Here is a 72,089-nt window from a genome sequence, read left to right on the forward strand (position 1 = left end):
GACCCGTTCCTCCTGACAGAGCTGGTGTAACTGAGTCAGGTTTGTAGGCCTCCTTCGTCACACGTGCTTTTTCAGTTCTACCCACACATTTTCTATAGGATTGAGGTCAGGGCTTTGTGATGGCCACTCCAATACCTTGACTTTGTTGTCAATAATATGAGCCTCTGTGACTAAAACCGAGTAGTTTCTGGCAGCCATTTCCTCAGTTTCATTTTGCCATTTTGCCACAACTTTGGAAGTATGCTTGGGGTCATTGTCTATTTGGATGATCCATTTGCGACCAAGCTTTATATTCCTGACTGATGTCTTGAAATGCTGCTTCAATATATCCACGTAATTTTCCATCCTCATGATGCCATCTATTTTGTGAAGTGCACCAGTCCCTCGTGCAGCAAAGCACCCCCACAACATGATGCTGCCACCCCCGTGCCTCACATTTGGGATGATGTTCGTCGGCTTGCAAGCCTCCCCCTTTTTCCTCCAAACGTAACGATGGTCATTATGGCCAAACAGTTCTATTTTTGTTTATCAGACCAGAGGACATTTTGCAAAAAGTACAACCTTTGTCCCCATTTTCAGTTGCATACCGTAGTCTGGCTTTTTTATGGCTGTTTTGGAGCACTGGCTTCTACCTTGCTGAGCGGCCATTCAGGTTAAGTTGATATAGGACTCATTTTACTGTGGATATAGATAATTTCATACCTGTTTCCTCCAGCATATTCACACGGTCCTTTGCTGTTTCACACCAAAGTACGTTCATCTCTTGGAGTCAGAACACATATCCTTCCTGAGCGGTATGACGGCTGCGTGGTCCAATGGTGTTTATACTTGCGTACTATTATTTGTACAGATGAACGTGGTACCTTCAGGCATTTGGCAATTGTTCCAAGGATGAACCAGACTTGTGGAGGTCTACACATTTTTTTCTGAGGTCTTGGCTGATTTCTTTTGATTTTCCCATGATGTCAAGCATAGAGGCGCTGCATTTTAAGGTAGGCAATGAAATACATCCACAGGTACACCTCCAATTGACTCAAATGATGTCAATTATACTATCAGAAGCTTCTAAAGCCATGACATCCGTTTTTTCCCCCAAGCTGTTTAAAGGCACAGTCAACTTTGTGTATGTAAACCACTGACCCACTGGATTTGTGATACAGTGATTTTTAAGTGAAATAATCTGTCTGTAAACAATTGTTTAAAAATGTCTTCTGGGTAATTACTTCTGGGTTGGTTATAGCATTTCTTTCACATGACCCATTTCTTTCATATGACCCATACATTTATTAAATTGTGTCTGAGTAAGCATCATCTAATACTTCTAATATCATCATCTAATATTTACAAAATATTTTGATCTTGACACTTTAGAGTTTTTATATTGCTACTAAACCATTTCACACCTTCTGTATTATTTGCATGTGACAAATAAAACACACATTTATTTGATATAGTCTGTGTTTACCAGAGACGATAATGTGAAGAACAACATGAACTGCACCAAAGTCAGATTAGGATATAGGCCACAGACTAGATATAGTGTATTTATACCTGGAGTTGTTCCTTATTGTAGGCTACTACTTTCACCACTTTTAGTCTTGAAATCTTTGGTTGTTTACAACACTACCTTACTCGCTCTGTTTAACACACGTCCTCACATGTGAATCCTTGAAGAGGAGCTCTCCAGTATGTGTACCAAAACATTCATGGGCAATTTAAAAGTGGGGATACAAGTTTATCAACTTTCAAAGCAGAATGTCTTTCCCATTGTTCCAGTGTATGACGCAGTGTATGATGTAACATTTACTATCTCTGTCTCTACTTTTATAAAACAACAATGCATACGGAAAGTATTCAAACCCCTTGACTTTTTCCAGTTGTGTTACCTAACAGCCTTATTCTAGATTAAATCGTTTTTTTCAATTTTTTTGTGAATTTATATAATAATAATAATAATATTACATTTAAGTAAGTATTCAGTCCATTTACTCCTTTGGCAATGATTATTGCCTCGAGTCTTCTTGGGTATGACGCTACAAGCTTGTCAAACCTGTTTTGGGGGAGTTTCTCCCATTCTTCTCTGCAGATCCTCTCAAGCTCTGTCAGGTTGGATGGGGACTGTCGCTGCACAGCTATTTTCAGATCTCTCCAGAGATGTTCGACAGGGTTCAAGTCCAGGATCTGTCTAGGCCACTCAAGGACATTCAGAGACTTGTCTATAAGCCACTCCTGCGTTGTCTTGGCTTTGTGCTTAGGGTTTTTGTCCTGTTGGAAAGGGAATAACGGCGCTCTGGAGCAGGTTTTCAGCAATGAACTCTCTGTACTTTACTCTGTTCATCTTTCCCTCGCTCCTAACTAGTCTCCCAGGCCTAGACCCTGGTAAACAGTCCCACAGCATAATGCTGTCACTGCCATGCTTCACCGTAGGGATACATGACATTCAGGCCAAAGAGTTAAATCCTGGTTTCATCAGACCAGAGAATCTTGTTTCTCATGGTCTGAGATATTTTTAGGTGCCTTTTGGCAAACTCCAAGTGTGCTGTCTTGTGCCTTTTAGTGAAGAGTGGCATCCATCTGGCCACTCTACCATAAAGACCTGATTGGTGGTGTGCTGCAGAGATTGTTGTCAAACCTGGAATGTTCTCCCATCTCCACAGAGGAACTCTGGAGCTCTGTCAGACTGACCATTGGGTTCTTGGTCACCCCCCTGACCAAGGCCCTTCTCCACGGATTGCTCAGTTTGGCCGGATGGCCAGGTCTAGGAAGAGTCTTGGTGGTTCCAAACTTCTTCCATTTAAGAATGATGGAGGCCACTGTGTTCTTGGGTTACTTCAGTGCTGCAGACATTTTTTGATAGGTGCCTCAACACAATCATGTCTAGGAGCTCTACAGACAATTCCTTCCACCTCATGGCTTGGTTTTTGCTCTGACATGCACAGTCAACTGTGTTACCGTATACTGACAGGTGTGTGCCTTTCCAAATCAAGTCCTATCAATTGAATTTACCAGAAGTGGACTCCAATCAAGTGATATAAACATCTCAAGGATGATCAATGGAAACAGGATGCACCTGAGCTAAATTTCTAGTCTCATAGCAAAGGGTCTGAATCCATAGGTAAATAAGGATTTTCAAATGTTTTTGTTTATACATTTGCAAAAGTTTCATTTTTTTATTTTTTATTTAATCAAATGTAGAATAATGCTGTGATTTATCAAAATGTGGAAAAACTCTAGGCATCTGAATACTTTCCGAATGCACTGTATATGGAGACTGTTTAGTGCCAAAAATAAGAGGTTAATTACAAATGTTTACTGATGTTTCTCATGCTTCCAGATATATGACAGACACCTCTGTTAGATCATTTTTGGGCCTATCTGTCGTTCCTTGTCGTAAATCTGTTATTCAACGCGTTTGTATGGGCTAATAGCAGTAAATAACAAGAAGGCCCGCACACTGTCAAAGCTCCCAATTCACCACTTTATTGACAATGTTTTGACCTGCAACAGATCTTCATCAGGTCAAACAAACAAACTGAGTGCTCACATCCCAAAAAATGACACCTAACATGACCATTACACAAATGACGCATGGTGAGTGAAAAAACTATGTGTATCTCTAATAGTTTGATTTTAAATGAGATTGGCACATGTGGTAGTTCCATAAAAATTATACACATTTACAAAAAGACCAAGACTAATAGCCCCAAAGGCCCCAAATCATATTTTATAAAAAAATGTATGTATTTTTTTGTTATATGCCAAGGGGTCTTAAAATTCAAATGATCCTTGGTATGACCTTTTTAAAACAATTCCAAATAGCTTAGAAGAAACCCCCCCACCCCGGTTTAGACATGGCTTAGACTCTGTGTTAACCTAATTAACAATTAACGTTCCCCTCCACCCACTACATGGTAGGTAGGTAGGGCACACTTGAAGCCTGACCTAGAGTCTAATGTGCGTTTGAGTGACATCGGCAGAATGGTTGAGGCTAGAAACAAAACATGCATGGGATCGTTCAGCAGACTCTCCCGATGAACGCAAGCCTAAATCTGAACATGGGAAATGAACTCTTCACAGTGAAAACTTGGTCCCACAGACAACAAGGCGTTCCTCCATAGAAAAGCATTACATACAGCCCTCAAAAAACCATATCACCCCTGTTTATTGTGATCCCCGTTGACTAGCTATCCATCCTGGCACACATCCAATCGTGACCTTATAGGGATGCCCTGTTTGGAGGTTCAGCTTCCTGTTTATGTGACAAAACAAGCAAGTTTAGTGTAGACAATCATTGTGCCATCTAAACCACTGTTAAATATACACTGCTCAAAAAAAATAAGGGGAACACTTGAACAACACAATGTAACTCCAAGTCAATCACACTTCTGTGAAATCAAACTGTCCACTGATTGACAATACATTTCACATGCTGTTGTGCAAATGGAATAGACAACAGGTGGAAATTATAGGCAATTTGTAAGACACCCCCAATAAAGGAGTGGTTCTGCAGGGGGTGACCACAGATCCTCCATTCCTATGCTTCCTGGCTGATGTTTTGGTCACTTTTGAATGCTGGCGGTGCTTTCACTCTAGTGGTAACATACAACCCACACAAGTAGCTCAGGTAGTGCATCTCATCCAGGATGGCACATCAATGCGAGCTGTGGCAAGAAGGTTTGCTGTGTCTGTCAGCGTAGTGTCCAGAGCATGGAGGCGCTACCAGGAGACAGGCCAGTACATCAGGAGACGTGGAGGAGGCCGTAGGAGGGCAACAACCCAGCAGCAGGACCGCTACCTCCGCCTTTGTGCAAGGAGGAGCAGGAGGAGCACTGCCAGAGCCCTGCAAAATGACCTCCAGCAGGCCACAAATGTGCATGTGTCTGCTCAAATGGTCAGAAACAGACTCCCTGTGGGTGGTATGAGGGCCCAACGTCCACAGGTGGGGGTTGTGCTTACAGCCCAACACCGTGCAGGACGTTTGGCATTTGCCAGAGAACACCAAGATTGGCAAGATTTTCATCTTCACAGATGAAAGCAGGTTCACACTGAGCACGTGACAGACATGACAGAGTCTGGAGACACCGTGGAGAACGTTCTGCTGCCTGCAACATCCTCCAGCATGACCGGTTTGGCGGTGGGTCAGTCATGGTGTGGGGTGGCATTTCTTTGGGGGGCCGCACAGCCCTCCATGTGCTCGCCAGAGGTAGCCTGACTGCCATTAGGTACTGAGATGAGATCCTCAGACCCCTTGTGAGACCATATGCTGGTGCGGTTGGCCCTGGGTACCTCCTAATGCAAGACAATGCTAGACCTCATGTGGCTGGAGTGTGTCAGCAGTTCCTGCAAGAGGAAGGCATTGATACTATGGACTGGCCCGCCCGTTCCACAGACCTGAATTCAATTGAGCACATCTGGGACATAATGTCTCGCTCCATCCACCAACGCCACGTTGCACCACAGACTGTCCAGGAGTTGGCAGATGCTTTAGTCCAGGTCTGGGAGGAGATCCCTCAGGAGACCATCCGCCACCTCATCAGGAGCATGCCCAGGCATTGTTGGGACGTCATAAAGGCACGTGGAGGCCACACACACTACTGAGCCTCATTTTTACTTGTTTTAAGGACATTACATCAAAGTTGGATCAGCCTGTAGTGTGGTTTTCCACTTTAATTTTGAGTGTGACTCCAAATCCAGACCTCCATGGGTTGACAAATTTGATTTCCATTGATAATTTTTGTGTGATTTTGTTGTCAGCGGATTCAGCTATGTAAAGAAAAACGTATTCAATAGTGTCACGCCCTGGTCTTAGTATTTTGTGTTTTCTATATTTATTTGGTCAGGCCAGGGTGTGACATGTTTTTTTTTTGTGTTGTGTTCATGTATTGGGGTTTTAGTAGGTATTGGGATTGTGGCTGAGTAGGGGTGTCTAGCATAGTCTATGGCTGCCTGAGGCGGTTCTCAATCAAAGTCAGGTGATTCTCGTTGTCTCTGATTGGGAACCATATTTAGGTAGCCTGGGTTTCACTGTGTGTTTTGTGGGTGATTGTTCCTGTCTCAGTGTTTTGTATTTCACCAGATAGGCTGTATAGGTTTTCACGTTCCGTTTGTTGTTTTGTATTATCGTCTATCGTCTTCATTAAAGATGTATCGTATTAACCACGCTGCATTTTGGTCCGACTCTCCTTCGACGGAAGAAAGCCGTAACAAATAGAATATTTAATTCATTCAGATCTAGGATGTGTTATTTTAGTGTTCCCTTAATTTTTTTGAGCAGTGTATTTTCCATAACCAAACATATTGTATTTACATCTGTTTAAAGCTGGTGTAAAAAGTTAAAGAAGCAAAAACTAAACTTAAGAACAGGAAGCATAGAAATAACGCGCATAGAACAGATCTACCGCTTCTAACACTTGCTTTCAATGAGAATGACAGAGCTATTTTTTGTTTGTGTCGCCCCAAAAAAATACATATTGCAGCTGGGGGTCATAGGGACATTTTTTAAATGTAATCTTTTCAATACATTTTTGTGACCGGGGGGGGTGACCAGGTATCGTAAATTTGAAAGTATTTTGATTGGACAAAATGGTTGTGCAGTTCTAGAAACTAAGAGCCTTGTTATGAATTCTTGAATGAATTCTGAAGATTTGTTTTTTTTTAGATTGACTTGAAAATGTCTGTGTCTGTCTGTCTTGTTTGTCTGTGTATAAAGTGCAGGGTGAGAGAGAGGAGGGAGAGGGATAGCGAGAGATGAAAGGAGGGGGAGGCACGGAAATAAGGAGGGAGATGGAGGAGGGAGAGAGAGAAAGAGGGAGAGTGAGGGAAGGGGAGAGAGAGGGGAGGGTGATAGAGGGACAGGGAGAGAGGAGCGAGAGGGGGAGAGAAATGAAAAGTGCTGGAGGGGGAAGGAGGGTGAGAGACAGAAGGGGGTAGAGGGGAGAGAGCAATGGAGAGGGGGAAGGGTGGAGTGGTGGGGGGTGAACAAAGGGGGAGGGAGAGAGAAGAGAATGAACGGGGGATATTTTTGTTGTCATTGGCGCTATTACTTAGCATGGCTGACGCAACTCACGTGGTACACAGAGAAGGAGAGCTGGGACACACTGGTCTGGACAGGAGCCCGTTGTTAGTGCAGTATTTGTGCAGAAGAAGGCATAAGCTTCAATTTTTATCTGGGGGGTTGAGACATTTTGTTGTATTGAAAATCTAACAGTTGTATTGGAATCGGGCAGTGCTATGGGGCTTGTGTGTGTGGCTGTCCATGTGGGTGTTTGAGTGAGAAAGACACAGAGAAGACCATCACTGAAACAGCACGGCCCCATTCATTATCAACACACCTTGCCTACAACATAATCGAGCCTTTACAGACTCTCAGGTTAGGAAGATTTCAAGTTAGTTGTCAGCAAGACTAACTATTACTGGCATTAAGAACATATTAAAAGGTTCCCATATTGTAACTTACACATCTAGGCCTACTGTACCATTGAGCAACTAGGAGTGACTAGGAGTGACACCTGTTCTTTTTATGACATACAGTGCCTTCGGAAAGTATAATTCAAAAATTGATTAAATATGATTTTTTCCTCAGCAATCTACACGAAGCGAAAAAAAGGTTTTTAGAGTACCTTAATTACATAAGTATTCAGACCCTTTGCTATGAGACTAGAAATGTAGCTCAGTTGCATCCTGCTTCCATTGATCATACTTGAGGTGTTTCTACAACTTGATCGGAGTCCACCTGTGGTAATTTCAATTGATAGGACATGATTTGGAAAGGCACACAATTGTTTATATACGGTCCCACAGTTGACAGTGCATGTCAGAGCAAAAACCAAGGCATGCGGGGGAAGGACATTTCCGTAGAGCTCCGAGACAGGATTGTGTTGGGGCAAAGTTCTGGGGAAATGTACCAAAAAATGTCTGGTCCCCAAGAATACAGTGGCCTATGTCATTCTTAAATGGAAGAAGTTTGGAACCACCAAGACTCTTCCTAGAGCTGGCCACCCAGCCAAACTGAGCAATCCGGGGAGAAGAACCCGATGGCCACTCTAACAGAGATCCTCTGTGGAGATGGGAGAACCTTCCAGAAGGACAACCATCTCTGCAGCACTCAACCAATCAGGCCTTTATGGTAGAGCTGCCAGACGGAAGCCACTCCTCATTAAAATACACATCACAGCCAACTTGTAGTTTTCCAAAAGGCACCTAAAGATTCTCAGACCTTAAAAAACAAGATAATCTGGTCTGATGAAAACAAGATTGAGCTCTTTTGCCTGAATGCCAAGTTTCACTTATGGAGGAAACCTGGCACCATTCAGTGTCATGCTGTAGGATGTTTTTCAGATGCAGGGACTGGGAGATTAGTCAGGACTGAGGCAAAGATGAATGTAGCAAAGTACAGAGTGATCCTTGATGAAAACCTGCTCCAGATCACTCAGGAACTCAGACACGCACACAGCTAAGACAAAGCAGGAGTGGCTTCGGAACAAGTCTCTGAATGTCTTTGAGTGTCCCAGCCAGAGCCAACATGGGGCAGCAGGGTAGCCTAGTGGTTAGAGTGTTGGACTAGTAACTGGAAGGTTGCAAGTTCAAACCCCTGAGCTGACAAATCTGGCGTTCTGCCCCTGAACAGGCAGTTTATCCAGTTACCTCTGCTGCAGAAGATAAGTACATTAGAGTTAACTGCACCTCAGATTGCAGCCCAAATAAATGTTTCACAGAGTTCAATTCACAGACAGATCTCAACATCAACTGTTCAGAGGAGACTGCGTGAATCAGGCTTTCATGGTCAAGTTGCTGCAAAGAAACCACTACTAAAGAACACCAATAAGAAGAAAATACTTTCTTAGGCCAAGAAACATGAGCAATGGACATTAGACTGGTGGAAATATGTCCTTTGGTCTGATCAGTCCAAATTTCGGATTTTTGGTTCCAACCACTGTGTCTGTGAGATGCAAAGAAGGTGAACAGATGATCTTTGCATTTGTGGTTTCCACTGTGAAGCATGGAGGAGGAGGTGTGATGGTGTGGGTGTGCTTTGCTGGTGACACTGTCAGTGATTTATTTAGAATTCAAGGAATACTTAACCAGCATGGCTACTACAGCATTGTGCAGCGATACGCCATCCCATCTGGTTTGCGTTTAGTGGGAGCATAATTTGTTTTTCAACAGGACAATGACACAAAACACACCTCTCGGCTTTGTAAGGGCTACTTGACCAAGAAGGGGAGAGCTGCATCAGACGACTTGGCCTCCATAATCACCTGACCTCAACCCAATTGAGATGGTTTGGAATATGTTGGTCCACAGAGTGAAGGAAAACAGCCAACAAGTGCTCAGCATATGTGGGAACTCCTTCAAGCATTCCAAGTGACTACCTCATGAAGCTGGTTGAGAGAATACCAAGAGTGTGCAATGCTCTCATCAAGGCAAAGGGTGGCTACTTTGAAGAATCTCAAATATAAAATGTATTCTGATTTGTTTAACACCTTTTTGGTTACTACATTATTCCATATGTATTTTGTTGTTGTTTTGATGTCTTCACTATTGTTCTACAATGTAGAAAATAGTTTAAAAAATAACAGAAGAGAACAGAAACATTGACTCATGCTCTGGAATGCTCTTTAAGTTTTATCTCCCAAAATACATCGTTAATCTCCTGTCCGTGTTATCTCCCAGAGGCCCACCCTCAGTAGAACACACAAACAATAGTTAAGAATACTCTATTCTGTTGAAATAAAACAACCATTTGATGCAATAAAAGTATTAAAACATAATCTTGCAATTTTGCCACCATACTGGTACTGTATATTCCTAGACAAGTGCTTATTGTTTCCTGTGAGACTTACCGACAGTGAAAACAACGACTTGAAAACAACTCTGTACCCATAGGAATGAGGAACGGATCGGTTTCAGTCGATAAGAAAGCAGTGTTCATGAGATAAATATTTCCTGTAGCTTTCCTGCAAGTCATGGGGGGGAAAACCAGTACTGTGCTTGATACATTTACTAAAGTATTACTGGCATGGAACTCTGTAATCACCACAACCATTACCATCATCAATTCTGCCTCTACCATCCAACTTTGCTGCCAGAAGGATGCCTTCACCAGGAGCAGACAGACTCTGATGCTAGAGCACTAATGCTTCCCATACATTTTTTCTTCAACTGTTCTCTCTTTTTATTTTTTGGGGGTGGAAAACTGCAATTCTTTAGCTGTGAATATGTAAAAGACAGCCTATCCAATAATATATGAGTCGGAAGTTTACGTACACCTTAGCCAAATACATTTAAACTCAGTTTTTCAAAATTCCTGACATTTAATCCAAGTAAAAATGATCTGTTTTAGGTCAGTTAGGATCACCACTTTATTTTAAGAATGTGAAATGTAAGAATAATAGTAGAGAGAATTAATTATTTCAGCTTTTATTTATTTATTCACATTCCCAGTTGGTCAGGAGTTTACAAACACTCAATTAGTATTTGGTAGCATTGCCTTTAAATTGTTTAACTTGGGTCAAATGTTCCGGGTAGCCTTCCACAAGCTTCCCAAATCAGTAACTGAGTCAGGTTTGAAGGTTTCCTAGCTCGCACACAATTTTTCAGTCCTGCCCACAAATGTTCTATGGTATTGAGGTCAGGGCTTTGTGATGGCCACTCCAATACCTTAACTTCGTTGTCCTTAAGCCGTTTTGCCACAACTTTGGAAGTATGCTTGGGGTCATTGTCCATTTGGAAACCCATTTGCGACCAAGCTTTAATTTCCTGACTGACTGATATGTTGCTTCAATATATCCACATAATGATGCCATCTATTTTTGAAGTGTGCCAGTCCCTCGTGCAGCAAAGCAACCCCACAACATGATGCTGCCACCCCCGTGCTTCACTGATGGTATGGTGTTCTTTGGCTTTTAAGCTCCCCCTTTTTCCTCCTAACATAACAATGGTCATTATGGCCAAACAATTATATTTTTGTTTCATCAGACCAGAGGACATTTCTCCTAAAGTACAATCTTTGTCCCCATGTGCATTTGCAAACTGTCGTCTGGCTTTTTTATGGCGGTTTGTAGCAGTGGCATCTTCCTTGCTGAGCGACCTTTCAGGTTATATCGACATAGGACTTGTTTTACTGTGGATATAGATACTTTTGTACCTGTTTTCTCCAGCATCCTCACAAGGTCCTTTGCTGTTGTTCTTGGATTGATTTGCACTTTTCTAGAACAAAATATGTTCATCACTAGGAGACAGAACAGGTCTCCTTCCTGAGCGGTATGACGGCTGCGTGGTCCCATGGTGTTTATACTTGCGTACTATAGTTTGTACAGATGAACGTGGTACATTAAGGCATTTGAAAATTGCTCCCATGGATGAACCAGACTTGTGGAGGTCTACAATTTTCTTTCCTGAGGTATTGACTGATTTCTTTTGATTTTCCCAGGATGTCAATCAAAGAGGCACTGAGTTTGAAGGTAGGCCTTGAAATACATCCACAGCTACACATCCAATTGACTCAAATTATGTCAATTAGCCTATCAGAAGCTTGTAAAGCCATGATATTATTTTCTGGAATTTTTCAAGCTGTTTAAAGGCACAGTCACCTTAGTGTACGTAAACTTCTGACACACAGGAATTGTGATACAGTTAATTATAAGTGAAATTATCTGTTTGTAATCAATTTTTGAAAAAAATACTTGTGTCATGCACAAAGTAGATGTCCTAACCAACCTGCCAAAGCTATGGCTTGTTAACTTCTTTCGGGTACCCCCCCCCCCCACCCCTTCTTCTCAATTTCTGCCTAAAGACATTCCCTAATCTAACTGCCTGTAGCTCAGGCCCAGAAGCAAGGATATGCATATTCTTGGTATCATTTGAAAGGAAACACTGAATTTTGTGGAACTGTGAATTGAATGTAGGAGAATATAACACAATAGATCTGGTAGAATAAAATACAAGGAAATAGACATACATTATCTGTTTTTTATTGTTGCTGCATCATCTTTCAAATGGCCAAGAACAGCCAAACATACATATAGGATGCTGTGGATGATTTGAATGAAGAACATAAGATGGCACAAATAGCTGAGCAAAGTTTTAGACAGATAACTTCAAAAATGAGCGAGCTACATGACATTGAGCATGAAGTCACCCAGGTGTCCCACACAAATGTACCCAAATGTACCCCCCCCCCAAAAAAATATATATATGAAAAATATAATTAAATAATTAAATAATAATAAACAAACATATAACAAGGGTAACTATTTACACATTTTCTATTTACAATGTTGTGAAGTCCCTCAGTCCTCTACACAATATTGTGCTGCTGGTGCGATGGCCCATAGTAGTCTCTTTCTGCTGTAAAGCAGAGGCTTAATGAACAGGTGGTGCAGGTGATGGGGCATTTCCTGTGACAAAGGGCACAACGACGTCTCCCTACTGTGCCCTTTTTGCCCTGAGGCACATTCATGCCTGCAGAGATTAATCTGGGCAGGTGAACACCACTGGTTGGAGCAGAAGGTGCTGCAGTGGACTTGCTATAGCTAGCAAGCTCCTGAATGAGCAGCTCCCTGAAGGCTAGCTGTGAGATGGGGGGCTGTCCACAGCTCTTGGCCATTTCCTTCTTGAGAATGAAGGAATTCACCACAGCAATGTCAATGAAATGATAGAAAAATGTTTTGTACCATTTCATGGTCTTGTGAAGAACATTGTAGTATCTTATCAGTGCATCTGACAGGTCTGCACCTCCCATGCTCTTGTTGTAGTCCTTCACAGCAGCTGGAATGGGGACATTTTTTGTGGTCTATGCCCCGGCACTGTCCTTCACACGCCTGACGACGTGATCTCCACTGAAGGACTTGTGGATACTGGAGCACATGACCACCTCTCTGGTGTCCATCAACTTCACAAACTGCAGGCCATCTTCACGGATCCATCGCATGGTACCCCACTCAGCCCGCTTAGGCATGTTGTTCACCTTGGTCTTTGGAAATCCCTCCCTGTTGGTAAAAATGGTGCCACAAGCCCACACCTCCCTCTTCCTCAGCTCTGTAAACAGGGTAGGGCTTGTGTAGAAGTTGTCCACAAAAAGTTTGTAGCCCTTCCCCAGCAGTTGAAAATGCAATAACTCCATAACGGAATCATAACTCAGTCCATTACCGGTAGCAAAACAGTTTTTCCCCTCATAAACAAAAAAATTGCAAGTGTAGGCACACACAGAATCAGCCAAAACAAATAGCTTGTAACCCCATTTGGTTGGTTTGTTACGCATGTATTGTTTGAGGCTGATTCTGGCCTTTGAGGCTACCATCCTCTCATCGATGGACAGGTTCTGGGCGGGCTGAAAATAAGTCTTGCAGGCATCAATGATGCTGGGGTAGAGAGGTTTTATTTTACAGAGCCTATCAAACCTTGGTGTGCCTCTCTTCTTGTCATTCTCCCCATCAACTTCTGGGTCATTGTTGTGAAGCGCCCGTGAGATAGTCAGAAACCTTTTAGAAGACATGACAGTCATGGGGAAAGGCAGTTGATAGAGAGCTGATGTTTTCCAGTAGTCCCTTAGAGTTTTCAACTTCACCAGCCCCATGTAAATGACCATTGAAAAGTAGCAGAAAAGGTCTGACATGGAAATGGTCTTCCATGCCTCTTTCTTTCCTGCCTGCTTCTTAGCCCCATACTTATTGGTGTTCGCCACCAGGGAATCAACAACTGACGAGGTGAAAAACAGTTGAAAAAGTTGAAGGGGGCTGTACTTTGGAGTCATGTCTAGTGGAGGTCCTGGCTGCCTTTTGGGTCTAAAAACTGGTGGATTTGGTTCCACATCATCTTCTAACACAGAGTGCCAACAACCCTCTGGCCCTCTGTCTGCAGGTTTCTCTCTTCCCCACCTCCTCTTCTTTGTCACTGACTTCACAACTCTAGATGGCCGGGGAGATGTGGAGCCGGAGACAGCGGGGGTCTGGCTGGATGAACCAGCTTCAGAGGGAGATGGACAACTAGACATTGGCGGCTCATAATCAGAATCACTGCCACTGTGAAATATTTAAAAAATCAGTAACAATGCTTTCACGTATGAACCCTGTATTAACACGTAAAATAAACAGATGTATATAGAGTACAGGGAACATAATCACTGGTGAAGTGCTGTTCCATTCCATATAAATGTAAAATAAATGTAAAAAATATATCACACACACACACAGTATTGCCAATGTGTACTTTACACATTTCATTACAGATTATATCTTTAGATATTGCAAATAAAATAAGAAAATCTAAAAAATAATCTCAAATGAATAATATTTCTTATTCATTTCAAACATTGACATTAGCATTACAATTGACCAATCCAACATGGCATCCTCGCCATGCAGAAACATTTCTTCCACCTGGGAGTCAAAACTAGCTTCGCTGAAAAATTCATCTTCCTGAAGAAACTCGGTCTCGCTGTCTCGATCAATTTCCGCTATAATTTGGATTAAATCTGTATACCTAGACTTTGTTTTAGCTTTTCCCGATTTATTCGCCATAATTTAAATATATAAACTTGTTGAAAATGCTATTGAATATGTACTGCTATGCGTAACACTCGTGGCTCCGTCAAGTAGGATTTGCAATGGTGAATGAACCTCTTTTACACCAGAGTTTACAACAAAGGCTGGTCTTCGAACGTATAACCATTGCATATTACCGTTTACCTCAACTCATTGGCTATCTTCGAAGCTAGATTTCAAGATGATCAGTGGTCATTGGGCCAAAATACAGTCAATCAACGATAGCCCGGTCCTACCATTGAGGTCATTGATTGGTGTCTTCAAATCGTTTTTGTTTTGGTCAAAACTTCCTGGGAAAATAACCCTCATGTATGGTTGTGTTAGTAACAACCAGAGGATTGCAATGAAACCAACCATGACTGGATAGAAGTTTGTTTAGTGTGTGTAATTGCCATGAACGCTTCGTCCAAAGTTAAATGAGACGGAAATCCCGACGCAACCGGGTTACAAATGTTTCGTTTTTTAATTTTATCAAACAAAACGAACATTCACTGTGTAGTTAGGACACTTGGCATTGCCACCAGAAGAAGATCTTCAATGGTAAGTGATTCATTTTATTGTTATTTCTGATTTTCGAGACGCTAATGATTGGTTGGAAAATGCTCGTAATACTTGTGTGTGTGTGCGGCGCCGTCCTCAGAAAATCTCATGTTTACTTTTGCAGTAAACCTTTTTGAAATCTGACACAGCGGCTGGATTAATAAGACGTTCATCTTTTAAATGATGTAAGATATATTTACAAGAATACAATGAATGGTGTAATTAAAATGTTAGCTCTCTGCAGTTTCACCGAATGTTGGCCTGGTGGGACGTTAGCGTCTCACCTACCCTAGAGAAGTTAACAAGAAATTTGTGGAGTGGTTGAGAAACAACTTTTAATGGGTGTATGTGAACTTCCGACTTCAACTATAAGTTGACAGTGCATATCAGAGCAAAAACCAAGGCAATGAATTGTCAATACAGCTCAGAGACGGGATTGTATCAAGGCAAAGTGGTACAAAAAAATGTCTGCAACATTGAAGGTCCCCAAGAAGACAGTGGCCTCCATCATTCTTAAATAGAAGTTTGGAACCACCGAGACTCTTCCTAGACCTTGCCGTCGGCCTAAACTGAGCAATCGGGGGAGAAGGGCCTTGGTCAGGGAGGTGACCGAGAACCCGATGGTCACTCTGACAGGGTTCCAGCATTCTTCTGTGGAGATGGGAGAACCTTCCATAAGTACAACCGTCTCTGCAGACCTCCACCAATCAGGCCTTTATGGTAGAGTGGCCAGACGCTAGCTTCTCCTCATTAAAAAGCACATGACATCCAGCTTGGAGTTTGCAAAAAGGCACTTAAAGGAATCTCAGACCATGAGAAACAAAGTTCTCTGATCTGATGTATCCAAGATTGAACTCTCTGGCCTGAATACCAAGCGTCACGTCTGGAGGAAACCTGGCACCATCCCTACGGTGACGCATGGTGGTGGCAGCATCATGCTGTGGGGATGTTTTTCAGGGGCAGGGACTGGGAGACTAGTCAGGACTGAGGGAAAGATTAACTTAGCAAAGTACAGAGAGATTCTTGATGAGAACCTGCTCAAGAGCACTCAGGACCTCACACTGGGGTGAAGGTTCATATTCGAAAAGGACAACAAGTTTAAGCACACAGCCAAGACAATGCAGGAGTGGCTTTGGGACAAGTCTCTGATTGTCCTTGAGTGGCTCAGCCAGAGCCCAGACTTGAACCTGATCGAACATCTCTGGAGAGACCTGAGAATAGCTGTGCAGTGACACTCCCCAACCAACCTGACAGATCTTGAGATGGTCTGCAGAGAAGAATGGGATATGGGACCTCCCCAAATACAGGTGTGCCAGGCTTGTAGCGTCATACCCAAGATGTCTCAAGGTTGTAATCTCCGCCAAACAAAGTACTGAGTAAAGGGTCTGAATAATTATGTAAATGTGATATTTCATTTTTTCAAATGTAATTAATTTTAGAATTAGGCTGTGACATAAGAACATGTGGAAAAAGTCTAAGGGTTTGAATACTTTCCGAATGCACTGTATCCCCATTGATTCTTGAAGAACATGACATATAAATGCCTCATGAGCGTACTTCCACTGTCGTACTCAATCAGAACACAAAATGTAATCTTGTTTTACTCCAATGTTTGTAAACAAAGTAAATGTTAACAAACAACGTATAGCCTCAGAACATGGTTAAAACACAAATGTCGATTTCATGGATGGGATCCTGCTCTGTTTATGAATTTCAGACTACTTACATTTCTCCAGCCCCATCTCTAAATGTTTTACCAAAACGTTGAGCGGAGAAATGTGTTAGGGAATGCTTCTGATAATCAGCTACTCTTTCTGGTGTCTGATGTCACACAGATGTCTAGACCTTTAATTAATCAAATGACATTTCCTTTTTTGTAATTCACCAGGGTTTCCGCGTTGTTTTGCCAGTTTGTTGAGAAACTCTGCATAAAAATGTTGTTTGGCCATTCAGGTTTTAGGAATGATGAAGTGATGGGAGTGCTTATGTCATAACCCAATGACTTCCTCTCCTTAAATGCTCCCACATCTACACTCCCAAGGTAGTTGTCATTTGGCTGCGAGGCAGATATTTCTACATCTGGAAATCAGTCAATTCATTATCATTCTATTGTGGAAAGAAAGTAACAGGACTCCTCTTCGTGGTAAACATAGTTATATTTCTAAAGGTGAGTGATGGATGTCATGATATCTGTTCTTTGATTGAACATTAATAGTCTCTTCTCACACACCTGAATGCATGAGAGTTGGTCTGCTCTTTGGTTTGACTATAGGCAGTCAAGCATATGAACACTTCTGACTGCCGATGCATGTGTTGATTGATTTTACACTTTCAAATCACCTAGATTGTTAAATTAGCCAACATCGATAACACATTTTTTTTAAACTACATTTAAAATACAATATTGGCTGGTTATTTCATTGATCAAATTCCACAAATCGTCCCTTTAATTGTCTGGTCCTATAATATTTTATTTGATCATTTGCTTCCAACTCTTCAATTTGTTCTCTACTCATTTGTAGGTGTTTCCAGGTAGCGGTAGCATTAAAAGGTGACATGTATTGGAAGATTTTGACAGCAGTTCTCTGCTTCTATGCAGTTGTTCCTGGTAAGTTTCTCCTGTTATTTACTCCTCTCTTGAGGAGCCATGTAATGCATCTCCTCTGTCTCCTGTGTGACGGCAATGATGTCAAAACAAGTTGATGGTGTTGAAAGTTACTGTGTCATCAATATTGCCAATCCCTGTCAATGTCAATTAAATAGTTGTTACTGGTGAATTACTGTATATTTTTTGCGATTTTGTTCAAAATAAAAACTGAAATATCACAGTCCTGTTGGAAGGTGAACTATCGCCCCACTCTGAGGTCCTGAGAGCTCTAGAGTAGGTTTTCAACTCTATCTCTATGTACTTTGCTCCGTTCTTCTTTCCCTCAATCCTGATTAACCTCCCAGTCCCTGCCAATGAAAAACATCCCCACAACAAGATGCTGCCACCACCATAATTCACCGTAGGGATGGTGCCAGGTTTCCTCCAGACGTGAAGCTTGGCATTCAGGCCATAGAGTTCAGTCTTGGTTTTAACAGACTAGATAATCTTGCTTCTCATGTTCTGAGAGTCTTTAAGGTGCCTTGTGGCATACTCCAAGTGGGCTGTTATGTACCTTTTCCTGATTAGTGGCTTCCGTCTGGCCACTGTACTATAAAGGCCTGAAAGGTGGAGTGCTGCAGAGATGTTTGTCCTTCTGGAAGGTTCTCCCATCTCCACAGAGGAACTCTGGAGCTCTCTCAGAGCTAACATTGGGTTCTTGGTCACCTCCCTGACCAAGGCCCTTCTCCCCGGATTACTGTTAGGCTGGGCAGCCATCTCTAGGGAGAGTCTTGGTGGTTCCAAACTTCTTCCATTTAAGAATGATGTAGGCCACTGTGTTCTTGGGGAACAACTTACAGTTGTGGCTTGCTGCTTAGTAGATAACCTATGGAATTGCTCCAGCAATGTGATGAAAGCGTGGTCGTGGCATTCCACCAAGGTCTGCGTTCTTTCCATAAGATCTTGAAGTACTTCCTCGTGTCCACCAATGGCAACTCCTTGGACGGAGACAGCGTTGTGGAGCTGGTCTGAGTCTGCTGGGTCAGTCATTGCCAGTTCATACTATCACAACTCAGGATATGACCCAGATGCAGACACAGGAGGCGGATGGTTCAGCTCTCAGATAATATATTATAACACGGGGCAGGCAAAGGGCAGGTTGAGGACAGGCAGAGATTCGTCATTCGTAACTAGGTCAGATTCCGACAGGTACAGGACGGCAGGCAGGCTCAGGGTCAGGGCAGGCAGAATGGTCAAAACTGGGAGGACTAGAAAAGAGAAACTAGAGATACTGGAAAACAGGAAAGCACGCTGGTAAGACTTGACAAGACAAGACGAACTGGCAACAGACCACCAGAAAATGTGGGGATAATGGGGGAAAATGGGAGACACCTGCTGGGGGGTGGAGACAAGCACAAGACAGGTGAAATAGATCAGGGTGTGACATGTGGTATGCTGCATAAGTCAATACATTGTATTCAAAGCAAAAAAGTTAGTAATAATATTGCAAAGTGTAAACAAACAAGACAGACAGACATATATCAAGCAGATAGACAGGCAGACATGTCTGTCGGTTGTTATATCTGTTCTCTCTCTGTTCTCTCAGTTCTCTCTCTCACACTCTCTTCTCTAATCCCTCCTCTCCCTCTCTCTATCTCCATCTCTCTAACTCTCTACCTCATAGTTATCCCCCCTCCTTCTCTTCTCTCTCCCTCCCCCTTCTTTCATCCCCTTCACCCTCTTTGTCCTTTCTCTCTCTCTCTCTCTCTCTCTCTCTCTCTCTCTCTCTCTCTCTCTCTCTCTCTCTCTCTCTCTCTCACTCTCTATGCTCTCTCACTCCCCTCCCAGGACAGACAGACTGACAGACTGATAGGCAGGCAGACATATTCACTCACAGACAGACAGAGACAGACTCACAGACAGACATGTCTTTTTGTTGTTATAGCTGTTCTCGTTCTCTCTCTATTATCTATTCCTCCCTCTCTCATTATCTCTCTCTCATTATCTCTCTCTCTCTCTCTCATTATCTCTCTCTCTCTCTCTCTCTCTCTCTCTCTCTCTCTCTCTCTCTCTCTCTCTCTCTCTCTCTCTCTCTCTCTCTCTCTCTCTCTCTCTCTCAGAGATTCTTTCAACCTCTGCCATATTGTGGATTCAGAGCTATCTATCTAATATAACTCAAAGGGTTTTATTCAATGGAATATTCTCTAATGTCAAACATGTAAAATGTGGTGTACCGCAGGGCAGCCTCTACTCTTTTCTATTTTTACCAGTGACCTGCCACTGACATTACAGTTTTTCTCAATTGCTAAAACACTAAAACCCATTGGCTGAACTAAGTTCTCAGTTGTCTGGACTCATTGAGCTAATTATGCAGTCTGTTGTCAATACCTTAAACCATTTCACATGGTAAAACACAATTTGCAGTTCTCACTTAGACTTTTCAGCAATACTCTAAACACATTCTCATTCTCAAAACACATTCTGCACTCTAATGCACATGTCATCCATACTGGTAAACACAAATGGCCACAATCAAATACAAATAGAGAACATACAGTGGGGTAAAAAAGTATTTAGTCAGCCACCAATTGTGCAAGTTCTTCCACTTAAAAAGATGAGAGGTCTGTAATTTTCATCATAGGTACACTTCAACTATGACAGACAAAATGAGAAAAAAATATCCAGAAAATCACATTGTAGGATTTTTTATGAATTTATTTGCAAATGATGGTGGAAAATAAGTATTTGGTCACCTACAAACAAGCAAGATTTCTGGCTCTCAAAGACCTGTAACTTCTTCTGTAAGAGGCTCCTCTGTCCTCCACTCATTACCTGTATTAATGGCACCTGTTTGAACTTGTTATCAGTATAAAATACACCTGTCCACAACCTCAAACAGTCACAATCCAAACTCCACAATGGCCAAGACCAAAGAGCTGTCAAAGGAAACCAGAAACAAAATTGTAGACCTGCACTAGGCTGGGAAGACTGAATCTGCAAAAGGTAAGCAGCTTGGTTTGAAGAAATCAACTGGGGGAGCAATTATTAGGAATTGGAAGACATACAAGATCACTGATAATCTCCCTCGATCTGGGGCTGCACGCAAGATCTCACCCCGTGGGGTCAAAATGATCACAAGAACGGTGAGCAAAAATCCCAGAACCACACGGGGGGACCTAGTGAATGACCTGCAGAGAGCTGAGACCAAAGTAACAAAGCCTACCATCAGTAACACACTACGCCGCCAGGGACTCAAATCCTGCAGTGCCAGACGTGTCCCCCTGCTTAAGCCAGTACATGTCCAGGCATGTCTGAAGTTGGCTAGAGAGCATTTGGATGATCCAGAAGAAGATTGGGAGAATGTCATATGGTCAGATGAAACCAAAATAGAACCTTTTGGTAAAAACTCAACTCGTCGTGTTTGGAGGACAAAGAATGCTGAGTTGCATCCAAAGAACACCATACCTACTTTGAAGCATGGGGGTGGAAACATCATGCTTTGGGGCTGTTTATATGCAAAGGGACCAGGACGACTGATCCGTGTAAAGGAAAGAATGAATGGGGCCATGTATCGTGAGATTTTGAGTGAAAACCTCCTTCCATCAGCAAGGGCATTGAAGATGAAACGTGGGAGGGTCTTTCAGAATGACAATGATCCCAAACACACTGCCCGGGCAACGAAGGAGTGGCTTCGTAAGAAGCATTTCAATGTCCTCGAGTAGCCTAGCCAGTCTCCAGATCTCAACCCCATAGAAAAACTTTGGAGGGAGTTGAAAGTCCGTGTGCCCAGCAACATTCCCAAAATATCACTGCTCTAGAGGAGATCTGCATGGAGGAATGGGCCAAAATACCAGCAACAGTGTGTGAAAACCTTGTGAAGACTTACAGAAAACGTTTGACTTATGATACAAATTACAGGCCTCTCTCGTATTTTTAAGTGGGAGAACTTGCACAATTGGTGGCTGACTAAATACTTTTTTGCCCCACTGTATGTCATTGATTGAACACAACCACTCAAAATTGATTTAACCTGTTTCAAATAATGCGACACAACCAATATAATCAATTTCAGAGAGCACACAGGTTGTTGGAGGTGGGAAGGAGAAAGTCTGAGAATGGATACTGTAGTACAGTGCATTGTAGGCTGTATACTGTACAATGGACAAATTGTATGGCCCTGAACATTGTGCTTTCCATTTATTAACAGTACCGACTGCTCAATAGATTTTGACTGGTTGCAGGTTCATATCAACAAAGAACAAGAATTACCATATCACAAGGACATCACAAGTAGAGGAGTTACACAAGTCAGAAATAGCGATACAATTAATCACTTACCTTTGATGATCTTCACATGGTTGCACTCACAATACTCCCATTTACTCAATAAATGTTTGTTTTGTTCGATAAAGTCCCTCTTTATATCCAAAAACCTCCATTTTGTTCGAACGTTTTGTTCAGTATTCCACAGGCTCAAAGGCAGTCACAACAGGCAGATGAAAAATCCGAAAAGTATCAGTAAAGTTCGTAGAAACATAATATAATCAATCCTCGGGTTGTTTTTAGTCATAATAATCAATAATATTTCAACCGGACAAAAGATTTGTCAATATAAAAGAAAGGTGCGCTCTCGGTCGCACGCATGAAAAACCTCTGGGACAGTGCGGTGTCCACTCATTCAGAGTGGTCTTAGTCCCTCAATTTTCAGAATACAAGCCTGAAACAATTTCTAAAGTCTGTTGGCATCTAGTGGAAGCCATATCAAGTGCAATTTGAGTCCTAAGTCAATGGAATCTGTATAGGCAGTCAATGTAAAACTACAAACATAAAAAATTATTATCAGGTTTTTGCCTACCATTTCAGTTCTGTTATACTCACAGACATTATTTTGTGTTTTCTATCCAAATCTACTAATTAGGCATATCCTAGCTTCTGGGCCTGAGTAGCAGGCAGTTTACTTTGGGCACACTTTTCATCCGGAGGTGAAAATAGTGCCCCCTACCCTAGTTGTAGTCTGTTTTGGAATGGGTGGTCAGTAATAAACGGGTCCTGAACATCTCTAAAACTAAGAGCATTGTATTTGGTACAAAGTTGAGGAGACTAAATTACATTACTTGACATTATCATAGAATGTAAACTGTCTTGGTCAAAACATAAGACAGTTGAAGTCAGAAGTTTACATACACCTTAGCCAAATACATTTAAACTCAGTTTTTCACAATTCCTTACATTTGATCCTAATAAAAACAATTGGTCAGTTAGGTTTACCACTTCATTTTAAGAATGTGAAATGTCAGAATACTAGTAGAGAGAATGATTTATTTCAGCTTTTATTTATTTCATCACATTCCCAATGGGTCAGAACAGAACACTCAATTGACTTTAAATTGTTTAACTTGCGTTAAACGTTTCGGGTAGCCTTCCACTAGCTTCCCACAATACGTTGGGTGAATTTTGGCCCATTCCTCCTGACAGAGCTGGTGAAACTGAGTCAGGTATGTAGGCCTCCTTGCTCGCACACGCTTTTTAGGTTCTGCACACACATTTTCTATAGGATTGAGGTCAGGGCTTTGTGATGGCCACTCCAATACAGTCGTGGCCAAAAGTTTTGAGAATGACACAAATATTAATTTTCACAAAGTTTGCTGCTTCAGTGTCTTTAGATATTTTTGTCAGATGTTACTATGGAATACTGAAGTATAATTACAAGCATTTCATAAGTGTCAAAGACTTTTATTGACAATTACATAATGTTGATAAAAATAGTCAATATTTGCTGTGTTGACCCTTCTTTTTCAAGACCTCTGCAATCCACCCAGGCATGCTGTTAATTAACCTCTGGGCCACTTCCTGACTGATGGCAGCCCATTCTTGCATAATCAATGCTTGGAGTTTGTCAGAATTTATGGGTTTTTGTTTGTCCACCCGCATTTTGAGGATTGACCACAAGTTCTCAATGGGGTTAAGGTCTGGTGAGTTTCCTGGCCATGGACCCAACATATCAATGTTTTTTTCCCCAAGCCACTTACTTATCACTTTTGCCTTATGGCAAGGTGCTCCATCATGTTGGATAAGGCATTGTTCGTCACCAAACTGTTCCTGGATGGTTGGTAGAAGTTGCTCTCGGAGGATGTGTTGATACCATTCTTTATTCATGGCTGTTCTTAGGCAAAATTGTGAGTGAGCCCACTCCCTTGGCTGTGAAGCAACCCCACACATGAATGGTCTCAGGATGCTTTACTATTGGCATGACACAGGACTGATGGTAGCGCTCACCTTGTCTTCTCCGGACAAGCTTTTTTCCGGATGCCCCAAACAATCGGAAAGGGGATTCATCAGAGAAAATGACTTTACCCCAGTCCTCAGCAGTCCAATCCCTGTACCTTTTGCAGAATATCAGTCTGTCCCTGATGTTTTTCCTGGAGAGAAGTGGCTTCTTTGCTGCCCTTCTTGATAACAGGCTATACTCCAAAAGTCTTTGCCTCACTGTGCATGCAGATGCACTCACACCTGCATGCTGCTATTCCTGAGCAAGCTCTCAGCCCCGATCCCGCAGCTGAATCAACTTTAGGAGATGGTCTTGGCGCTTGCTGGACTTTCTTAGGCACCCTGAAGCCTTCTTCACAACAATTGAACCGCTCTCCTTGAAGTTCTTGATGATCTGATAATTGGTTGATTTAGGTGCAATCTTACTGGCAGCAAAATCCTTGCATGTGAAGCCCTTTTTGTTCAAAGCAATGATGACGGCACCTGTTTCCTTGCAGGTAACCATGGTTGACAGAGGAAGAACAATGTTTCCAAGCACCACCCTCCTTTTAAAGCTGCCATTCTGTTATTTGAACTCAATCAGCATGACAGACTGATCTCCAGCCTTGTCCTCGTCAACACTCACACCTGTGTTAACGAGAGAATCACTGACATGATGTCAGCTGGTCCTTTTGTGGCAGGGCTGAAATCAGTGGAAATGTTTTTGGGGGATTCAGTTCATTTGCATGGCAAAGAGGGACTTTGCAATGAATTGCAATTCATCTGATCACTCTTCATAACATTCTGGAGTATATGCAAATTGCCATTACACAAACTGAGGCAGCAGACTTTGTGAAAATTAATATTGTGTCATTCTCAAAGCTTTTGGCCACGACTGTATATTGACTTTGTTGTCGTTAAGCCGTTTTGCCACAACATTGGAAGTATGCTTGGGGTCATTGTCCATTTGGAAGACCCATTTGCGACCAAGCTTTAACTTCCTGACTAATGTCTTGAGGTATTGCTTCAATATATCCACATAATTTTCCGGCCTCATGATGCCATCTATTTTGTGAAGTGCACCAGTCCCTCCTGCAGCAAAGCAACCCCACAACAGGATGCTGCCACCCCTGTGCTTCATGTTTGGGATGGTGTTCTTCGGCTTGCAAGCCTCCCCCTTTTTCCTCCAAACATAACAATGGTCATTATGGCCAAACAGTGCTATTTTTGTTTCATCAGACCAGAGCACATTTCCCCATGTGCAGTTGCATACCATAGTCTGTCTTTTTTATAGCGGTTTTGGAGCAGTTGCATCTTCCTTGCTGAGTGGCCTTTCAGGCTATGTCGATATAGGACTCGTTTTACTGTGGATATAGATACATTTGCACTTGTTTCCTCCAGCATGTTCACAAGTTGTTGCTGTTGTTCATGGATTGATGGATTGATTTTCACTTTTCACAACAGTGTGCGTTCATCTCTAGGAGACAGAACGTATCTCCTTCCTGAGCGGTATGATGGCTGCGTGGTCCCATAGTGTTTATACTTGCATACTATTGTTTGTACAGATGAACATGGTACCTTCAGGCGTTTGGAAATTGCTTCCAAGGATGAACCAGAATTGTGGGGTCTTGGCTGATTTCTTTTGATTTTCCCATGATGTCAAGCAAAGAGGCACTGAGTTTGAAGGTAGGCCTTGAAATACATCCACAGGTACACCTCCAATTGACACAAATGATGTCAATTAGCCTATAAGAAGCTTCTAAAGCCATGAAATAATTGTCTAGTATTTTCCAAGCTGTAAAGGGCACAGTCAACTTTGTGCATGTAAACTTCTCACCCACTGGAATTGTGATACTTTGAATTTATAAGTGAAATAATCTGTCTGTAAACAATTGTTGGAAAAATTACTTGTGTCATGCACAAAGTAGATGTCCTAACCGACTTGCCAAAATGTTAGTTGGTAACAAGAAATTTGTGGAGTGGTTGCAAAAGTCAACTTACACACAGCTCTGACACACACACACTTAACCCACCACCAGACATGCCACCAGGGTTCTTTTCACAGTCCCCAAATCCAGAACAAATTCAAGGAAACGTGCATGGAACTTCCTTCCATCTCATATTGCTCAAATATACATCAAATCTGGTTTCAAAAAACAGATAAAGCAACACCTCGCGGGCACAACGCCTCTCCCTTATTTGTCCTAGATAGTTTGTGTGTATGCATTGATATGTAGGCTACGTGTGCCTTCATTTTTTTTAACGTAGTTCTGTCCTTGAGCTGTTCTTGTCTAATGATGTTCTGCATTATGTCATTCTTTATTATGTGTCATGTTTTGTGTCGACCCCAGGAAGAGTAGCTGCTACTTTTGCAACAGCTAAAGGGGATCCTAATAAAATTCCAAATACCCCGACAGACAGGCAGTTTCAAGTTTCCAGTTGATATTCTCTTCAGAATTAATTCTAACAAGGCAGTTTGTTTATTGTGTTATTTTTTGCCCCACTGTAAATGATTTCGGGCTGATTGACTTAAATTGTCATATGCTGGTAATTTGGGAAGGTTCAACCTTTTTAACCCCTCAAAACTGTTCCTATGACCCCCAATTAACTCACTTCCTATAATCACAGGAAGCTGAATTTTTGTCTTTACGTTAAGAATTGACTGTTCTACAGACGATGGAAGACAGTGTTTTTGTGTAACCTCAGGGAGAGAATGACGAACCATGTCGAGAATGAATTAAGTCACCACCTATTTCCACAGAAGCTGAACCTTAACACAGGCAATCCCTATACAGTCAGAATGGATTTTGTGAAAAGACAGTTAGCTAGCTCAATCGAGTCCACGGGGCGTCATGGATATGTAAGGGATGTAGGTAATGCTTTTCTATGGAAGAAAGGCCTTGTTCTTGCTGTAAAGAGTTAATTTCACATGGTCAGCTGTAATCTTGCGTTCATCGAGAGCTTCTGCTGAATGATCCCAAATGTGAATTGTCTTTCTAGTCTCAACCATTCTGCAGATGTCACTCACAGCCCTAGCCCTAACCACTAGCAGACCGGACACTCCCGCATCCCCTGCACCCGTCATCTATGTCTATTTTCTTATATAAATAAATATTTTTTTGTTTTATACAGGTTTTTTCGCTCAAGACACAAATGTATACATACGAAAAACAACTTACATAAGCACACAAACAATGACTACATTTCATCAGCCCAGACGTGCATGCTCACACCCCCATCCCTAGTGCCTGCATTGTTGTTTGCCACATGGCCTTAAATTGCACAGATTTGTTTTTCCTCTGTCAACCATGCTTTTTCAATATTTTAATACTAGTCATTTGAGTTTACATTGTGTTAATGATGGCGGATTGATTGATTTCCAAGTTTGTAGTCTAACGTTTACTTGAAATGTGTAAGGTGAGGACCAATGTGCAACGTGGTAAGTGTCCATCGTTTTAATAAAGTAAATGTACACTGAACAAAAACAACAAAGTGAACGAACGAAACCAGAAACAGTTCTGTCTGGTGAGAATACAAATACTCAACAGAAAACAATCACCTACAACTCAAGGGTGAAAACAGGCTGCCTAAGTATGGTTCTCAATCAGGGACAACGATACACAGCTGCCTCTGATTGAGAACCCTACCAGGCCAAACACAGAAATACCAAATCATAGAAAAAGAACATAGACCGCCCACCCAACTCACGCCCTGACCATACTAAAACAAAGACATAACAAAAGAACTAAGGTCAGAACGTGACAAAATGAGTGATGAGAAGAGAATCGTCCAGCCCATTGGGTATCTCACTATATAACCATATGCCATGTCTTGAAATATGTAGACAAACAGATTAAAAGTAAGTTTACAATGTAATACTTCTGATAGACAACTTTCTAGCTCCGCCCGTAATTTTTGGACTTCATAGCATCCCCAGCAGGGATATTGAGTAATTATTAGTTTTACACTTAAGACATAACTCTGCCGTTCTGCTGTAAATAATTTTGACGGTAACCCTACAAAAAGTAATTAATACACCTTTTTTATTTTATATGTAGGAAGTTGTGTTTTTCAATAATCTACATGGGTAGTAGGTGCGTCAGAGACAATAGGCCTATCATTGCCATGCATCTAATTGGCCTCTTGCTCAGCCCCGGCCTCCTCACTTAATTGGCTATCAATTTTTTTTTTTTGTAAATTGGATCAGCAGGTCGGACTCGGATACGGAGAGTGAGATGGATAAAAGGCAAGACCAAGTGGTGCACAAAAATGCCAAGAAAAAGTAGTATCTGATTAAGCTCGTACCAAACTATCGAAGATTATTCAGACCAGTCAGCGTCGACTGACGCAACACCATTGCATGTGGAAGAAGCTAGTACTTCTGCAGCAGCTCTCGATAGCAGCCCCCCAATCCCAACAGATACCTCACTGCCAGCAATGACAGCAATGGCAGTGGCCTTGCTCCTCTTCCTCGCCACGAGAATAGTCACAGTTCATCTAGTGAGAGCCCTGGTTCTCCATCTCCTCATCCTCCTCTCCCAGAAAACCAAGCTGATGACCAGAGACCCTGCAGCGCTAATGAGTGAGATTGTCCTTCTCTGAACATTGGTAGGCCTGCTACGAGTGAGTTACGTACTGACAGGGTCAATTTCCCCGTTGATGTAAATTATGACAACATTAAATCAGTGTCCATATAAATAGTCCGGGTGGCCATTTGATTAATTGTTCAGCAGTCTTATGGATTGGGGGTAGAAGCTGTTAAGGAGCCAATTGGTCCTAGACTGCTTGCCATGCGGTAGCAGAGAGAACAGTCTATGAAGTACTGGAGTCTTTGAAATTTTTTTGGTCTTTCCTCTGACATTGCCTAGTATATGGGTCCTGGATAGCAGGAAGCATGGCCCCAGTGATGTACTGGGTCGTACGCACTATCCTCTGTAGTGTCTTGCGGATGGAGGCCGAGCAGTTGCCATACCAGGCAGTGATGCAACCCGTCAGGATGCTCTCAATGGTGCAGCTGTTAAAACTTTTGAGGATCTGAGGACCCATACCAAATCTTGTCAGTCTCCTGAGGGGGAATAGGTTTTGTTGCGCCCTCTTCACGACTGTCTTGGTGTGCTTGGACCATGTTAGTTTGTTGCTGATGTGGACACCAAGGAACTTGAAGCTCTCAACCTGCTACACTACAGCCCCGTCAATGAGAATGGGGGAGGGCTCGGTCCTCCTATTCCTGTCGTCCATAATCATCTCCTTTGTCTTGATCAGGTTGAGGGAGAGGTTGTGTCATTGCACAACACGGTCAGGTCTCTGACCACCTCCCTATAGGCTGTCTCATCGTTGTCGGAGATCAGGCCTACCACTGTTGTATCATCAGCAAACTGAATGATGGTATTGGAGCCTGAATGCCAAGTGTCACGTCGGGAGGAAACCTGGCACCATCCCTTAGGTGAAGCAAGGTGGTGGCAGCATCATGCTGTGGGGATATTTTTCAGTTGCAGGGACTGGAAGACTAATCAGGATCGACAGAAAGTTGAACACCGCAAACTAGAGAGAGATCCTTGATGAAAACCTTCTCCAGAGCACTCAGGACCTCACACTGGGATGAAGGTTCACCCGCCAACAGGAAAACGACTTGGAGTGGCTTCGGGACAAGTCTCTGTATGTTCTTGAGTGGCCCAGCCAGAGCCCGGTCTTGAACCCGATCGAATATCTCTGGGAAACCTGAAAATAGCTGTAGAGCGACAGGGCTTTAGAGGATCTGCAGAGAAGAATGGGAGAAACTCCCCAAATACAGGTGTTCCAAGCTTGTAGCGTCATATCCAAGAAGACGCGAGGCTGTATTTTCTGCCTGAGGTGCTTCAATAAAGTACTGAGTAAAGGTCTGAATACTTCTGTAAATGTGATATTTAATTTTTAAATGTTTAATACATTTGCATACAAATACATTTACTTTGTCATTATGGGTTATTGTGTGTAGATAAATCGTGTGGGGAAAACTATGTAATCCATTTTAGACAAAGGCTGCAATGTAACAAAATCTGGAAAAAGTCAAGGGGTCTGAATACTTTCCGAAAGCACCATAAGACTGCAACAATATGCTGCAACAATGTGTGTTTTAATCAGCAAGAAATTAGTTTTCTACTGAAAAAATATTATGCACGAGATTATTACACGAAAATGTAATACAAATATTGGTTCATTATATAAATGCATTCACTGTTTTTCAGTAGAACCTACTGCATCCTCAGCAGCTCCCACAACAACTGGAAATGCAACAACAACAGCCACAGCTGCCAACACTACAATCACAGCTGCCAACAATATCACCACATCTGCCAACACTACAACCACAGCTGTCCCCACAACAGCCATAGCTGCGAACACTACATCCACATATGCCAACAATATCACCACAGCTGCAACAACTACAACAACAGCTGCCCCCACAACAACCACAGCCGCTCCAACTACAACGCCCTCGCCCCCAGTTGTTTTTGACCTGGTATTCAGATCAGATGAGGTTTTCAGTCCTGCTCTGACAAATACCTCTTCACCTTTGTTCCAGAGTCTTGTAACGAAGACAATTAACGCGGTAAGATCCTCATTTACCATGCAATAGGAAAGTACCAGGCATCCACAGTAATGATTTAAATTAAAGGCAGCTCATCTGGGCCATTGAGCTTGCTTTGACAACCCATTTCAAATTAAATAAAAAATAGGAATTTTGTTTGGCACATTTTGATAATCTCAACAAATTACTTTTAGTGAAATGATCATGTGAATTTCATTATAGGACCCCTGTATTTTTTAAACACACATTCAAACATTCATACCAGGAAGTGAAAGTTTGCTAAACAGAATATAATTTATCACAGATAGCAGTACCAATTGTGCATAAGATGGGAAATCACAAGACTGTAAACTGTTGTTGACCTCTAAAACAGCATTTTAGAATAGTGAAGTTATTGAAATATTGTTTTATATTTTTAGAATTTCTTGAAAAATATCCTCTACCAGTCAGATGAGTTGCCCATTAATTAGAGGAATGCTGTTTAGTCAATGCTAGCTATTATAGATAATGGAGAAATGTTGCTCTGGGATTTGTTTTGAGCAAATAGAACAATATTTTCATATTCATATCAGTATTTACTGTCTGCCACATGTCACTGAATCACTCTTTATCATTTTTGTTTTTCAGCTTGAGCCTCTGTTTAAGGCACAATTCCCAAACTTCATAAGACTGATTGTGGTGGGTTTCAGGTCAGTAAGCTGTAACACTCAGTATACAAAGTCAGTAACATTTATAACCCTTTTGTATACCCAGTGTAATTTATTTCTAAATCAATATTACCATTAAACAGTTTTAAATAGCTAGTACAACAGTTTACTGCTATCAACAACCACCAAACTAATTATAAAAAATAAAATATTCGGTCTATGCCTTGTTTTGTCACCCCAGGAATGGTTCCATCATCACAGACACCCAGCTGGAGTTTGCTGCCGCTAACACAACTGCTAATGCGACCACACCTTTTGCTGATGCCGTGGCTACTACTCTGAATTCTGCGATCACCAATGGAAATTTGAGTATCAACATCTCAGCCAATTTCAAGATTACTGGTCAGTTCTTGCACACTTCAACATTATACATTTAAGCAATAAGGCACGAGGGGGTGTGGTATATGGCTAGTATACCACGGCTAAGGACTGTTCTTAAGCACGACGCTTCGTGGAGTGCCTTGACACTGCCCTTATCTGTGGTATATCAAAATCAAATCAAATTGTATTTGTCACATGCGCCATACAGTGAAATGCTGTAAGGCGCCGGTACGGAGTCAATTTGCAGGGGCACCGTTGTTGAGGTAATATGTAAATGTAGGTAGAGTTATAGATAATAACAGAGAATAGAGGCATTGTTCCAGGGGTGGGGGCAATGGTAGCAGTCTGGGTAGCCATTAGATTTGCTGTTCCGTAGTCTTATGGCTTGGGGGTAGAAGCTATTTAGGAGCCTCTTGGATCTAGACTTGGCACTCCATACTGCTTGCCATGCGGTAGCAAAGAGAACCGTCTATGACTAGGGTGACTGGAGTTTTTGACAATTTTTAGGGTATTCCTTTGATATCGCCTGGTATAGAGGTCCTGGATGGCAGGAAGCTTGGCCCCAGTGATGTCCTGGGCTGTACGCACTATCCTCTGTAATGCCTTGCGGATGGAGGCAGAGCCGTTGCCATACCAGGCAGTGATGCAACCTGCCAGGATGCTCTCAATGGTGCAGCTGTTAAACCTTTTGAGGATCTGAGGACCCATACCAAATCTTGTCAGTCTGCTGAAGGGGAATAGGTTTTGTCGTGCCCTCTTCATGACTGTCTTGGTGTTCTTGGACCATGTTAGTTTGTTGCTGATGTGGACACCAAGGAACTTGAAGCTCTATACCAGCTTACACTACAGCCCCGTTGATGAGAATGGTGGCGGCCTCGGTCCTCCTATTCCTGTCGTCCATAATCATGTCCTTTGTCTTGATCAGGTTGAGGGAGAGGTTGTGTCATTGCACAACACGGTCAGGTCTCTGACCTCCTCCCTATAGGCTGTCTCAACGTTGTCGGTGATCAGGCCTACCACTGTTGTATCATCAGCAAACTGAATGATGGCGTTGGAGCCTGAATGCCAAGCGTCACGTCGGGAGGAAATCTGGCACCATCCCTTAGGTGAAGCAAGGTGGTGGCAGCATCATGCGGTGGAGATGATTTTCAGCGACAGGAAGACTAGTCAGGATCGACAGAAAGTTGAACGCTGCAAACTAGAGAGAGATCCTTGTTGAAAACCTTCTCCAGAGCACTCAGGACCTCACACTGGGACGAAGGTTCACCCTCCAACAGGACAACGACCCTTAGCACAAAGCCAAGACAATGCAGGAGTGGCTTCGGGACAAGCCTCTGTATGTCCTTGAGTGGCCCAGCCAGAGCCCGGTCTTGAACCCGATTAAACATCTCTGGGAAACCTGAAAATAGCTGTAGAGCGAAGTTCCCCATCTAACCTGACAGGGCTTTAGAGGATCTGCAGAGAAGAATGGGAGAAACTCCCCAAATACCGGTGTTCCAAGCTTGTAGCGTCATATCCAAGAAGAAGCGAGGCTGTAGTTTCTGCCTGAGGTACTTCAACAAAGTACTGAGTAAGGGTCTGAATACTTCTGTAAATGTGATATTTCAATTTTTTAATTTTTAATACATTTGCTAACATTTTTAAGAACATGTTTTTACTTCTTCATTATGGGGTATTGTGTGTAGATTGATGGTGGGGGGAAAACTATGTAATCCATTTTAGAATAAGGCTGAAATGTAACAAAATCGGGAAAAAGTCAAGGGGTCTGAATACTTTCCGAAAGCACCACAAGATTGCAACACTATGCTGCAACAATGTGTGTTGTAATCAGCAAGAAATTAGTGTTCCACTGAGAAAATATTATGCACGAGATGGTGTACACGAAAATGTAATACAGATGTGGATTCATTATATAAATGCATTCACTGTTTTTCAGCAAAACCGACTCCATCCGCAGCATCTCCAACCACAACTGGAAATGAAACGACAACAACCACAGCTGTCCCCACAACAACCACAGCTGTCAAAACCACAACCACAGCTGCCAACACTACAACCACAGCTGCCAACACTACAACCACAGCTGTCCCCAAAACAGCCACAGCTGCAACAACTACAACAACAGCTGCCACCACAACAACCACAGCCGCTCCAACTACAACGCCCTCGCCCCCAGTTGTTTTTGACCTGATATTCAGATCAGATGAGGTTTTCAGTCCTGCTCTGACAAATACCTCTTCACCTTTGTTCCAGAGTCTTGTAACGAAGACAATTAACGCGGTAAGATCCTCATTTACCATGCAATAGGAAAGTACCAGGCATCCACAGTAATGATTTAAATTAAAGGCAGCTCATCTGGGTCATTGAGCTTGCTTTGACAACCAATTTCAAATTAAATAAAAAATAGGAATTTTGTTTGGCCCATTTTGATAATCTCAACAAATTACTTTTAGTGAAATGATCATGTGGATTTCATTATAGGACCCCTGTATTTTTTAAACACACATTCAAACATTCATACCAGGAAGTGAAAGTTTGCTAAACAGAATATCATTTATCACAGATAACAGTACCAATTGTGCATAACATGGGAAATCACAAGACTGTAAAATGTTGTTGACCTCTAAAACAGCATTTTAGAATAATGAAGTTATTGAAATATTGTTTTATATTTTTAGAATTTCTTGAAAAATATCCTCTACCAGTCAGATGAGTTGCCCATTAATTAGAGGAATGCTGTTTAGTCAATGCTAGCTATTATGGATAATGGAGAAATGTTGCTCTGGGATTTGTTTTGAGCAAATAGAACAATATTTTCATATTCATATCAGTATTTACAGTCTGCCACATGTCACTGAATCACTCTTTATAATTTTTGTTTTTCAGCTTGAGCCTCTGTTTAAGGCACAATTCCCAAACTTCATAAGACTGATTGTGGTGGGTTTCAGGTCAGTAAGCTGTAACACTCAATATACAAAGTCAGTAACATTTATAAACCTTTTGTATACCCAGTGTAATTTATTTCTAAATCAGTATTACCATTAAACAGTTTTAAATAGCTAGTACAACAGTTTAGTGCTATCAACAACCACCAAACGAATGATAAAAAATTAAATATTCGGTCTATGCCTTGTTTTGTCACCCCAGGAATGGTTCCATCATCACAGACACCCAGCTGGAGTTTGCTGCCGCTAACACAACTGCTAATGCGACCACATCTTTTGCTGATGCCTTGGCTACTACTCTGAACGCTGCGATCACCAATGGAAATTTGAGTATCAACATCTCAGCCAATTTCAAGATTACTGGTCAGTTCTTGCACACTTCAACATTATACATTTAAGCAATAAGGCACGAGGGGGTATGGTATATGGCTAGTATACCACGGCTAAGGGCTGTTCTTAAGCACGACGCATCATGGAGTGCCTTGACACTGCCCTTATCTGTGGTATAACAAAATCAAATCAAATTGCATTTGTCACATGCGCCATACAGTGAAATGCTGTAAGGCGCCGGGACTGGGTCAATGTGCAAGGGCACCGTTGTTGAGGTAATATGTAAATGTAGGTAGATTTATAGATAATAACAGAGAATAGCAGCATTGTTCCAGGGGTGGGAGCAATGCTAGCAGTCTGGGTAGCCATTAGATTTGCTGTTCAGGAGTCTTATGGCTTGGGGGTAGAAGCTATTTAGGAGCCTCTTGGATCTAGACTTGGCGCTCCATACTGCTTGCCATGCGGTAGCAAAGAGAACCGTCTATGACTAGGGTGGCTGGAGTCTTTGACAATTTTTAGGGTATTCCTTTGATACCGCCTGGTATAGAGGTCCTGGATGGCAGGAAGCTTGGCCACAGTGATGTACTGGGCCATACGCACTATCCTCTGTAGTGCCTTGCGGATGGAGGCAGAGCCGTTGCCATACCAGGCAGTGATGCAACCCGTCAGGATGCTCTCAATGGTGCAGCTGTTAAACCTTTTGAGGATCTGAGGACCCATACCAAATCTTGTCAGTCTCCTGAGGGGGAATAGGTTTTGTCGTGCCCTCTGCACGACTGTCTTGGTGTTCTTGGACCATGTTAGTTTGTTGGTGATGTGGACACCAAGGAACTTGAAGCTCTATACCTGCTTACACTACAGCCCCGTTGATGAGAATGGTGGCGGGCTCGGTCCTCCTATTCCTGTCGTCCATAATCATGTCCTTTGTCTTGATCAGGTTGAGGGAGAGGTTGTGTCATTGCACAGCACGGTCAGGTCTCTGACCTCCTCCCTATAGGCTGTCTCATCATTGTCGGTGATCAGGCCTACCACTGTTGTATCATCAGCAAACTGAATGATGGCATTGGAGCCTGAATGCCAAGCGTCAAGTCGGGAGGAAACCTGACACCATCCCTTAGGTGAAGCAAGGTGGTGGCAGCATCATGCTTTGGGGATGTTTTTCAGCGACAGGGACTGGAAGACTAGTCAAGATCGACAGAAAGTTGAACGCTGCAAACTAGAGAGAGATCCTTGATGAAAACCTTTTGCAGAGCACTCGGGACCTCACACTGGGACGAAGGTTCACCCTCCAACAGGACAACGACCCTTAGCACAAAGCCAAGACAATGCAGGAGTGGCTTCGGGACAAGTCTCTGTATGTCCTTGAGTGGCCCAGCCAGAGCCCGGTCTTGAACCCGATCGATCGAACATCTCTGGGAGACCTGAAAATAGCTGTAGAGCGAAGTTCCCCATCTAACCTTACAGAGCATTAGAGGATCTGCAGAGAAGAATGGGAGAAACTCCCCAAATACAGGTGTTCCAAGCTTGTTGCATCATATCCAAGAAGAAGCGAGGCTGTAGTTTCTGCCTGAGGTGCTTCAACAAAGTACTGCGTAAGGGTCTGAATACCTCTGTAAATGTGATGTTTCATTTTTTTTTATACATTTGCTAACATTTTTAAGAACATGTTTTCTCTTCTTCATTTTGGGGTATTGTGTGTAGATTGATGGTGGGGGGGAAACTATGTAATCCATTTTAGAATAAGGCTGAAATGTAACAAAATCGGGAAAAAGTCAAGGGGTCTGAATACTTTCCCGAAAGCACCACAAGATTGCAACACTATCCAGCAACAATGTGTGTTGTAATCAGCAAGAAATTAGTGTTCTACTGCGAAAATATTATGCACGAGATGGTGTACACGAAAATGTAATACAGATGTTGATTCATTATATAAATGCATTCACTGTTTTTCAGTAAAACCGACTCCATCCGCAGCATCTCCCACCACAACTCGAGATGCAACAACGACAACCACATCTGTCCCCACAACAACCACAGCTGTCCCCACAACAACGGCAGCTGCCAACACTACAACCACAGCTGCCAACACTACAACCACAGCTGCCAACACTACAACCACAGCTGCCAACACTACAACCACAGCTGCCAAAACCACAACCACAGCTGCCAACACTACAACCACAGCTGCCAAAACCACAACCACAGCTGCCAACACTACAACCACAGCTGCCAACACTACAACCACAGCTGCCAACACTACAACCACAGCTGTCCCCACAACAGCCACAGCTGCCAACACTGCAACCACAGCTGCCCCCACAACAACCACAGCCGCTCCAACTACAACACCCTCGCCCACATTTGTTTTGAATCTGGTATTCAGATCAGATGATGTTTTCAGTCCTGCTCTGACAAATACCTCTTCACCTTTGTTCAAGAGTCTGGAAACGAAGACAAGAAACGCAGTAAGATCCTCGTTTACCATGCAATAGGAAAGTACCAGGTATCCACAGTAATGATTTAAATTAAAGGCAGCTCATCTGGGCCATTGAGCTTGCTTTGACAACCAATTTCAAATTAAATTTCAATTTTGTTTGGCATATTTTGATAATCTCAACAAATTACTTTTAGTGAAATGATTCATGTGGATTTCATTATAGGACTCCTGTATTTTTTAAACACACATTCAAACATTCATACCAGGAAGTGAAAGTTTGCTAAAACAGAATATCATTTATCACAGATAACAGTACCAATTGTGCATAACATGGGAAATCACAAGACTGTAAAATGTTGTTGACCTCTAAAACAGCATTTTAGAATAATGAAATTATTGAAATATTGTTTTATATTTTTAGAATTTCTTGAAAAATATCCTCTACCAGGCGGATGAGTTGCCCATTAAATAGAGGAATGCAGTTTAGTCAATGCTAGCTATTATGGATAATGGAGAAATGTTGCTCTGGGATTTGTTTTGAGCAAATTGAACAATATTTTCATATTCATATCAGTATTTACTGTCTGCCACATGTCACTGAATCACTCTTTATCATTTTTGTTTTTCAGCTTGAGCCTCTGTTTAAGGCACAATTCCCAAACTTCATAAGACTGATTGTGGAGGGTTTCAGGTCAGTAAGCTGTAACACTCAGTATACAAAGTCAGTAACATTTATAAACCTTTTGTATACGTAGTGTAATTTATTTCTAAATCAATATTACCATTAAACAGTTTTAAATAGCTAGTACAAGAGTTTACTGCTATCAACAACCACCAAACTAATTATAAAAAATAAAATATTCGGTCTATGCCTTGTTTTGTCACCCCAGGAATGGTTCCATCATCACAGACACCAAGCTGGAGTTTGCTGCTGCTAACACAACTGCTAATGCGACCACACCTTTTGCTGATGCCGTGGCTACTATTCTGAAGGCTGCGATCACCAATGGAAGTTTGAGTATCAACATCTCAGCCAATTTCAATATTACTGGTCAGTTCTTGCACACTTCAACATTATACATTTAAGCAATAAGGCACGAGAGGGTGTGGTATATGGCTAGTATACCACGGCTAAAGGCTGTTCTTAAGCACGACGCATCGTGGAGTGCCTTGACACTGCCCTTATCCGTGGTATATCAAATTCAAATCCAGTACAGAGACAATGTGCAGGGGCACCGGTGTTGAGGTAATTTAGGTAATATGTACATTTATGTAGAGTTTTAGATAATAACAGAAAATAGCAGCTATTGTCCAGGTGTGGGGTCAATGCTAATAGTCTGGGTAGCCATTTGATTAGCTGTTCAGGAGTCTTATGGCTTGGTAGAACCTATTTAGGAGCCTCTTGGACCTAGACTTGGTGCTCCGGTACCGCTTGCCGTGTGGTTGCAGAGAGAACAGTCTATGACTAGGGTGGCTGGAGTCGTTGACAATATTTAGGGTCTTCCTTTGACACCTTCTGGTATAGAAGTCCTGGATGGTAGGAAGATTTGCCCCAGTGATGTACTAGGCCATACGCGCTATCCTCTGTAGTGCCTTGCAGATGGAGGCCGAGCAGTTGCAATACCAGGCAGTGATGCAACCCGCCAGGATCTCTGGTCTCTGACCTCCTCCCTGTAGACTGCCTTATCATTGTCGCTGATCAGGCCTACCACTGTTGTGTTATCAGCAAACTTAATGATGGTGTTGTAGTCTTGCCTTGCTGTGCTGTCATGAGTTAACAGTGAGTACAGGAGGGGACTGAGCACGCACCCCTGAGGGGCCCCCGTGTTGAGGGACAGATTGGCGAATGTGTTGTTACCTACCCTACCACCTGGGGACGGCCCGTCAGGAAGTCCTTGATCCAGTTGCAGAGGGAGGTGTTCAGTCCCATGGTCCTTATCTTAGTGTTGAGCCCTCAAAGAACCGTAGTGCATTCAAATCAAGATGATGCCGGAGAACAAGGCTGACTTACGTATTCCTAACCAGTTGTGTTTTTTTTTTGTTTCTTTGCTTTGTTTAATAACTTTAATAACTTATTTATTTTATTTATTTTGTTCATAATGTTGCTGCTCCCATCTCTTATGACTATAAATAACTGCAATTACTCACCACGGACTGGCAGAATCCTTTTTTCCCTTTAACCTCTCTAGGGTAGGGAGCAGCATTCTGAATTTTGGATGAAAAGCATGCCCACATTTAACGGCCTGCTACTGGGGCCCAGAAGATATGATATGCATATACAGTGGGGCAAAAAAGTAGTTAGTCAGCCACCAAATGTGCAAGTTTTCCCACTTAAAAAGATGAGAGAGGCCTGTAATTTTCAACATAGGTAAACTTCAACTATGACAGACAAAATGAGAAAAAAAATCCAGAAAGTCACATTGTAGGATTTTTAATGAATTTATTTGGTTTTGTAGTTTTCTATTCAATGCCATTACAGTATCCATTGACTTAGGACTCCATTTGCAGTTTCTATGCCTTACACTAGATGTCAACAGTCTTTAGAAATAGTTTCAGGCTTGTATTCTCATAAATGAGGGGTAAGACCAGTCTGAACGAGAGGACCCTAACGCGACGCAGAGTTTTTTCAGGCGCATGTACATTTCTTGTTTACCTTTTATATTGGTGATGTTATTGTCCGGTTGAAATATTATAGATCATTTAGGCTAAAAAACAACCTGATGGTTGAATATAAACATTGTTTGACATGTTTCTATGAACTTTGCGGCTACAGTTTGGATTTTTTTGTCTGATTGTTTTGACTGAGTTTGAGCCTGTGGATTACTGAAGAAAACGGCTCTGACAAAACTGAGTTTTTTGGATATAAAGAGACTTCATCGAACAAAAGGAAAATTTATTGAGTAAATGAATGTATTCTGATTAACACCATATGAAGATCATCAAAGGTAAGGGATTAATTGTATCTCTATTTCTGAGTTTTGTAACGTATCTGCTTGGCTGGTTACTGTTCTGGGCTAGGTATGTTCTGGGCTAGGTATGCTTTCCCCGAAAAGCATTTTATAAATATGACACTGTGGTTGGTTTAACAAGAAGTTAATCTTTAAACCTATTTAAAATATGTTTTGTTTTCTGAATTTTTATAATGATCACAGCAACATTAATTGTATTTGTTTATTTACAGGGGACAATGCACATTAATCAACATCAATATTACAATAATGTAACATCCATGTAAATGTCAGCCAAAAACGAATTTGCACCCAGGCAGCTAAGGACTATTACACAGCCACAATACAAATACTCACTAAAAAAATACAATATAGTCATTAGGATATTTTAGACATTAGGATAATTTAGCCATCCGCATTAGGAGACGTCCTAAATGCCTATGATGAGTGAGTGTGACGTTGCAAAAACAAAAACAAATTACATTTGGGACGTCTGCCCCTGAAAGGCCTGTGCACAGCCCTGACTACGGCACATCAACACACACAAATATGCACTACTGTGCTGCAAAACTGTGTGTGGTAATCCGCAAGGAATTTGTATCTACAGAGAAAAAGATTATGCACAAGATGTTAGAAATGGTATACATTCAAATTAAATACAGATGTTGATTCATTATATGAATGTATTGATTTGTTTTTCAAACCTAGCTAATTCAATGACAGAAGCTCCCACAACAACCACAGCTGCCCCCTTAACAACCACAAGTGCACCAACAACAACCACAAGTGCACCAACCACAAGTGCACCAACAACAACCACACGTGCACCAACAACAACCACAAGTGCACCAACAACAACCACAAGTGCACCAACAACAACCACACGTGCACCAACAACAACCACAAGTGCACCAACAACAACCACAAGTGCACCAACAACAACTACAAGTGCACCAACAACAACCACACGTGCACCAACAACAACCACAAGTGCACCAACAACAACCACAAGTGCCCTACAAACAACCACAGCTGCCGTTGCCCCGACGACCACCGCAGCCCCAAATGTTTTGCTTCTGGAGTTCAGTTCAGATGAGACCTTTACCGAAACTCTCTCAAACAACACCTCACAAGCTTTCCGGGATCGGGCTACTACTATAAAAAACGCGGTAAGGTAATTTTTTGCAATGAAGCAGCAAATAGAGTTTGTAATGTTAGTTGATTTCAAATTTCCCAGCTATGAACCTTCTAAGGTCTGTGATTTCTGTCTTGATCCTGAAGTCTTCATACCATCTCTGTTTACTTTTCAGATTGAGCCAGTCTATCGCAAAGTCTTTAGAAGTTTCATTCAGCTTGTTGTGTTGAGTTTCAGGTGAGTGGCAGTCTGAGTTCAATAATGATCTGGGTGTTCTTCTAATAGATGTACAAATTGTCCTTTTTCCAATTTACTTCAGCCACTTTTAAGGGACTGTACCACTTTTTTTAACCTTAGCTCTGTTCCTTGTTTTGCATTCACAGACGTGGTTCCATCATCACAGGCTGCAGAATGGAGTTTGGACTTACTGGTAACGGGACTGCACCCACTGCTAATTCGGTGAAAGATGTTCTGGTGAATGCAGTCAACAACGGGAATATAGATATCCGTGTCAATGCCAGCTCCATCGTTGTCAGCGGTCAGTTCAACACATCACCTACTGATATTTCTGACATGTCATGCTCAACATTTCTCCACAATCATAGCTGCCCATCTTCATTCTGCGTCATTTCACTATACCATGCACTTGACATAAGGTGGCACAATGTCACTCTATTCAGGGCAACACATAACAAGTCAGACAGGGACACAGTTGAACATAAATAAACGTTACCATTTACACCAATTACGGCAGAAAGGACTAGTGTCTAGTGTTCTTTACCGTCACTTTTGACTTAAACTCACCCTGGCAACTCTTGTTCAGATAGTGATGATGATTATAAATTGTACATGTGTTTCAAGTGTTTTAACGGGAATCCAATTTTTATGTCCACAGTTCTAAGCTCATCCATGTCTCCAGTGGTAAACAGTGTGTTTTCCTCTTTTGGAATGACCCTGGTTTTCCTGCTGCTGTCTGCTGCAATGCACAGACTTTAAGACCGGGACAAACCAACTAATTTGCAACCCTGCAACTGACTACACATGTAACTCTTTTATTTTTATTTTTTTATCACATAGCCCTCTTTTTCCAGTGAAATTTCTCTATAGCATATGCATATTAGGATCCAGCCATCAGCTGTTGTATGTGAAGTCACCACATCAAAGAGAAAAGAGCTCTATCATTCAAATGAAATTATGTTTGTTTAATCCTAGATGCTCTTTAACGTAATGTTAAACCTATTGTACAGGAATGGATGCGTAAGCAGATTTCATTTGTTTGGTTATAGCCCATAGTAAAATATGATGTAGAGCACGTTTGATAATAAATTGAGTGTATTCATAGAGTGAACCTTTTTAGTGGATTGAATTTCAATATGGAGTTAATGAAGGCAGGGCAAACAATGAAACCCGACCTGAAGATAATCCCAACCATCAAAATCACCCATTATTGTGAGAATATGTCTGCGTTAATACAATTATCCCTTGTGTTTACTGTTGATTTGATAAAAATAAAAAAGGAAACTTTGGAAGAACTTTCACTTGTCAGGTTTTTTTTTTAACTGGTCCAAGAGAAATCTAGAAATCTACTCGTTATTACTGTTATGTTTGTCGATGGAAGGATCGGACCAAGGTGCAGCATGGTAGGCGTACATTTTTATTTATTAAATGAACACCGAAAAAACACAACAAATACGAAACGTAACGTCTAGTAGGGCTAAACAGCACAGTACCAAAAACAAGATCCCACAAACAACAGGTGGGAAAAGGCTGCCTAAATATGATCCCCAATCAGAGACAACATTTGGGAACCATACCAGGCCAACATAGAAAAGAAAAACTAGAGTACCCACCCTAGTCACACCCTGAACTAACCAAAATGGAGAATAAAAAGGCTCTCTAAGGTCAGGGCGTGACAATTACAGAAGTAAAAAAAAGGCACTGTGATTATGGCATCCGTTCCATGTGAAAAACGAACTGTGTATATTTTCCTGACATTAAGTAATGAAAGAATGAAAATGATATAATTCCGAAGTAATTTATTAAGTGATTTTTTTTCTCCAAATTTTAGCCATACCAAGGATGGATGATTTGTCAATTTAATTCTGAATTCTGAAAAGTCTTCAAGAAGGCCTGGGTGAACACAAATGATCATATACTGTATATGCCTATTAATAATGTATTCATAAATACTAATATAAAATAAAAAGTCAGATAATGTGACCTAAAGCATAAACAACAATAGACAGGTCAATACATTTGTTTTGCTTCATAAATAATTTATTCTTAAATATGAATAAGTTACATACCAAATGTATCATTCTTGTTTTTATCCCAGTATTTTTTCGCATATTGCAACCTGCCCACCATATGACTTGCAGTAGCATAGCATGTAAACATAGCACAACTTTTCAAAAACTTACTTTGTTTTCTTCCTATGAAATAATGTCAGTGTTGTAGCTGGTGTTTTGGCCATGATTATGTTTGCATGTGAATTTTGTCATTCACAACTTCTCCTGATTCATCATTATTGTAGATAAAACATGTTGAGCCACTTTAAATGTGAAAGTCACTCCCCTCTAGAAAGAATGGATATGGCACACCTAGTTTTCCTCTCTTTTTCCATTCCCTCCAGTACTCACTTTCATAACAATTGTTGTGTTCCTCGGTTAATGTCATTTAGTTCATAAGGGTTCGAGCAAGCTGACATTCTATACCTTACAAGGGTTATAGCCAGCTGAACAGTCCTGTTAGCATAGTGAAACTGTCATCATCACCATCATCATGGTGATTTTCAAGGCGTTGGCTCCTGAGGCAATGGTGTCTGCGACTGCAGCTGCTGTAGTTGGTGCTGTGGTGGTAATGGTTGTCAGGGTTTAACAGCGGAAGAGAGTGAAATAACACTAAGATCTATTCCCTTGTATAAAGCTCCATTCGTTTTCATAATAATGGTAATAATGCAACAGCTACATCGGAAACACTATAACATCTTAGAATAACAGATGGAATTACTTACTTGCTCTAATGGTGGTTGTATCAACGGTTAGGAAGGTGTTCCCCTGAGCCAGAGATTGAGCCAAACCCTGCTCTGCACTCATTGTATTTGGAACCGCTGTCTGGTTCTTGAAAATAAGGGTCCTGTTGACAATAACTGAGCTACTACTGTAAACAAATAAATATATAAATATTTAGTATTTCTTTTGAGGTCAGATACTTAAACAGTTGTTTCCCAAAAAGTATTTAGAAAGATGACAATTTTTATAGTAAATATAAAAAGAAAATCTTACTGTATTATTCAAACTTGCTATTTCTAAATAATTATATTTAAGTGTCGACATTCATACAGTTACAGAATACAATTAATTGTTACTTACGTGAATTTAATTATCTTACACCTTAGGTAATTTAAAAGGTCAATTATTTTGTAACCACGATTCACCTGTAAAAAAATAAATCTATTAGTATTAATAATTTCAATCAATAATTTCAGCATTATTGTTCAAAGACACACTTCTCACCTCTGTGGTAACATTTGCTGTGTCCGAATAGTCACTTAGGAATGTACAGATCATTTTGAATCCTACTCCCAGTGATCCCTCATTTGCTGTCAGTGCTGCTGTTGAGTCGGTAGTGGTGGTTGTCTCAGCTGTGGTGGTTGTGGGAGAAACTACGGTTGTTGTTAGTGTGACTGTGGTTCTTGTGGTAGAAGCAGTTGTTGTGGTTGTGGCAGCAGCTGTGGATGTCAAAGCAGAAACTGTGGATATTGTGGGTGCAGCTGTTGTTGTTGTGGGGGCGGATGTGGTTGTTGTATCAGCAGTTGCGGTTTTTGTAGAGGCAGTTGTGGTTGTTGTGGGAGCAGCTGTGGTTGTCGTAGCAGAAGCTGTGGTTATTGTGGGTGCAGCTTTGGTTGTTGCTGTGGTTATTGTGGGTGCAGTTGTGATTATTGTAGTAGCAGCTGTTGTTGTAGCAGCAGCTGTGTGTGCTGTGGGTGCAGATGTAATTGCCGTTGGTGTAGCTGGGGTTGTTGTGGGAGTAGCTGTTATTGTTGATGAAGCTGTGGTTATTGTGGGTGCAGCTTTGGTTGTTGCTGTGGTTATTGTGAGTGCAGCTGTGGTTATTGTAGCTGTGTTAGTTGTTGGTGGAGCTGTAGTTGTTGTGGAAGCAGCTGTGTTTGATGTGGGAGTAGCTGTTGTTGCCGGTGCAGCAGCTGTGGTTGTTTATGGTGCATCTGTGGTTGTTGTAGCTGCGGATGTGGTTGTTGTTGGTGTAGATATGGCTGCTGATGGTGCAGATATGGTGGTTGTTGGTGCAGCTGTGGTTGTCTTGGGTGCAGCTGTGGTTGTTGTTGATTGAGCTGTAGTTATTGTGGGAGCAACTGTGGTTCATGTGGTAGTAGCTGTTGTTGTCTTGGCAGAAGCTGTGGTTGTTGTAGGTAACGCGGTGGTTGTTGTTGGTGCAGCTGTAGTTATTGTGGAAGGAGCTGTCGTTGTCATTGAAGCAGCTGTGGTTGTTGTAGGTGCCACTGTGGTTGTTTTTGGAGGAGCTTTTGTCATGGCAGCAGCTGTGGTTATTGTAGGTGCAGCTGTGATTGCCATGGCAGCAGCTGTGGTTGATGGTGGTGGAGCTGTTGTTGTAGTGGCAGTAGCTGTGGTTGTTGTTTGCAGCTGTTTTTGTTGTAGCTGTTGTTGTCTTGGCAGAAGCTGTGGTTGTTGTAGATAACACGGTGGTTGTTTTTGGAGGAGCTGTTGTTGTCATGGCAGCAGCTGTGGTTGTTGTAGGTGCAGCTATGTTTGTTGTTGCAGCAGCTGTGGTTGTTGGTGGTGGAGCTGTTGTTGTCATGGCAGTAGCTGTGGTTGTTGTAGGAGGAGCTGTGGTTGTTGTTTGCAGCTGTTTTTGTTGTAGCTGCTCCTGTGGTTGTTGTGGGTATAGCTGTCGTTGTAGTTGCTGCAGCTGAAGTTATTGTGGGAGCAGCTATTGTTAACATGGCAGCAGCTCTGGTTGTTGTAGGTGGAGCTGTTTTTGTTGTAGGTGCAGCTGTGGTTGTTTTGCTGTAGTTGTGGTTGTTGTGGGTGAAACTGTTATTATTGTGGCATCAGCTGTGATTATTGTGGCAGCAGATGTTGTGGTGGTGACTGTGGTTGCTGTGGGGTAGGTTGTGGTTGTTGAAGAAGAACCTGTAGTTGTGGCTGCTGAAAATGTGATTGTAGCTGCGGCTGTGGTTGTAGTTTGTGCAGCTGTGTTTGTTGTGATGGCTGCTGTGGTTGATGTGTGTTTCTCGGGGGCGGCTGTGGTTGTTGTTGGAGCAGATGTGGTTGTTGCGAGGCAAGCTGTGGTTGCTGAAACAGCAGCTGTGGTTGTTGTGGCAGCTGTGGTATTTTCTTCAACTGTAGTTGTTGTAGCAGCTGAAATTGAAGTTGATGTCCCTGTAACTCGTAAAATATACCCAATATTAACATGCCATGTGTCAATCTTGAAAGTGATGACAATGCCAACAACGTCAGCAATGATGGCTTTACTTACTTGCAGTAATGGAGGTTGGATCAACGGCGAGAAGGTGTTCCCCTGTGACAGAGAGTCAGTCAATCCCTGCCTTGCCATGGTTGCATTTGGAACCACAGTCTGATTCTTGAAAACAAGTGTCATGTTTACAATCACTGAGCCACTCCTGTAGGAAAAGATACAGACAAAGAGATGTAGTATTCCTTTCAGGTGAGGTGCTTGAACAATTGATTCAGATTCAATTTGATTCATCCATTGACATCTTTTAAGGAGAGTGTACAGTTTTGAACAATGGTTCGTTGGATCAGTCTAAAACTTTGCACAAACACTGATCCCATCTAGTGGCCAAATTCTAAATTGCAGCTGGGCTGGAATAATACATTATGGCCTTTCTATTGCAATTAAAAGAGGATGGTACAAAAAAATACAAATTAATGGTTGTTCTTTTCTTTGTGTTGTCTTTTACCAGATCTTTTGTGTTATATTCTCCTACATTCATTTCACATTTCCACAAAGTCTTTACTTTCAAATGGTATCAAGAATATGCATATCCTTGCTTCAGATGTTCTTGCTACAGGCAGTTAGATTTGGGTAGGTCATTTTAAGCCAACATTGAAAAAAAGTGGCCGATCCTTTAAAACAGTGGTTTCCAAACGTTGTATAGTCCCGTACCTCTTCAAACATTCAACCTCCAGCTGGTAACCCCTCTAGCACCAGGGTCAGTGCACTCTCAAACTTTGTAATACTACCACACACACACTATACGATACATTTATTAAACATCAGAATGAGTGTGAGTTTTTGTCACAATCTGGCTCGTTGATATTGACAAAGAGCTGTTTATAGGACCAGGGCACAAATAATAATATTATAATAATCAATAATTTTGATCTTTATTTAGCCATCTTATATATAAAACTGTATTTGTTCATCGAAAATTGTGAAAAACGCAGGTTAAAGAGAAGGGTGTGCTTGAAGGGATTTTATTTGTATTTTGTTTTATTGAACCTTTATTTAACAAGGAAGGGCTCATTGAGATTTGAAATCTCTTTTTCAAGAGTGCCCTGGCCAAGATAGGCAGCACCAAGTCATTACATAATTACAGACAGACAACATGAAAAACTACAGGTAATCTAGTAAAAAAACATAGAATTCACAAGAGTATAACAAAATCATAAAACAGCTAATTAAAAACATTGCCAGGTTAGGGAATCATCCTCCACATCCTTTATCAATGATTTAAAAACATCAATTGGGATAAATTCTTCCAGATTAAAAGTATTTTTTAAGGCGTTCCAAGCCGATGGTGCAGAGTACATAAAGCCCCTCTTACCATATTCAGTTCGGACATTTGGAACAGTTAGCAGGATAAAGTCCTGCGAACAAAGAGAGTACCCACCACATTTCTGAACAATAAAAATGCCCAAATGAAATGGTAGTAAACCCAAAATGGCTTTGTAAATAAAGGTATACCAGTGACTGAGCCTACGATTGACTAGAGAAGTCCAGCCCAACTCTTATATAAAGTGCAGTGGTGCGTAAGGGTTTTGCAGTTTAAAATACACCTCAATGCTCCATGGTAAAGGGTGTCAATTGATCTCTATCACTGAGCGGAAGCATTCATATTTAAATTATCCCCATAGTCTAGTAAAGGCATAAATGTAGCTGATTACTAGCCTCCTTCTGGCTTCAAAAGAAAAACAGGCCTTATTCCTAAAATAAAATCCCAACTTCAGCTTCAATTTTTTTGTAAGTTGTTGAATCATCAATTAAAATTCCAGGATATTTATTTGAGGTTACAGTCTCAATCTCATTGTCCTGACAGGTAGTACTATGTGAAAGGGTCAGAGGTCTATTTTTTGCTTTAGAAAACACCATTAGTTTAGTTTTGTCAGTATTGAAGTTAAGCCTCAATTGACACAAGGTATGTTGAACAGTATAAAAAGCAGTTTGCAAGTTCTGGAAAGCGTTTGTGAGAGACGAGGCACAGCAATAAATAACAGTATCATCAGCATGAAAGTGAAGTTGCGCATTCTGCACATTTCTGTCTAAAGTACTTTTTTATAGTCAATAAGAGGGGACCAAGTACAGAGCCCTGGGGCACACCATTACAGACAGACAATGTAACAGACATGAGCCCATCAAATTAAGTGCACTGAGTTCTATCAGACAGATAGTTATCAAACCAAGCAACTGCATGCTCCAAAAGACATACGCTTGACAATCTGTCTCAGTATAGCATGATCAACTGTATGAATAGCCTTAGAACAGGGGTGGGCAATTCCAGTCCTTGAGGGCCCGATTGGTGTCACAGTTTTGCCCCAGCCCCAGCTAACACACCTAACTCAAATAATCACCTAATCATGATCTTCAGTTTAGAATGCAATCAGCTGTGTTTGCTAGGGATGGAGAAAAAGTGTGACACCAATCAGGCCCTCTAGGACTGGAGTTGCCCACCCCTGCCTTAGAGAGATCAATAACAAGTGACACACAGTGCTGTTTTTTGTCAAGGGCTTCAGTGAGTATGCACATAACTCTGGGTTGTTGGGTTGTATTGGAGAGAGTCTCAGTCTTAAATCATTTTCTACACACAGTCTGTGCCTGTATTCAGTTTTCATGCTAGTGAGAGCCGAGAAAACACTCTCACATAGGTAGTGGTTGCAAAGGCATCCGTTTCTTAACAGAGCGATTTGCCAAGGCAGGATTCTCAGAGCGCAGCCAAATCCAGAAATCTGGCAGTGTCTTCTGATTAAATTAAATTTTCACAGAACCGCTTGTTGCAATTTTGATGAGGCTCTCTTGTTCAGATATTGGTAAGTGGACTGAAGGCAGGGCATGAAAGGGATAACGAATCCAGTTGTTTGTGTCAACCGTTTCGGGAAAGTACCTACGTAATTGCACAACCAACTCACTCAGGTGCTTCGCTACATCATCTTTGACATTGTCCGTAAGCTTGTGTTAATTTGCAGACAAAAATTCATACAATGATGGAAAGACCTGTGTTTTTCCTTGCTATTGCAGACTAGAAGAGCTCCAACTTCTTAACCATCGCCTCAATGTTGTCCCGGACATTGAATATAGTTGCGGAGAGTCCCTGTAATCCTAGATTCAGATCATTCAGGCGAGAAAAAACATCACCCAAATGTATAGCCCCGTTGGAAAATATGACTGCACTGTTAGAAAATGTGAAGAAGAATAAATACTACTTTAATATATCACTAAGAGAAACATTGCCCTTTTGTCAATAAAGCGATTTCTATTGCTCACCATGGTGATGCTAAGGATTCCTTTTTGGGTCAGAATGGTAGCAACAAATCGACAAATTATTTGTATTTCACCTTTATTTAATCAGGTAGGCCAGTTGAGAACAGGTTCTCATTTTACAACTACGACCTGGCCAAGATAAAGCAAAGCAGTGCGGCACAAACAACAACACAGAGTTACACATGGAATAAAAAAACGTACTGTCAATAACACAATAGGAAAAAAAATCTATATACAGTGTGTGCAAATGAGGTAAGATTAGAGAGGTCAGGCAAAAAAATAGGCCGTAGTGGTGAAGTAATTACAGTTTAGCAATTAAACACTGGAGTGATAGATGTGCAGAAGATGAATGTGCAAGTAGAGATACTGGGGTGCAAAGGAGCAAAAAAATAAATACATATCAATATGGAGATGAGGTAGTTGAATGGGCTGTTTACAGATGGGCTATGTGCAGTTGCTCTGACAGCTTAAAGTTAATGAGGGAGATATGAGTCTCCAGATTCAGTGATTTTTGCAATGCATTCCAGTAGTTGGCAGCAGAGAACTGGAAGCAAAGGCGGCCAAAGAAGGAATAGGCTTTGGGGGTGACCAGTGAAATATACCTGCTGGAGCGTGTTCTACGGGTGGGTGCTGCTATGGTGACCAGTGAGCTGAGATAAGGTGGGGCTTTACCTAGCAGAGACTTATAGATGACCTGGAGCCAGTGGGTTTGGTGACGAATATGAAGTGAGGGCCAGCCAACGAGAGCATACAGGTCGCAGTGGTGGGTAGTATATGGGGCTTTGGTGACAAACCGGATGGCACTGTGATAGAATGCATCCAACTTGCTGAGTAAAGTGTTGGAGGCTTTTTTATAAATGACATTGCCGAAGCCAAGGATTGGTAGGATAGTCAGTTTTACGAGAGTATGTTTGGCAGCATGAGTGAAGGATGCATCGTTGCGAAATAAGAAGCCGATTCTAGATTTCATTTTGGATTGGAGATGCTTAATGTGAGTCTGGAAGGAGAGTTTACAGTCTAACCAGACACCTAGGTATTTGCAATTGTCCACATATTCAGAACCGTCCAGTGTAGTGATGCTGGACGGGTGGGCAGGTGGGGGCAGTGATCGGTTGATGAGCACAGATTTAGTTTTACTTGAATTTAAGAGCAGTTGGAGGCCACTATCCAACTTTCTCACAGTGGGGAGGTGAGAACTACAGTATTTGTGCCAATTTGAAACTGGGGTTGACAAAAATAGCCATTACAATGTATGTTTGGGACCACATTAAGCCCTGTAAGTACTTGTGGAGATTTGATAGGATTAGTGTAGTCAGTAAGCAATATGGTAATAGCTACATTTAGCGATCTGAATTTGTTGTTTTAGGCTTAGACCTATCTAAATACAGTATAATAATATGCCTGGAAGTGCAAAGGTTATAAGGGCTAATACTCTTTGCCTGGCAGTGCCATTGAGGTAACCTTAGTTTAGAGAGAAGAGTGTACTCTACTGGCCCTCCAACACTACTTCCTTGTACAGCAACCGTAATTATCCAAGGTTTCTCTGTCCTATGTACCGACCAGGCCTGCTTAGCTTTAGCTGAAAGCCAGGAGAGTGATCCAAGGTGATATGTCAATTTACAAGAAACAAGAATCTCCATCACCTTGAATCTAGGTAAATGTTTTTATTGTTCTTTGAAGGGTCAGGAAGTTAATTGACAACACCTGTACCATCAGTCTTGGACTTTCATGCTGAGTAATCAGCAGAATGAGGTTTACTCTGGAAGCAAAGGCTACTGTAATGGTCAGTCTTACATTTTACCCCCTATCAAACTTCAGGACTTGGGGAGCAGTGGGGAAAAAAGTACCCAATTGACATACTTTAATAAAAGTAAAGATACATTAATAGAAAATTACTCAAGTAAAATTGAAAGTCACCCAGTAAAAAACTACTTGAGTTTGAAGTATATTTAAGTATCAAAAGTAAATGTAAATGCTAAAATACATTGCATGCGGAAAGTATTCAGAACACCTGACTTTTTCTAAATGTTGTTACGTTACAGCCTTATTCTAAAAATAGTAATTTTTTGGAAATCTTGGCACAATACCCCATAATCACAAAGCAAAAACACGATTTTAGAAATTGAAATATCACATTTACATAAGTATTCAGACCCTTTACTCAGTACTTTGTTGATTGCGATTACAGCCTCGAGTATTCTTGGGTATGAAGCTTGGCACCTGTATTTGGGGAGTTTCTCCCAGTCATCTCTGCAGGTCCTCTCAAACTTTGCCAGGTTGGATGAAGAGCTTCGCTGCACAGCTATTTTCAAGTCTCTCCAGAGATGTTCGATCGTGTTCAAGTCCGGGCTCTGGCTGGGCCACTCAAGGATATTCAGAGACTTGTCCCAAAGCCACTCATGCATTGTCTTGGCTGTGTGCTTAGGATTGTTGTGCTGTTTGAAGGTGAACCTTTGCCCCAGTCTGAGGTCCTGAGTGATTTGGAGCAGATTTTCATCAAGGACCTCTGTATTTTCTCTCTGTTCATCTTTCCCTCAATTCTGACTAGTCTCCCATTCTCTGCCGCTGAAAATTAGCACCACCGCATGATGCTGCCACCAACATGCTTCACCGTAGGAATGGTGCCAGTTTACCTCCAGACTTGACGCTTAGCATTCAGGATAAAGAGTTCAATCTTGGTTTCATCAGACCAGAGAATCTTGTTTCTCATGGTCTTAGAGTCCTGTAGGTGCCTTTTGGCAAACTCCAAGCGGGCTGTCATGTGCATTTTAATGAGGAGTGGCTTCCATCTGGCCACTATACCATATAGTCCTGATTGGTGGAGTGCTTCAGAGATGGTTGTTATTCATGAAGGTTCTCCCATCTCCCCAGAGGAACTTTGGATCTATGTCAGAGTGACAATTGGGTTCTTGGTCACCTCCCTGACCAAGGCCCTCCTCCCCGATTGCTCAGTTTAGACGGGTGGCCAGCTCTTGGAAGAGTCTTGGTGGTTCCAAACATGTCTCGGGGCTCTATGAACAATTCCCACGACCTCATGGCTTGGTTTTTGCTCTGACCTGAACTGTCAACTGTAGGACCTTATATATATATATATATATATATATATATATATATATATATATACACCTTCCAAATCATGTCCAATCAATTGAATTTACCACAGGTGAATTCCAGTCTAGAAGCATCTCAAGAATGATACATGGAAACAGGTTGCACCTGAGCTCAATTTCGAGTCTTTTTTTTAATTTTATTTCACCTTTATTTAACCAGGTAGGCTAGTTGAGAACAAGTTCTCATTTGCAACTGCGACCTGGCCAAGATAAAGCATAGCAGTGTGAGCATACAACAAAGAGTTACACATGGAGTAAACAATTAACAAGTCAATAACACAGTAGAAAACGAAGGGGGGGTCTATATACAATGTGTGCAAAAGGCATGAGGAGGTAGGCAAATAATTACAATTTTGCAGATTAACACTGGAGTGATAAAAGATCAGATGGTCATGTACAGGTAGAGATATTGGTGTGCAGAAGAGCAGAAAAGTAAATAAATAAAAACAGTACGGGGATGAGGTAGGTGAAAAGGGTGGGCTATTTACCAATAGACTATGTACAGCTGCAGCGATCGGTTAGCTGCTCAGATAGCTGATGTTTGAAGTTGGTGAGGGAGATGAAAGTCTCCAACTTCAGCGATTTTTGCAATTCGTTCCAGTCACAGGCAGCAGAGTACTGGAACGAAAGGCGGCCAAATGAGGTGTTGGCTTTAGGGATGATCAGTGAGATACACCTGCTGGAGCGCGTGCTACGGATGGGTGTTGCCATCGTGACCAGTGAGCTGAGATAAGGCGGAGCTTTACCTAGCATAGACTTGTAGATGACCTGGAGCCAGTGGGTCTGGCGACGAATATGTAGCGAGGGCCAGCCGACTAGAGCATACAAGTCGCAGTGGTGGGTAGTATAAGGTGCTTTAGTGACAAAACGGATGGCACTGTGATAGACTGCATCCAGTTTGCTGAGTAGAGTGTTGGAAGCCATTTTGTAGATGACATCGCCGAAGTCGAGGATCGGTAGGATAGTCAGTTTTACTAGGGTAAGCTTGGCGGCTTGAGTGAAGGAGGCTTTGTTGCGGAATAGAAAGCCGACTCTTGATTTGATTTTCGATTGGAGATGTTTGATATGAGTCTGGAAGGAGAGTTTGCAGTCTAGCCAGACACCTAGGTACTTATAGACGTCCACATATTCTAGGTCGGAACCATCCAGGGTGGTGATGCTAGTCGGGCATGCAGGTGCAGGCAGCGACCGGTTGAAAAGCATGCATTTGGTTTTACTAGCGTTTAAGAGCAGTTGGAGGCCACGGAAGGAGTGTTGTATGGCATTGAAGCTTGTTTGGAGGTTAGATAGCACAGTGTCCAAAGACGGGCCGAAAGTATATAGAATGGTGTCGTCTGCGTAGAGGTGGATCAGGGAATCGCCCGCAGCAAGAGCAACATCATTGATATACACAGAGAAAAGAGTCGGCCCGAGAATTGAACCCTGTGGCACCCCCATAGAGACTGCCAGAGGACCGGACAGAGTCTCATAGCAAAAGGTCTGAATACCTATGTAAAGAATGTTTTTATGTTTTTATTTTACTTTTAATTTGCAAACATAAAAAAACTATTTTGACTTTGACTTTACAGAATGCAGATTGATGAGGGGAAAAAATGTAATCCATTTTAGAGTAAGGCTGTAACGTAACAAATGTTTGAAAAGTCAAGCGGTCTGAATTCTTTACGAATGCACAAAAAATAAATGTAATTTCAAATTCCTTATATTAAGCTAATGTTTTTTAACTTACGTATAGCCAGGCCAAACTCCAACACTCTGAGATAATTTATAAACAAAGCATTTGTTCTTTGTGAGTCCGTGAGTCCACCAGATCAGAGAGAGTAGGGATGACCAGGGATATTATCTTGATTAGTGCTGATTTGGACCAATTTTCAGTCCTGATTAGCATAAAAAATATAGTACTTTTGGGTGTCAGGGAAAATGGACATAATTTCTTTAGGAATGTAAGTGAAGTAAAAGTGAAAGTAATAAAAAATTTAAATAGTAAAGTCCAGTACAGATACTCAAAAAAACAACTAAGTAGTAATTTTAATTACTTTACACCACTGTTGGGGAGTATACGCTGATCCTAAATCTGACAGATGGATAACTACCCAAAGAGCAAAGTAAACATACCTACAATAATGTAAATAAACTATTACAAAAATTGTCACATACACAGGATAGGTGCATGGATAGTAGCCATAGTAGTACAGAGCCCCTAATGCAAATCAAGTGCCTTGCTCAAGGGAATGTCATCAGATTTTTAAACTTGTCGGCTTGCGTATTCAAACCACCAACCATTCGGATATTGGTCCAACTGTAACGCACTGCGCGCAGGAGGCAGGATATACAGAGCAGTGCTTTAATACGCACAGGGAAAAATGTACTCTCCAAGACACTGGGCGCACATAAATAATCGCCCAAAACCAGGACCACACCAGTCCGGAGGGAAAATGTAAAACAATCAGCACTACTACACAAAATACACAGTGGGAAACACATATATGCCTGCACAAAGAGTAGGCAGGCCTACCGGCTTAAATAGTCCAACTAAACCTAAACAAGAAACAGGTGTACTAATCAGACAAACACAATAGAAAAAGGAAAAGGGATCGGTGGCAGCTAGTAGACAGATGACAACGACCGCCAAGCGCCACCCTTCGGTAGGAGTCATGACACCAACACTCTAACCGATATACAATACTACCTGCCACCACTGACAGGGGGAAAAGGGGATATCACAAATGAATGCTTTATCTAAAAAATGCTAACTACTCAACAATTACTCAACTGCTTGACAAAAAACACAATGAAAAAATAAAACTTGATTGTGATAATATCAACTTGCAGCAAACTCCTCTCTTACACATTAAACACTCTTCAATTAATTTCAGCTGCCTTGAGTCAATTTCCACTTCCCCTCAAAAATTGAATTACCATCATAAAAAGAATCCCATAAAATCCAAGATAGAGATATCTGCATGGGCTGCCTCTCAACCCACCGCATCCGCCGATATCGGCCTGCCACATCTGCGGCGAAAGGTGTTCGTCAGACCATGAGACATCCCAAAAATCTGTCTTCTCACAAAAACGTATGTGGTGTCTGAAAGGTTTGGCCTACACAATGATATGACCCCTCTATGGAAGGTGAGTCTCTCACGAACACATACATGTCAGTTTTTTTAGGAAGTATATATGGAAGTAGTTTAGTACCTAAAAACTTTGATAAATATTTAAAACATTGTTTCCCTGATCTGTCATCAAAGCAAAGGGTGGTTACTTTGAAGAATCTCAAATATATGTTGATTTGTTTAACACATTTAGTTACTACATGTGTTATTTCATAGTTTATATGTCTTCACTTCTACAATGTAGAAAATAGCCAAATAAAGAAAACCCCTTGATTGAGTAGGTGTGTCCAAACTTTTGGCTGGTACTGTATATAAAACAGGAATATGCTGTATCTTGATTACAGAGGTATTCAACTTACTGTTAGAATCATTGTTTAGCCGTGATTACAGTTGTTATTCTTTCTGGTTAAGTCTCTAAGAGCTTTGCACACTTGGATTGAACAATATTTAGAAATTATAATGTAAACATTTTCTTCAAGGTCTGTCAAGTTGTTGTTCATTACCAGGCAGCCATTTTCAAGTCTTGCCATACATTTAAGTCAAAACTGTAACTAGGCCACTCAGGACCATTCAATTCTAGTGTATATTTGACCTTGTATTTTAGGTTATTGTCCTGCTGAAAGGCAAATTTGTCTCCCAGTATCTGTTGGAAAGCACACTCAACCAGGTTTTCTAGGATTTGCTAAGTTCTATTCCATTTATTTTTATCCAAAAAAAATCCCTATTCCTTGACGATGACAAGCATATACATAACATGATGCAGCCACCACAATGCTTGAAAATACTGTATGACGAGTGGTACTCAGTGATGTGTTGTGTTGGATTTGACCAAAACATAATGCCATGTATTCAGGATATAAAGTTAATTTCTTTGCCACATTTTTTGCAGTTTTACTTCAGTACCTTTAGCAAACAAGATGCCTGTCATGGAATATTTTTCGTCTGTGCAGGCTTCCTTCTTTCCCCTCTGTCGTTTAAATTAATATTGTTGATCCATCCTGAGTTTTCTCCTATCACAGCAATTCAACTCTGTAACTGTTTTAAAGTCACCATTTGGCCTCCTTCCTCTCCTGCATCTGAGTTAGCAAGGACACCAACTTCAGACAGGCCTGGACAAGTACTGGCCTGGACAAGTAGTGGCATGTACTGGCTTAAGCAGGGGGACACGTCTGGCACTGCAGGATTTGAGTCCCTGGCGGCGTAGTGTGTTACTGATGGTAGGCTTTGTTACTTTGGTCCCAGCTCTCTGCAGGTCATTCACAAGGTCCCCCCGTGTGGTTCTGGGATTTTTTGCTCACCGTTCTTGTGATCATTTTGACCCCACGGGGCGAGATCTTGCGTGGAGCCCCAGATCGAGGGAGATTATCAGTGGTCTTGTATGTCTTCCAATTCCTAATAATTGCTCCCACAGTTGATTTCTTCAAACCAAGCTGCTTACCTATTGCAGACTCAGTCTTCCCAGCCTGGTGCAGGTCTGCAATTTTGTTTCTGGTTTCCTTTGACAGCTCTTTGGTCTTGGCCATTGTGGAGTTTGGAGTGTGACTGTTTGAGGTTGTGGACAGGTGTCTTTCATACTGATAACAAGTTCAAACAGGTGCCATTAATACAGGTAATGAGTGGAGGACAGAGGAGCCTCTTAGTTACAGGTCTGTGAGAGCCAGAAATCTTGCTTGTTTGTAGGTGACCAAATACTTATTTTCCACCATAATTTGAAAATAAATTCATAAAAAATCCTACAATGTGATTTTCAGGATTTTTTTTCTCATTTTGTCTGTCATAGTTGAAATGTACCTATGATGGAAATTACAGGCCTCTCTCATCTTTTTAATTGGGAGAACTTGCACAATTGGTGGCTGACTAAATACTTTTTTTGCCCCACTGTATCTCTCTGTAATACTACCCAGAGAGGTTCCCAATCTCCCAACCTCATAACTAGCTACCAAAAAGCCAATTCAGGATATCAATCAAGTTAGAGTAGCTACCTTATCTAATTATCTTAGGTTGGTAGAGGTTGGTAGACTTTAGAAATGAGGGCAATAACTAAATGTACTGAATAAGATTCACATTCCTTTACATTTTTTTTGGCAGATGCAGAGAAGCATATTATGTATAGTTTATTTAAAAATACATCCACCAGTCAGGTGGACACAGACAGCTCAAGGGTTAGTCTTAGATATGCAGAAAAATCAACATATATTTTTTTATACATCAAATCAAGCATTACAATTATGGCTATAGGTGTTTGATTAAGTTTGAGAATTTAGCATTTTTCAATCAATGAACATGAAAAAACACATATATTGTGATAAACAATTCTAAAAAATCTAACTGCAATAGAGCATGCCGGGAAAAGGGATACTGATGGACGTGGTTGAGTGTTTTACAGTACACAGAGTAAAAATGACACCAACACGGTTAATTTCACTCTTAGCAGTGTTAGTTTAACTTATTTTCGAGTAAACAAAATAGTAACTCTGCTGTAATTAATCTCCATTATTTCCTTGGTACTTATGTTACTCCATACGGTTTTCCACTCAATGTCTCCCTCTAGTGCTGGAAAATCATTCTTCCAAGTTTCATACATCTTTAGAGGTTTGATTTTACCATCACCAATTTTCTCATAAACAACAGACACAATTCACTTGGATTTACATGTTGCATACATCGAGCCGGTAAATTAGAAGACCAAGAAACACCATAAGCCTTTATGGGAGCACGTAACTGTAGGTAAAGAAAAAATATAAAACTGGTATATTACATGACAATTTGTCTACTTCATTGCTGATTTCCCATATAGACAGAACATTAGAAATGATGTGTCCATAATGAAGTCAAGCTTGTTTCACAGGAGTAATGTAATCCTCCAATACATGACATATAACTAGTTTCTCCTCAATGGAACCCCAAGCTCTGTCAGTAATGGGTCTATCCATATAAAAAATGTACAATTCAGAACCCCAACATCCACCAGCAGACTTGGGTCTTTTTAAAGTTGATTTGTTAAAAAGACAGAAATGCCAATGGTGGAGGTGTTGCTGTTATTCAGAACCACATTCCTGTAAAAGTTAGAGATGCTCTCATGTTAAATACTGTTGAAGTAATATGCCGACAGGTTCATCTGCCTCACATGAAGCTCATTCTGGTGGGAAGCTGCTATAGACCACCAAGTGCTGACAGTCAGTATCTGGACAACATGTGTGAAAATGCTTGATAATGTATGCGATATCAAGAGAGGTATATTTTCTGGGTGATGTAAGTTTGGTTGCAAAGTAATTGTTGCATTAGTAGGTGAGGAAGTTGTATCGGTGTGTGGTTGTGGGGAAACAGTAACATTCAGTGTTAATGTAGTATTCATATCTGGTGGCAATGTAGTCATATTGGATGGCACAGAAGGGATGCTGTCACATTTCAAGACAGAAGGGATGCTGTCACATTTCAAGACAATGAAGCTATGTTGGTATCTGGTTGTGGTGGTGTGCAAGTTCTTCATTTGAGCCTGCTGGAACAGGATCCGCCACCTCTCAGTTTTGGACTGTTTCGTTCCGGAACCTATTTGCCAGGATCCAGTAACTCTTGTGGCATGAAAAATAATTTTCACTGTTTGCAATGTAAAATGTATAATGAAAGAAATCAGAGTTCATTCAAGTTTCCCCCTCTGTATTTCTCCTGCCCCCTAAAAAACGCAAATTAATTTATTTCCTTATAGGATATACAGCATAAGAACCCTTGATGAAATGAATTACATCATATTGTATTATTTATTGTATACAGTATCTTTGACATGTTTGACACGTTATGACAATTCCTGAAACTTTCCTAAAGTACAGGTAAATTGCTGGTGAATTGCAAAACAAACTAGGAATATTCCCTCCCTTTGCAAACCTAGTTACTGCTTACAAACTGCAAACCGGTAGTACAGTTACAAATACCTACAATGTAATTACATTGTACGTAACTACAATGTAAATGCAAAGGTATTAGGGAGATTTATTGTTAAGTTGTACCCAAAGTAAACCAGGAACTTTGCATGCAAAGATAGGGCAAGTACTCCAGCTACCAACTATTTTCTCCAAGTGTTTAAGTACTGCTGGTATCTGGTGGCAGTAGAGTCATATTCAACCTGAAATCACACCACCCACAAGTGGCAATTCATTGAATGAAGGCGTGTTTTTGTGTGGTTTTGTTTTCTAAGTTTACCTAACCACTTAGTAGCATCTGTTTGTGGCATTGTTCTGTAGCTTTGTTGCCATTCGAAATGTTTTGAGGCAGTGATTTTGAGTGCATCTAGTGTGGTCTCAATGAACATTCAATCTGTTTCTGTTTGTTGCAATGGATTGTGTTGAAGTCGTTGGAATGTTGATTCATATGAGAGTGCATTACCCATTGTAATGGGTAAACAATTTCGAAAAATATAATACAAGACAATACATTCCAGTCCAATATCCATCCCCCTTATACACTGTACAATAAACATCAAGTAGGCAAAAAAAAGTAATAACTTATTATTTCCAACAATAGTGGTAAAAACGTGGCTGTGCAACGCTTCATGAGCAAATAGCTATTTTAACCTGCGAGGTTAACCCCTGAGGAACACACCAACACACAAAAAACACAGACACACAGTGTAAGCTAAAAAAAAATTACCTCACACTCAACGTCAACAAAACTAAGGAGATGATTGTGGACTTCAGGAAACAGCAGAGGGAGCACCCCCCTATCCAGATCGATGGGACAGTAGTGGAGAGGGTAGTAAGTTAAGTTCCTCGGCATACACATCACAGACAAACTGAATTGGTCCACCCACACAGACAGCATTGTGAAGAAGGCGCAGCAGGAGGCTGAAGAAATTCGGCTTGTCACCAAAAACACTCACAAACTTCTACAGATGCACAATCGAGAGCATCCTGTCGGGCTGTATCACCGCCTGGTATGGCAACTGCTCCGCCCACAACTGTAAGGCTCTCCAGAGGGTAGTGAGGTCTGCACAACGCATCACCGGGGGCAAACTACCTGCCCTCCAGGACACCTACACCACCCGATGGCACAGGAAGGCCATAAAGATCATCAAGGACAACAACCACCCGAGCCACTGCCTGTTCACCCCGCTATCATCCAGAAGGCGAGGTCAGTACAGGTGCATCAAAGCTGGGACCGAGAGACTGAAAAACAGCTTCTATCTCAAGGTCATCAGACTGTTAAAAAGCCACCACTAACATTGAGTGGCTGCTGCCAACACACTGACTCAACTCCAGCCACTTTAATAATGGAAATTGATGTAAAATATATCACTAGCCTTTAATATATCACTAGCATTTAAACAATGCTACTTAATATAATGTTTACATACCCTACATTATTCATCTCATATGTATATGTATATACTGTACTCGATACCATCTTCTGCATCTTGCCTATGCCGTTCTGTACCATCACTCATTCATATATCTTAATATACATATTCTTTATCCCATTACACTTGTGTGTATAAGGTAGTAGTGTTGGAATTGTTAGGTTAGATTACTCGTTGGTTATTACTGCATTGGCAGACCTAGAAGCACAAGCATTTCACTACGCTCGCATTAACATCTGCTAACCATGTGTATGTGACAAATAACATTTGATTTGATTTAAACCTGCTAGCAGAAGGAGAATCAGAGGCTCCATATCCGTCACGTTCCTGTAGAGGTACACAACATCAATCCATGCTGTCACGGCCGTCCTCCTCTTCATCTGAAGAGGAGAGGCGAGAAGGATCGGACCAAAATGCGGCGTCGTAAGTGTCCATGGTAAATCTTTAATACCGAAAGTACTGACACTGTATACAAAACAATAAACAAATGACGACCGTGAAGCTACAACATAGACAATCATCCACAAACAAACAGTGCAACCCAGGCTACCTAAGTATGATTCTCAATCAGAGACAACTAATGACACCTGCCTCTGATTGAGAACCATACTAGGCCGAAACATAGAAATACCCAAATCATAGAAAAACAAACATAGACTGCCCACCCAACTCACGCCCTGACCATACTAAATAAATACAAAACAAAGGAAATACAGGTCAGAACGTGACACATGCACATCAAACCTTAAATGAAGCCCATTACATCTCACGTTAACCCACATTTCTGTATTATTACTGTTGGACATAAGACTATAAGAACACCAGCAAATCAGCTCCAAGTGATTTTGATTTAGGAAATCTATTCCAAAGTATTAACTTCCAGAATAGAGAAACATATGAGATTGTGTACAAATGTAAGCAAGGCTTGAAGTTATTGTTTTATTCAAATATTATATCTTCTTTGGCATGCATGCGGTCAATTTGCAATTTAAATCTAGTTGATGATCCCTGATATAGACTAATATCAATTAGTCCATTAAGTGAATTGGGACCTGGTGGTTAGAGCATTGGGCCAGTAACCAGAAAATCACATTGTATGATTTTTAATGAATTTATTTGCAAATGATGGTGGAAAATAAGTACTTGGTCACCGACAAACAAGCAAAATTTCTGTCTCTCACAGAACTGTAACTTATTCTTTAAGAGGCTCCTCTGTCCCAGAACCACACGGGGGGACCTAGTGAATGACCTGCAGAGAGCTGGGACCAAAGTAACAAAGCCTACCATCAGTAACACACTACACACCGCCAGGGACTCAAATCCTGCAGTGCCAGACGTGTCCCCCTGCTTAAGCCAGTACATGTCCAGGCCCGTCTGAAGTTGGCTAGAGAGCTTTTGGATGATCCAGAAGAAGATTGGGAGAATGTCATATGGTCAGATGAAACCAAAATAGAACTTTTAGGTAAAAACTCAACTCGTCGTGTTTGGAGGACAAAGAATGCTGAGTTGCATCCAAAGAACACCATACCTACTGTGAAGCATGGGGGTGGAAACATCATGCTTTGGGGCTGTTTTTCTGCAAAGGGACCAGGACGACTGATCCGTGTAAAGGAAAGAATGAATGGGGCCATGTATCATGAGATTTTGTGTGAAAACCTCCTTCCATCAGCAAGGGCATTGAAGATGAAACGTGCCTGGGTCTTTCAGCATGACAATGATCCCAAACACACCGCCCGGGCAACAAAGGATTTCAAGGTCCTGGAGTGGCCTAGCCAGTCTCCAGATCTCAATCCCATAGAAAATCTTTGGAGGGAGTTGAAATTCCGTGTTGCCCAGCAACAGCCCCAAAACATCACTGCTCTAGAGGAGATCTGCATGGAGGAATGGGCCAAAATACCAGCAACAGTGTGTGAAAACCTTGTGAAGACTTACAGAAAACGTTTGACGTCTGTCATTGCCAACAAAGGGTATATAACAAAGTATTGAGAAACCCTTGTTATTGACCAAATACTTATTTTCCACCATAATTTGCAAATTAATTCCTAAAAAATCCTACAATGTGATTTTCTATATTTTTTCTCATTTTGTCTGTCATAGTTGAAGTGTACCTATGATGAAAATTACAGGCCTCTCATCTTTTTAAGTGTCTGACTAAATACTTTTTTGCCCCACTGTATGTGATAGCTGGCTTCTAAAAGAGTTGGACAAAGTGAGTTCATTGTCTGTATGTATAAGTTTGGTGTCAGTATGATATCTTATTGACTGATGGCTGACATGATGGTATTATAATTTTTTGACATTGTACATTTTATATTGCAAATGGACAGTTTACATTTCCAATGTATTTATTGAGGGATTATCCATCACCAAATGGACATGCTGAAATCAACACCAACGAGCGATGGAGAGGAACTACTATCACTGCTCGGCCATCACGAGTTCAACAAGCCAGTAAATTGGCCATTTCAGCAGTATATTAGAGCATGTAACTCCTAATGGGAGACAGTTGAATGCTGAAAGGGTTCAATCTATTTTGGCTATAACATAGCCTGTTATTAAGCAGCACATGATGACCCTCAATGGGATGGCAGGGCACTGCAGGGTATGGTTGCTCGATTATGCTCAGGGAGTACAACCACTTGCTGAACTAATATACGGCCACAAGATGGCGGTGCAAGACCTCATTAAGTGGACTCCAAAGGCTAAATTGTCTTTGACTAGGTTTAAACAGCTTCGTACCTCCTCTCCTTGTTTAGGATTGCCTGATCATGAGAAGGTTTTAATCTTTTTGTTTTTGAAAATGATGGGTTTATGTCCTCAGTTCTTACTCAGGATCATGGTGGTAAACAAAGACCTGTTGCTTACTATTCTAAGAAGTTTGACAGTTATTTAAGGTGGCTGGTATTTTGTCTGAGAGCTGTGGCTTCTGCATATGAGGCTGTGCTGGCTTGTGCTGGTATTGTGACTATGTGCCCATTGACCGTTCATGTTCCTCACACAGTTCACACTCTTATCTCTCAGGCTAAGACTGTACACCATACTCCTGCCAGACTGTTGCATTATCAGAACGTGCTACTAACATTGTCTCATGTCACCCTTAAGCGTTGTAGAGTTTTTATTCCAGCCATCCTATATTGCCGACGGAGGAGGATATTGAACCGGATGATTGTGCTGCCCTGTTGGAACAGGTCTGTAAGACACGCCCTGATTTATTTGTTGTGCCATCAATGAATGTTGATTTGGAACTATTTGTTGATGGCTCTGCCCAGAGGTCAGAATAAAGGTGAGCCATTGGTGGCATATGCAGTAACTACTGCTGCCACCACCCTAAAAAGTGCAAAGCTACCATCTCATGTATCTTCCCAAGCAGTATAACTGTTTGCTTTGACTAGAGCATTCCATTTTGGCAAAGGATAAAACAGTGACTATTTACACAGACAGCGGGTATGCATTTGGGGTTGTGCATGGTACTCTATGGAAGCAGGGTGGTCTTACCTCCTCTGGTAAGATGATTTCACATTGTAAATTGGTTGATAACTTGTTGAAGGCTATTTTGTTACCCACTTTCATTTCAGTTTGTAAATGGCAAAATCACACTCATTTATCTGACCCCATTTCTAAAGGGAATGCTGCTGCCGATCTGGCTGCAAGGGCGGCAGCCACCTCAACTATCTCGCCACACTTCTGAAGGTTTCATTTCCTATTTCTGTGAAAAAATATGCTTTCTTTACAGGATGTGTCTGATCTGCAATCAAGTGCAGGTCCTGGGAAGCTTTGCATGTGGAATACAAAGTGTTCATTTGATGCTGGTCAGAACCTATAGACAGGACCTAATGGCCTGCCGGTTCTGCCCCCTCTTGTTATCCAAAGTTTGCTCATGGTCCAGATCGTGTGTCAAAGGGAGGATTTGTGGGAATTGTACTTCATATTTGGTTTGCTTCTGGGTTTTCTGTTTTTGCGGAGGAATTTTGTGCAAAGTGTGTGGTTTGTATGACTAACAATGCAGACAGAGGCAATGCCATGCCCATGTCAGCCCACCCAAAACCTGAAGGACCTTTTGAACACATTATGTTGGATTTTATTGAGCTCACTCCATGCCAAGCTGACGAAACTGATGGCCGAGGCAGGTGTGCCAAGGGTAATGGTAATGACTTTGGCTCTAATGTACATGCGTGGGCGCACGCATCGTACCACTGGGTTAGCACCTCATGAGATACTAACAGGGAGACCTATGAGAATGCTAAATACCCAATTTCCACAGAATAGGCTCAGAATAGGCCTTAGCAGAAAGACATGGCACCAGAAGCGTTGGACTGGTCCATTCCAGGTACTCCTGACAACCCAGACTGCTGTGAAGGTTGCTGAGAGATCTATGTGGGTTCATGACAGCCAATGCATGAAGGTGCCATACAACCCGGTCCAAGATGTACCAGAGGACGAATGGCCGCAGAGGACCTAGACGGACATGGGAGGATCAGGACCAGACTCGTATCCTGTTTGTAGCTTTTCTGACTAGCCTCCTTATTGCAGCTGCTTTATGGACCCTGAAGGGAGCGGAGCAGACCCGAGGAGGTGATGAAAGAGGTGATGAAAAGAATGCTACCAGTCTAACTAATTCCAGTGCAGTCCTACTGCGGGACTTATTAACTTACAGCGACTCAAACAGAAATAAATGTTCAGCACCGTGGCAGTATCACCCAGAAACACTGAACATTTCATTTAGTTCAACATTTAGTTCAATGTCTATGTTCACTCTGTATGATAACCCAGAAAGTGAAGTGAATACTAGATGTGTTGTGTTACTGATGACATACTGGGCAGATGCTGGGAGATTGCCAGGACCCACAGTACTGAACAAAAGTTCCTGTTTTGAATTAGTACAAGGCTTAACTGATGTGTTTTCATCTGTTGGTGGCCATTATGAGAGTGAATGTAAAAAAATGTGTGATAATGAATGGTATTTCCTGATAATTCCACTGATAAAGGAATTCGTACCAGCATTATGTATCTGCAAGGGCAGTATTCAGACTGCAATTAAATGTAACGCCACATCTTCAGATTAGAGAGTATATTTGGGAACATCTGTATGTGCAAAGCAAATAGTCAGTTAACTGGTGTGTAATACCAAAAGCTGCTATTTCAAGGTGAATATGAGAAACCCCAATCACAGAAACATGTCTGTAGTCAAGATGGCACCGCGTACACAGTGGGGAGAACATGTATTTGATACACTGCCGATTTTGCAGGTTTTCCTACTTACAAAGCATGTAGAGGTCAGTAATTTTTTATCATAGGTACACTTCAACTGTGAGAGACGGAATCTAAAACAAAAATCGAGAAAATCACATTGTGATTTTTAAGTTATTCATTTGCATTTTATTGCATGACATAAATATTTGATCACCTACCAACCAGTAAGAATTCCAGCTCTCACAGACCTGTTAGTTTTTCTTTAAGAAGCCCTCCTGTTCTCCACCCATTACCTGTATTAACTGCACCTGTTTGAACTGGTTTCCTTTATAAAAGACACCTGTCCACACACTCAATCAAACAATCAGACTCCAACCTCTCCACAATGGTCAAGACCAGAGAGCTGTGTATAAGGACATCAGGGATAAAATTGTAGACCTACACAAGGCTGGGCTACAGGACAATAGGCAAGCAGCTTGGTGAGAAGGCAACAACTGTTGCCGCAATTATTAGAAAATGGATACTTACTACATGCTTTGTAAGTAGGAAAACCTGCAAAATCGGCAGTGTGTCAAATACTTGTTCTCCCCACTGTAGGTACGCCGGTGGGGAAATATTAGGGTATGTGGTACAAATGCTTATACTTTAATTCCTCGTGATTATGCTGGCTGTTTCCATTTATCCAATCTTACTACTGGCATAGCCGTGTTTCTGTTAAATTCCCAGAGGGGAAATACATCATAGAAATGAAAGGGACTTTAAGTAGTTCAATAATCTTGAATATTTTCATTGGCATACATCACTAGAAGAGAAGTGGGCTATAGGTATTTTCCCCTGGTATGGGACAGTATTCTTGGCTGAGCATAACGACAACATAACCTACTCTATGTGGCAGTTTTCGAATCTCGCTGTACACTGTTTCAAACCTTGAGTAATCCCAGCAAAATCACAGGATAATGCTGTTACAGCATCAGATGGCACTAGGTTATATTTTGGCAAGACAAGGTGGGGTATGTGGCGCTTTAAACCTGACGGGTTGTGCATGCCGTACTATGTTGCCAGATCCATATGATGATTTAACAGCATTAATGGATGGTTTGGAGGCATTAACTAATTAATTTGGCCCTTCGAATAGTGAGGGGTAGTTCAGCATCGTTGGAGTTCTTTGACACGTTAGGCCCTTGGTGTACTCTGATGTTACAAGTTCTCCTCCCAGTAGCAATTGTGTTATGCCTTATGTTTTGTGCCTGTGCTATGTTGAGAACATGTATGAGAGCTGTATTGTTGAAATGGGTTGGGGTTGCTCTAGAGCCTGACAAATCCTTAATGATGCCCCTGCTAGCAAAGGACGATGGAACAGAGGATAGGGACCCTAATTTGAATGAGTTGCCAAAATTTTTTATAATGGTGAAGGTGATGAACTCTATTGTTGCATACACTGCATTATGCATTAAATAATTGATTTTCACTGTATATGAAGATATAGCCTTAAATTGTATAAACTGTATGTATCTTTTGTTTTTCTTTAAGGTTCATGCAGGTCATGCAGGTGACTGGGTATCATAACCTCTTCAAACCAGTTGATAGAATGCTTAGAATATGTGTTGGAGGTTGAAATGGGAGACAGTGCACATTTTGGGGGGAGGAGGCTGAGTCTGTGATATAGCTGTAAGTCACATGCAGGGACAAATGCAATTCATTATTGTTTTTATGTGTCTTGTTTTATGAAGAATGTATGATCTATGTGAAAGTTAAAAAACTCAATGAACCAACGGATGGTAATTTACAATGGTAATATACTAGTGCAAGGAAGCTTTTTTTCCTATATGTTTTAGTTAGAAGTTGTTTTTATTTTGTGTGAATGTTTTTTTAAAGTTGTAATTTAAAATTGAGACTAAGTCTCAAGTTGGGGAAATGTCGTAGAATTACAACATGATGTTAATCACATTACTTTTATATTAGTACTTAAACAATATCTGTTCATCTGAGTTGTGCCTCTGAAAGTTTCGCTGAGGGTTGATTTACGATGCCTTGGTGATAAAACAAACAGCCACATTCCATTCATGTGAGAGAGATTGCTCCGGTCTGACTGAGCCAGGGAGCGATAGCTCAGGCATGGATAAGGGTGCGGAGAATCCTCCCTCAAAGGTTATTAATGAACACTGAACATTATTAATTAAGGGAAGGACTTAGTATCCTATGTCACATTAGTATTTTTGTATAAACAAACAGTAAATTAACTAGAGGCACCATGTAAATCTTGATATCTGTTGCATGAGGGCACAATGTACCTTTGTATAATTTCACGTTTCTGTTCTTCGTCACAATGACTCAGAAAGACTATAAAGAGTTGTAACCGAAACCTGTTTTTTGGGGCTTTAACTCTACACCATTGGGTGACTGGTAACGCTCCATTACTGCAGTAACTATGAATAAAGTTTGATGGTTTTGAAGAAATCTAAAAATCTCTCCTTTGATTAGAATAATTACCACGACAGGTGAACAAAAGGACTTGAGTTTCTGTATGTTATCACAATCACACCATGAGTAGTTAATCAGGAATCATACACCTCTGCCTCTCTTCTTCCTGTAGAGTTTTTTTATTCCTATCCGTGATGTACTGAGAACCCAGCTGGCTGTATGAAAGGGAACAGTATATCCAGAGAGAGCTATGTTTCCGTTACAATCTCTGATGTCTCTCTGGAAGGAGATCCTCACCCTGAGCTCGTCTACTTTATTATCCAGAGACCAAACATTAGCAAATAACATACCCAGAAGCAGTGGATGGTGAATACCTCTTCTCTGCCGGCGGTGTTTTGGAGCAGTCTCTGGAATAAGATCAATTGCCCTGGGGGGTACAAACAAAGGATCCAATTCAGGAAAGTTGTATTAATGGGTATAATGCTGGTGAGTTACCGCCGCTCTGATATCCAAAAGTTATTTCCGGCTGTATGTAATAACACCCAAAAACTTCTGCTTTAATAATGTAAGAAACAACACACACACAAAAAAAAACTGTAAAGTTGCTTAGGAGCTAGAAGCAGAGGGCCATGTCTGTTGGCGCAATCTTAACTGAACACATTATCCGTCTGAAAAACAGTGCATTATCTTTTACCAGATATAATGTGTTATATTTTCCCACATTCATTTCACATTTCCACAAACATCAAAGTGTTTCCTTTTCAATGGTTTTAAGAATATGTATATCCTTGCTTCAGGTCCTGAGCTACAGGCAGTTGGATTTGGGTATGCATTGAATACTGGGGTAGTTGAACGAGCTGTTATCTTGCCTACTGGGGTAGTTGGAGAAGCGTTTGTGTTGATTACTGGTGTAGTTGGAGAAGCGGTTGTGCTGATTACTGGTGTAGTTGTAGTAGCTGTTGTGTTGACTAAGGGCATATTTGAAGAAGCTGTTTCACTGACTACTGGGGTAGTTGGATTAGCTGTTGCGTTGAATAATATGGAAGTTGAAAGAGCTGTTTTATTGACTACTGGGGTAGTTGGATAAATTGTTGTGTTTACTACTGGGGTAGTTGTAGGAGCAGATGCTTTGACTACTGGGGTAGTTGGTGGGGCTGTTGCCTTGACTATTGGGGTAGTTGGAGAAGCTGTTGTCTTGACTACAGGGGTGGTTGATGGAACTGTTTTGCTGACTTTTGTGGTGGTTGGAGGCAGTTATGCATTGATAGCTGGCGTAATTAGAGGAGCTGTTGCAATAACAGCCTGGGTAGTTAGAGGAGCTGTTGCAATAACAGCCTGGGTAGTTAGAGGAGCTGTTGCAATAACAGCCTGGGTAGTTAGAGGAGCTGTTGCAATAACAGCCTGGGTAGTTAGAGGAGCTGTTGCAATAACAGCCTGGGTAGTTAGAGGAGCTGTTGCAATAACAGCCTGGGTAGTTAGAGGAGCTGTTGCAATAACAGCCTGGGTAGTTAGAGGAGCTGTTGCAATAACAGCCTGGGTAGTTAGAGGAGCTGTTGCATTGACTATTGTGGTAGTAGGAGTAGCTATTGCATTTACTACTAGGGTAGTTGGAGGAGCTGTTGCGTTGACTACCTTGGTAGTTGGAGAAGAAGGTTGTGTTGACTATGGGAGTAGCTGACGGAGCTGTTTCTTAGACTACTGGGGTAGTTGACAAGGATGGGGTTGTAGTTGATAGTGTTGAAGTTGTATTGCTTTGTGTTGCAGGCACAGATGTGACGCTGACAGCATTTTGGGCTGTTGTTGACAAATTGAAGGTCCGCCGAATTTCCGTTGGGCTCTCTATGTGTGTTGTTGACATGTTCATGCAAGTGGAGTGAGCATGGAGAGAGATCACGTTCAAACTCCTCTCATGCTGCTGGTGCACTAGTGGGATAATAGACCTCACAGAATGGACTGGACAGAATGGTGGTGTCGGCTTAGGTAAGATTGGTCTGCTTTGGAAAATGTGATTATTCCTCAGATATTGAAATCGGGACATTATCAAAGGATGTCACACATCTCAGGAGGGATTTTGTCCCACGCCTCTTTGCAGATCTTCTACAAGTCATTAAGGTTTCGAGGCTGACGTTTGGCAACTCAAACCTTCAGCTCCCTCCACAGATTTTCTATGGGATTAAGGTCTGGAGACTGGCTAGACCACTCCTGGACCTTAATGTGCTTCTTCTTGAGTCAGTCACTCCTTTGTTGCCTTGGCCGTGTGTTTTGGGTCATTGCCATGCTGGAATACCCATCCACGACCCATTTTCAATGCCCTGGCTGAGGGAAGGAGGTTCTCACCCAAGATTTGAAGGTACATGGCCCCGTCCATTGTCCCTTTGATACTGTGAAGTTTTCCTGTCCCCTTAGCAGAAAAATACCCCCAAAGCATGTTTCCACCTCCATGTTTGACGGTGGGAATGGTTTTCTTGAGGTCATAGGCAGCATTCCTCCTCCTCCAAACACGGCGAGTTGAGTTGATGCCAAAGAGCTCCATTTTGGTCTCATCTGACCACAACACTTTCACCTAGTTGTCCTCTGAATCATTCAGATGTTCAGTGGAAAACTTCAGACGGGCATGTATATGTGCTTTCTTTAGCAGGGGGACCTTGTGGGCGCTGCAGGATTTCAGTCCTTCATGGCGTAGTGTGTTACCAATTGTTTTATTGGTGACTATGGTCCCAGCTGACTTGAGATCATTGGCAAGATCCTCCTGTGTAGTTCTGGGCTGATTCCTCACCGTTCTCATGATCATTGCAAGTCCACGGATTGAGATCTTGCATGGAGCCCCAGGCCGAGGGAGAT

At 41.6% G+C, this 72,089-nt stretch overlaps 1 protein-coding gene across 2 annotated transcripts; it reads left to right on the forward strand.

The window, feature by feature from the left end:
- Positions 1–17,041: 17,041 nt before the first annotated feature.
- On the forward strand, positions 17,042–42,840 carry LOC109901103 (mucin-5AC). Of its 2 annotated transcripts, none has more exons than XM_031837718.1 (15): positions 17,042–17,250; positions 17,606–17,691; positions 30,141–30,505; positions 31,112–31,173; positions 31,373–31,533; positions 33,449–33,792; positions 34,399–34,460; positions 34,660–34,820; positions 36,741–37,252; positions 37,854–37,915; positions 38,115–38,275; positions 40,881–41,341; positions 41,483–41,544; positions 41,691–41,845; positions 42,203–42,840. In XM_031837718.1, exons 2-15 carry the CDS (start codon positions 17,640–17,642, stop codon positions 42,301–42,303), a joined length of 2,721 nt encoding a protein of 906 aa, XP_031693578.1. In that variant the 5' UTR covers positions 17,042–17,250; positions 17,606–17,639; the 3' UTR covers positions 42,304–42,840. The 2 variants fall into 2 exon arrangements, with proteins under 2 accessions (XP_031693578.1, XP_031693579.1); XM_031837719.1 differs by having other exon boundaries at positions 17,119–17,250; positions 30,144–30,505.
- The last annotated feature ends 29,249 nt before the right edge of the window (positions 42,841–72,089 follow it).

The sequence above is a fragment of the Oncorhynchus kisutch genome, linkage group LG12, assembly GCF_002021735.2.
Source record: "Oncorhynchus kisutch isolate 150728-3 linkage group LG12, Okis_V2, whole genome shotgun sequence".
In the NCBI taxonomy this organism is placed as follows: domain Eukaryota; kingdom Metazoa; phylum Chordata; class Actinopteri; order Salmoniformes; family Salmonidae; genus Oncorhynchus; species Oncorhynchus kisutch.

Coding starts and splice junctions, on each gene's coding strand:
- LOC109901103 (XM_031837718.1), top strand. CDS start 17,640: ATGTATTGGAAGATTTTGACAGCAGTTCTCTGCTTCTATGCAGTTGTT. Junction 31,534..33,448: donor AGCCAATTTCAAGATTACTG/GTCAGTTCTTGC, acceptor ACTGTTTTTCAG/CAAAACCGACTCCATCCGCA. Junction 41,545..41,690: donor CTTGTTGTGTTGAGTTTCAG/GTGAGTGGCAGT, acceptor TTGCATTCACAG/ACGTGGTTCCATCATCACAG.